Source organism: Erythrolamprus reginae, chromosome 1 (genome assembly GCF_031021105.1).
Source record: "Erythrolamprus reginae isolate rEryReg1 chromosome 1, rEryReg1.hap1, whole genome shotgun sequence".
NCBI classification, from domain to species: domain Eukaryota; kingdom Metazoa; phylum Chordata; class Lepidosauria; order Squamata; family Dipsadidae; genus Erythrolamprus; species Erythrolamprus reginae.
The window spans coordinates 5790183-5862112 of NC_091950.1; the positions used below are offsets into that span (position 1 = coordinate 5790183).

The window sequence follows — 71930 nt, forward strand, 5'->3', positions numbered from 1 at the left end:
TTCCTTTCCAGGTGAGACTTACAAGATGTTAGTAGAAAGACTGTGTGGGTTCTTTTGAAAGTTTGGAACTCTGGAAGCAATAAGAGCTGCTAGGTGAAAATTCCCACCAATCATGAGATCGCCAGGCTTGTAATGTTCCCATTCATCCTGAATCTGTAAATAGTCTGTTAACATACATATAGATGGAATTTTCTTAGCAGTAATTGGAGGCAGGAGGCTGAAGAGCAGCAGGAGGAAAGAAAGCTCAGACATTGTCACTTTCCTTTCTGGATGAGGGGTCGAGGTTTGTGCAGAAGCAAGTGGATTCCTTAGCAGAACAGAAATTGGTCACACCAAAGGGCAAATGGATCTGATTCCTTTATCTGATTCCCATTTATCTCATTCCAAAATGAGGTCAATAATCAATTGATAAACTATGATTATATCAATCAGGCTTTCTCTTACCTGTGTTTGGGTTTTGATACAAAGAGCAGCTGAGTCTTACCAAACCTCAGAGTTAGCTCTTTGGAAGACATGTGCAGGTACCCCCCCCCCCCATCCCCATCCCCACCACTGGGAGAACTTAGAACATATTTTTAAAGCAGATTTTACCTTGGGAGATTTCTGTGGCTTGCAATCCACAGGGAATACAATGAGAATTACTGCTCTTCTGATAATTGCAAAGAAAAGTAATTTTCCTATCCACTGAGCAATAGATGTTGTTAACACATCTTTGTGCCTCTTCTTGCTAATCCACAGAGCAGATGGATTTGGGAGTTGAGGCTTTGATCTACATGGAATTATACACTGGGACACAAGATGGAGTTTGGCCTGTGAGAGCATGAAAGCATAGCAGAGCGCACTGTAACAACATGTCCGACATCAACACCCTTGAAAATGTCCAAAGATATTTCACCAGAAGAGCCCTTCACTCCTCCACTCGAAACAGAATATCCTACGAAAATAGACTAACAATCCTGGGCCTAGAAAGCCTAGAACTACGGCGCTTAAAACATGATTTGAGTATTACCCACAAGATCATATGTTGCAATGTCCTACCGGTCAATGACTACTTCAGCTTCAACCGCAACAACACAAGAGCACGCAACAGATTCAAACTTAATACGAACCGCTCCAAACTTGACTGTAAAAAATATGATTTCAACAATCGAGTTATCGAAGGGTGGAACTCATTGCCAGACTCAATTGTGTCAACCACTAACCCCCAACATTTCTCCCTTAGACTCTCCACGATTGACCTCTCCAGGTTCCTAAGAGGCCAGTAAGGAGCGTACATAAGTGCACTGGTGTGCCTTTCGTCCCCTGTCCAATTGTCTTTCCTTTCTCTCACTTATCATATATATTTTCTTTCTTTCATATATCCTCTCCTCTAAGTTCCCTTTACCCTTACTACATGTCTGTTTTTCTTCCTATGTATTTGTGTATTGGACAAATGAATAAAATAAATAAATAAATAAATGTCTACGGAAAGGGGCGGCATACAAATCTAATAGTAGTAGTAGTAGTAGTAGTAGTAGTAGTAATAATAATAATAATAATAATAATAATAATAATAATAATAATAATAATTGCTAAAAAGACACTAAGAATTGTTAACCTAGCTTTTTCTCTGGTAATACTATACTGCCTACCAGAGCATACAAAACATTTGCTAGACCAGTGATTTCGAACCTGTTTTGGCTCAGGTGCCAAAAGGGTGTGTGCGCGCACAACAGTGTACACACGCATGCCCACACCCAGAATGTGATGTCCTGTGCATGCGCAGAACACCCCTGTTGCCCCTACCACCATTTATGTACACAGATCACAGTGGGCTGCATCTGAAATCAAGGATGTTTGTTTAATGATTACAGTGGCGTTCCCTGCCACAAGCCTGTGTAAACAAGGTTTTACGAACTCTGGGTGATCAGATTATGGAGGCTGAAGCCAAATACCCAGATTCACTAGCCTTTATTTTGAAAGGGTTAAACAAGGCAAACTTAAGGAAAGAGCTACTAAAATAATTTCAGCATGTCAATTGTCCCACTAGAGGCAAGAATACTGTAGACCATTGCTACACAGCACTAAAAGATGCTTATAGGACCTTACCAGGAGCAGCTGTGGGACCCTCTGATCATTGCATGATTCACCTTGTACCTGCTTAGAGGCACAAAAACAACAATTAAACCAGTGAAGACTTAGGATACATAGTTAGGGGGACCTTTGCACAGGTTTGCCTGGTGTACCAATTGTGACCCTACTTGGATCAGGAGGCTCTTCTCACAGTCCCTCATGCCGTTATCACCGCAGAGTTAGATTACTTCAATGCACTCTACATGGGGCTACCCTTGAAGAGCGTCAGAGATTACAGCTGGTCCAGAATGCCACCATGCAAACTGTTGTGGGTGCACCTAGGTACACCCATATTACACCAATCCTCCGCAAACTGCACTGGCTATGGATTGGTCTTTCATGTTTGTCACTTTCTAGGTCTTTCTGGTGAATTCCTCTGCTTCCCTGGTCACCAAATCCGGTGTTCTTTGTTCTCGTGGTGAGTTTTTTTAGCTTCTTCCCATCATGCACCAAGAATATGCAAATTACCCCATGAAGCTCAGATTCCTGCACTGGTGAATCCCTCTGCTTCCCTGGTCACCAAATCCAGTGTTTGTTTGCCTCACGATGAGGTTTTTTTAGCTTCTTCCCAGCATGCACCAGGAATATGCAAATTACCCCCTGACGCTCAGACTCCTGGCCTGGTGAATTCTGCTTCCCTGGTCACCAAATCCAGTGTTCTTTTTCCTCACACTGAGTTTTTTAACTTTATCCCATCTTCCCTGAAATCCCTAAGGCAGTGATGGCGAACCTTTTTTCCCTTGGGTGCCAAAAGAGTGTGTATGCGCACTATCACACATTCACAAGTGCCTTCAACCATAATTCAATACCTGTGGAGTGTGAAAACAGTTTCCCCCATCCCTCCGGAGGCCATCTGGAAGCTGGAAATGGCCTGTTTCCCAACTTCTGGTGGGCCCAGTAGGCTCGTGTTTCACCCTGCCCAGACTCCAAAGGCTTCCTTGGAGGATAAAAATGCCCTTCCCCATCACCCCGGAGGCTCTCTGGAAGCCAAAAATGCCTTCCCAGAGCCTCTCTGAGATCCCAAAACCAGCTGGCCAGTACAGAACTCGGGCAATGTCTCACATGCTAGCAGATATGGCTCCATGTGCCACTTGTGGCACCCTGGAGCACAACCAGAGTATAAAAAACAGCACAACGGCAAACTGGAAGCACATTTTCCTGAACTTCCGGTTCGCCCGTTTATGCTTTTTTTCCCACCTACCAGGATTCAGAAAGGACTGTACACATGTGGGGCACATCCACACTTTTGGCATGCGAACCAAACAAAGTTCACCATCACTGCCCTACACTATTTCTGACCAATGGCAGTCCAATCTGTTCTTGAAAGCCTCCAGTGATGAAACTCTCATCACTTCTGATGCAACTTATGGTCGATTTCTCTCACTGTCAGGAAATCTCTCCTTATGTCTAGGTAGAATATCTCCTTTTTCAGTTTCCATCCATTATTCCCCATCTGGCCTTCAGATGCCTTGGAAAATAGCTTGACCCACTCCTCTTTGTGGGCAGACCCTCAAATATTGGAAGACTTCTCTCATGTCTCCCCTAGCCCTTCTCTTCACTAGACTAGCCATGCCCAGTTCCTGCAACCATTCTTCATATGTTTAAATCTCCAGTCCCCTAATCATCCTAGTTGCTCTTCTCTGCATTCTTTCTAGAGCAGTGATGGTGAACTTTTTTTCCCTCAGGTGCCGAAAAAGAATGTGTACATCCTATTGTGCATGTGCGAGTGCCCACACCTATAATTCAATGCTTGGGGAGGGCGAAAACAGCTTCCCACCCCCTCTGGAGGCCAGAAATGGCCTGTTTCCCAACTTCTGGTGGACCCAGTAGGCTCATGTTTCACCCTCCCCAAGCTCCAAAGTTTTTTGTGGAGCTGGGGGAGGATAAAAACATCCTCTCCTACCCTCTGAAGGCTCTCTGGGAGCCAAAAAACGCCCTCCCAGAGCCTCTGTGCAAGCCTAAAATAAACTGGCTGGTACAAACATACTCAATCTGAGTATTGCATTGGCAGTTCTGTGTTAGCAAAAACTTCAGAAGAGAAGGATTTAGGGGTCGTGATTTCTGACAGTCTCAAAATGGGTGAGCAGTGTGGTCGGGCAGTAGGAAAAGCAAGTAGGATGCTTGGCTGCATAGCTAGAGGTATAACAAGCAGGAAGAGGGAGATTGTGATCCCCTTATATAGAGCGCTGGTGAGACCCCATTTGGAATACTGTGTTCAGCTCTGGAGACCTCACCTACAAAAAGATATTGACAAAATTGAACGGGTCCAAAGACGGGCTACAAGAATGGTGGAAGGTCTTAAGAATAAAACGTATCAGGAAAGACTTAATGAACTCAATCTGTGGAGTCTGGAGGACAGAAGGGAAAGGGGGGACGTGATCGAAACATTTAAATATGTTAAAGGGTTAAATAAGGTTCAGGAGCATAGTTCCCTCTAAGCTGAGCAGTAAGCAATCGCTCACTTAAAAATCATCATCAACTCAGAGTTTTCCAAACCTGCCCAGAAGCCGAGAGGGAAAGAGTGAGAGGGAAGGAGAGAGAGAGGAAGAGAGAGAAACAGATAGAAAAAAGAGAGGAAGGAAAAGAGAAAGAAAAAGAATGGGAGTAAGGAAGAGAGAAAGAAAATCAAAATCTAGTTTGAAACTAGCTCAACTATTTAAGTGGCATTTTGATATTGATAGAGTTGCCCTATTATGAGCTCACTGTTATAGACACACAGTACAGTATTTTATTTTGAAATTCTCTGAGGCAAAACAGGGTGGGTTTTTTATTTGTCTGTCTGTCTGTCTGTCTGTCTGTCTGTCTGTCTGTCTGTCTGTCTGTCTGTCTGTCTATCTATCTATCTATCTATCTATCTATCTATCTATTATTTCTGTGCCGCCCAGTCCCGAAGGGACTTCCGCTCAGACACTATACTTTTCCGCGCCCCCCCCCCCAAAAAAAAAATTAGAGGGAACACTGTTCAGGAGGGAAGTGTTTTTAATAGGAAAGTGAACACAAGAACAAGGGGACACAATCTGAAGTTAGTTGGGGGAAAGATCAAAGGCAGCATGAGAAAATATTATTTTACTGAAAGAGTAGTAGATCCTTGGAACAAACTTCCAGCAGACATGGTTGGTAAATCCACAGTAACTGAATTTAAACATGCCTGGGATAAACATATATCCATTGTAAGATAAAATACAGGAAATAGTATAAGGGCAGACTAGATGGACCATGAGGTCTTTTTCTGCCGTCCGTCTTCTATGTTTCTATGTTGGAGTTAAGCTAGGGCAACAGCTCAGCACAGCACAGACCAATAGAAGTTGAAGTCTTCAATGAAACACAGCAGCAGCAGGAAGTCTTGCAAAAAATATTTACTTCTTATTTACGCTACTATCTGTATTCTATCTTACTATACATACACCATACTAGCATCTCACTAGTATATCACTACAACTGTCTCAATTATAGTAACTCACAGGAACCAACAGACGAATAGAGCAATACAGCAACAGGAGCATCAGAGGGCATAAGATTATTTTTAAGATAATTTTCAAATTAACTCTTCTATTTATTGGCTTAGAAATGTTTTATATATTATTTATATCATTTTTATAGAAATGTTGTAAGCTGCCCCGAGTCCATGGAGAGGGGCGGCATATAAGTCCAATCAATCAATCAATCAATCAATCAATCAATCAATCAACAGCTCGCATGCCAGCAGATATGGCTCCACATGCCACCTGTGACACCAGTGCCATAGGTTCACCATCACTGTTCTAGAGTGTCAATATCTTTTTTACAGTGTGATGACCAAAACTGGATGCAGTACTCTAGTTGTGCCCTTACTTAGGATTCCTAGAGTGGCATTAATACCTCCCTTGATCTTGATTGCATCTCTCAGTGCAATTTAGCATTGTATTGGCTTTTTTGGCTGCCACACTGCTGTCTCATATAAACCATATAAATATTTGTATGATTGTTCACACTTCCTAACATACAGCTGACTGCCATTGTATCCCATTAGCACCCATTCTATCTGAACATGGGATGTCACAGGCAAAACTCCATCCCGTGTACAGGTGTTCACTTTCAAAGCCTCAACTCCCAAGTCCATCTGCTATGTGGATTAGCAGAAAGAGACACAAACATGAGTTAACTATCTCCTGTGCAAACAACCTCTATTACTCAGTGGTAGGACAATTGCTTTTCCTTGTAATTATCAGAAGAACAGTCATTCTCATTGTATTCCCTGTGGATTTCCACCCACAGAAATTTTCCAAGGTAAAACTTGTTTAAAAAAATATGTCCTCAGTTCTCTCAGTGGTGGTGGTTGTAGGGGGATCTGGTCTAGTCTTCCAAAGAGCTAACTCTGAGCTTTGGTGAGACTCAGCTGGCTTTTGTGTCAAAGCCCAAACACAGGTAAGAGAAAGCATGATTGATATAATGGTAGTTTATTAATTGATTGATGATCTCATTTTGGAATGAGATTGATGGGTGTGTATATAGGGATAAATTGCAAATGAATAAATACAAAAATACACTAATCAGATAAATGAACCAGATCAATTTTCTCTGAGATCTTCCATATGACATGACGAATTTCTGTTCTGCTAAGGAATCTATTTGCTACCTACAAGCTTCTGCACAAGCCTTGATTCTTCATCCAGAAGGGAAGGTGACAATGTCTGGACTTTCTTACCTGCTGCTGCTCTTCAGCCTCCTGCCTCCAATTACTGCTAAGAAAATTCCAACTATATGTACATTAACAGACTCTTTACAGATTCAGGATGAATGGGAACATTACATGCCTGGCGATCTCATGATTGGTGGGAATTTTAACTTGGTAGCTCTTATTGCTTCCAGAATTCCAAACTTTCGAATCAACCCAGACTTTCTTTCTACTCGAATTTTGTAAGTCTCACCTGGAAAAAAAAGATGTATATAATTGTTTTTATTGTTTTGGATTCAGGGCCTATTTTCAGAAATGCTTATTCTAGTTTGTTCTTTCCTCAATAAAGAGGAAAACTCTATAAATAATTTACATCAGGATGATTATCAACCATAAAAAAATGGGGAGGGAGAACACTTTACAGATTGATGGTGTTGTTCATGGTGTTTAGAAAGCCATGATGGAAATCTCAAATACAAGCTCAGCCCTTCTCCAGAGTATTGTAAAACAAAAAAAATCTCAGTTTTGGAAAGAGCATTGCTCATAAAATGGTGTTCTATCGCACCCTTAAGTGTCTTCTGCTCAGTAATGGTTACTTGTCCTAAAAAAGCTACTCCACAATGAATAGGGTGGAAGACGAGTAATATTGAAGGATAAAGATCACTAGGGCAAAATGAAAATGAGAGAGAGAGATCATACAAGAGTGTACAAGGTCAGGATATGAAGAAAAAGTTTTCTCGTTTCTCTGAACCCATAGATGTTTAATCAAGGCATGTTGATTTTAAATGAAAGTTGGGATTTGCTGTTGCAAGCAAAACTAAAAATACGGCAAGGCAAACTCTACCAGCAGACACTGGTTTTCTTTTAATGTTCATGCCCCATCACTGGAGGCTTTGAAGAAGACACTGGACATCCTCTTGTCTGCAATGTTTCAAGATCCCTTCCAGCTCTGTTATTCTATGTTCTATGTTCTCTCACTACTAGACCCATACTCCAGAATTACCAGTATTTCCTGGCTTTGATGTTTGCAGTTACAGAAGTCAAGAAGGTTCTGGCTCTCCTCCCCAACATCACATTTGGTTACAGCATCCATGAAAATAGCCAGAAACAAAAGAAGTTTTTCTTCTTCACCCTCTCTCTGCTGTCCACTCGAGGCAAAATGGTTCCAGGTTACAAATGTGACAGGAAGGATATCTTGTTCTCTGTCATGGGAGGGGACAACCCCAAAACTTCAAGACAGATGACCTCCATCTTCAGTATCTTCAAGGTCCCACAGGTAAGTGGGCTCCTTGGATGCAGTATTATTATTATTATTATTATTATTATTATTATTATTATTATTATTATTGTTATTGTTATTGTTATTATTACATTTGTATGCCATCCCTCTCCGAAGACTCGGAGCGGCTCACAACAGGAACACAAAATACAAATCCAATGATTAAAAAAGCAGAGCAGTTAAAAAGCCTGTGATTAAAAACATTCATGCAACCCAAACAAACCATACATAAAATGGAGCGGCCGAGCGGAATCAATTTCTCCATGCCTGGCGACAAAGGTGAGTTTTTAGGAGTTTGCGAAAGGCAAGGAGGGTGGGGGCAGTCCTAATCTCTGGGGGGAGTATGGATTAATCAAGCAATGGAAGCACACACAGAAACTAAAGATATTGCGGGTGGGAACAGCTTGGGAGTGTGTGACTTAGACAGCCTCTCCTGTAGTTGAATGCATTTTTATTTTTACGTGTGAGGTTATATTTTATACAGCCCCAAAGAGACAGTGAGATAATGCTGAAATGTTGTAAAGTAATCACTTCAGAATTTATTATCGATAAAACTGTAGCTAATAATAATAATAATAATAATAATAATAATAATAATAATAATGATAATAATAATGATAATAATGATAATAATGATAATAATGATAATAATAATAATAATAATAATAATAATAATAATAATTTATTGGATTTGTATGCCGCCCCTCTCCATAGACTCGGGGCGGCTAACAACAATAGCTAAGTTTTCAGTAAAGTTCATTCTTGTATGGGATTGATGGTTTCTTCCCTTCTGTCATGTAACAACCAAAAAAGGTGACTGTTGGCTCTTCCTAAGGAGGGAGGAAGAGGAAGCCTATCACTCAACATTAGTCAGCCTGACTGGTGGGGCAATTCCCACACAATGGTGGCCTCCAAAGTCACCATAAACAGTCCTTGAATGAAAATTCTCATTTTCTCCAGCTAGGTGTTGGCTTTGAGCTCCATCAGGAAGACAGAAGAGTTTATCCTTCCTTCTTCAGGATCAATCCCAAGGAATTTGCTCAGTGTGTGGGTTTAGTCCAGCTATTCCAGCATTTCCAGTGGAACTGGGTTGGACTTCTGGCCTCGGAAAGTGAGAGCGGAGAATATTTTATCTCAACTCTGATGCCGATGCTCAAGGAGAAGGAGATCTGTCTGGCCTTCAATGAAATGCTGGTTTCGGATGATCAAGATAATTTACAAAACCAATTCATTTCTTCCTTCTTAAGGTGGTTGGAAGTTGAAGTGATTATTATGTTCGGAAACTCTGCTACCACTGCACATTTGTTGTCGTTTCTTTATACCTACCAAGATGTTTATAAGACGCAACTTCAGAATGTTTGGATTCTAACTTCTCATTGGAAATTTGTGTTATATGGAAATTCTCACAAAGGGATGAAGATAGGGCATTGCAATTTAGGGACCACACTGGGGGTGTCTCAGAATTCAGACATTTCCTCCATTCTTTAGACCCTTTGAACTCACAAGGGAATGTCTTTCTCCCACTGTGGTGGAAACGAGTCTTTCACTGCAATATCCCTAAAGAAGGGAAAATCCTCCCAAAAGGAGAGAAGCCTTGTACAGGCAAGGAGAATTTCCAGAATATCCCAGCTTTCATTTTTGAAACAAGCCTGACAGGTGAAAGGTACAACATCTACAATGCCATCTATGCTGTGGCACATGCATTACGTACAATGTGTGGATCAGGATCCCAACCAGCCATGTGGAGGATGGGAAAGAAGAGATCATATAACCAGGCATGGCAGGTAATTTATGTCACTGGTCCACAGATCTTTAGAGAAGGAGCATTCCATCTCAGAACAAATTAAATTTTTGGAAACTAGTCAAAGAGAGAAGCTTTCTAACAGTTCAGATAATTCACCACTGGAACAGCATGCCTCCAGAAATCATGGGTGCTTCATCACTGGAGGCTGGGGGCTAGACTAGAAGACCCTCAAAGTCCCTTCCAGCTGTATTCATTATACTGTAAATTATTGATTATTTAAAAAACAGTAATGTGAATTAATTAATTAATTAATTAATTAATGAATGAATGAAAGAATGAATGATGTTTTGTTCAAATGGGGTAGAGAAGGGAAAAGAGAAGGAAACAAAACTCTTCTCAATGTGTTCTACAGAGGAAAGACTTACCAATAAGGTCCTAAAATGTTAGCATTGGAGGGACACGACATTTTACAAGGGTGGCATGGATTCTTTTGGAATGAAAAAAATTAAACCCCAACATATTTAAAAAAACATATAATTAGAGATTCATTACTGGAGATTTGGACAAAAATTAAGAAGGAACACCAAGGTGGTACTCCAGTATGGAGGCACTAACACACCCAAACACTCCTCAGTTAAAAAAATGGTGAATTACAGTCAGATATTAGATGAGAGACACAATATTAAAACAAGACAACAATTGGAAGAGCAAAATATTATTATTGAGTGGTGGCCATATAGTCAAATTCAGACAAAATGGCAGAAAGGTAAGAAAAATAATGGAATTCAAGAAAAAGACTCAATATTGGACAAATTAATATTAGGCCAAGAGAAAATTTTTATAACCAGAACATATAACTTTCTGATTGAATACAAAATGGAAACAGAAATAGTTAATGGAAATATGATCTGCTGGGCAAAAAAGGTGGGACATACCATCAATTTAGAACAATGGGACTCAATGTGGAAAAATTATAAAATGACAAAATCTATTTCATACAAAGAGAATATTCAAAAAATGTTTTACATATGGCATCTTGCACCAGCTAGAATAGCAAAAATTTTATAACCAGAACATATAACTTTCTGATTGAATACAAAATGGAAACAGAAATAGTTATGGAAATATGATCTGCTGGGCAAAAAAGGTGGGACATACCATCTATTTAGAACAATGGGACTCAATGTGGAAAAATTATAAAATGACAAAATCTATTTCGTACAAAGAGAATATTCAAAAAATGTTTTACATATGGCATCTTGCACCAGCTAGAATAGCAAAAATATATCCAAATTTGAAACCAAATTTTGGAGATGTAGAAATAAAAATGGAACATTCTTCCACATGTGGTGGACATGCCCCAAAATAAAGAAAATACAGTGGTACCTCAAGATACGAACCCCTCGTCTTACGAACAACTCGTGATACGAACCCGGGGTTCAGAAAAATTTTGCCTCTTCTTACGAACTTTTTTCGAGTTACGAACCGGCGTTTGGAGACAGCTGGGAAGCCGCGCGGCTGTTTTAAAAGGTGACAGCCGGGCGGCGGGGCTTCCCAGCAGCCTCCCGAACACCGGTTCGTAACTCGAAAAAAGGTCGTAAGAAGAGGCAAAAAATTTTTGAACCCCGGGTTCGGTTCGGGAGGTTGTTGGGAAGCCCCCCAGCCCGGCTGTGACCTTTTAAAACAGCCGCGCGGCTTCCCAGCTGTCTCCGAACGCCGAACGCGGAAGTTCGGCTTTGGCGTTCGGCTTCAGGAGACAGCTGGGAAGCCGCACGGCTGTTTTAAAAGGTCACAGCCGTGCTGGGGGGCTTCCCATCACCCCCCCCGAACCCTGAACTTTTGCCGAACTTCCGGGTTTGGAGTTTGGGGGGGGTGCTGGGAAGCCCCCCAGCGCGGCTGTGACCTTTTAAAACCGCTGCGCGGCTTCCCAGCTGTCTCCCGAAGCCGAACGCCAAAGCCGAACTTCTGCGTTCGGCGTTCGGAGACAGCTGGGAAGCTGCGCGGCTGTTTTAAAAGATCACAGCCGGGCTGGGGGGCTTCCCAGCACCTCCCTGAACCCCGAACTTTTGCCGAACTTCCGGGTTTGGGATTCGGGGGGGGGTGCTGGGAAGCCCCCCAGCCCGGCTGTGACCTTTTAAAACAGCCACGCGGCTTCCCAGCTGTCTCCGAACGCCGAACGCGGAAGTTCGGCTTTGGTGTTCAGCTTCGGGAGACAGCTGGGAAGCCGCACGGCTGTTTTAAAAGGTCACAGCCGTGCTGGGGGGCTTCCCAGCACCCCCCCGAACCCCGAACTTTTGCCAAACGTCCGGGTTCGGGGTTCGGGGGGTGCTGGGAAGCCCCCCAGCCCGGCTGTGACCTTTTAAAACAGCCGTGCGGCTTCCCAGCACCCCCCTGAACCCTGAACCTGGAAGTTCGGCAAAAGTTCGGGGTTGGGGGGGTGCTGGGAAGCCCCGCCGCCCAGCTGTCACCTTTGAAAACAAGGTGACAGCCGGGCGGCAGCATTTTTTTTGCGGGTTTTTTTTTTGGTTGCACGGATTAATTGACTTTACCTTGTTTCCTATGGGAAACAATGTTTCGTCTTACGAACCTTTCGTCTTACGAACCTCCCCCGGGAACCAATTAGGTTCGTAAGACGAGGTTTGACTGTATGGAAAAAAGTAAAATTATGGATTTTCGAAATGACTAAATTAAAACTTATATTAAAACGAGAAACGTTTCTTTTAGGCATAATAGATCTGAAAATCAAAAAGGACTATTACTACTTGATACAGCACACAACAGACTCAAGCTGAACCTGGATTAGACGGAGTGGCTGTGGGTTCTGCCTCCAAGGGACAATTCCATCTGTCCATCCATAACCCTGGGCGGGGGAATTATTGACCCCCTCAGAGAGGGTCCATAACTTGGGTGTCCTCCTCGATCCACAGCTCACATTAGAGAACCATCTTTCAGCTGTGGCGAGGGGGACATTTGCCCAGGTTCGCCTGGTGCACCAGTTGTGGCCATATCTGGACCGGGAGTCACTACTCACAGTCACTCATGCCCTCATCACCTCGAGGTTCAACTACTGTAATGCTCTCTACATGGGGCTACCTTTGAAAAGTGTTCGGAAACTTTAGATCATGCAGAATGCAGCTGCAAGAGCAATCATGGGCTTCCCTAAGTTTGCCCATGTCACACCAACACTCCGCAGTCTGCATTGGTTGCTGATCAGTTTCTGGTCACAATTCAAAGTGTTGGTTATGACCTATAAAGCCCTTCATGGCATCGCACCAGAATATCTACAGGACCACCTTCTGCCACATGAATCCCAGTGACCAGTTAGGTCCCACAGAGTTGGCCTTCTCCACATCCCGTCAACTAAACAATGTTGTGTGGTGGGACCCAGAGGAAGAGCCTTCTCTGTGGTGGCCCTGACCCTCTGGAACCAGCTCCCCCCAGAGATTAGAACTACCCCCACCCTCCTTGCCTTTCGTAAACTTCTTAAAACTCACCTCTGCCGTCAGGCTCGGGGGAATTGAGACATCACCCCTGGACCTATACAGCTTATACATGGTATGATTGTGTGTATGTTTGCTTTTAATAATGGGGTTTTTAATGTTTTTTTAAATTATTAGATTTGTTTTACATTGTTTTGTTATTGCTATTAGAAATCTAATAAATAAATAAATAATTACAGCAATCAGAATAACTATAGCGCAAAACTGGAAAAATGAAGAAATACCATCAGAGAGAGAAATGATTAAAAAGATTTATGATTGTACAGAAATGGATAAACTGACTCAAAAGCTCAAAAATAAAGATGAATCAAAGTATTATGAAATTTGGGAGAAATTTTATACTTGGGTGGATAGGAGAAGAGATAATAGCTGTAAATAAAAACCCGATGTTCCAAGAATTAATTTTATTCATAAGATTATGATATATAGTAACAACTTGACCTTAGTTTTACTGGAACTATAGAACAATCGTACAACAACTGCTGATGTTACAGGTCGTATAATTATATAAAGAATGAACTGTGCTGATAACAGTTCAAACGGGATGAGGAGTTATGTTATGTTATGTTTTGTTGTTTGTCTTATAAGATGTAAGTACAACATTTAAACAAACAAATAAGTACAGTGATACCTTGTCTTATGAACTTAATTGGTTCCAAGACTAGGTTCGTAAGGTGAAAAGTTTCCCATAGGAATCAATGGAAAAGCGATTAATGCATGCAAGCCCAAAATTCATCCCTTTTGCCAGTCGAAGTGCCTGTTTTTGCGCTGCTGGGATTCCCCTGTGGCTCCCCTTCATGGGACTTCCGTGTTTTTGCGATGCTGCAGGGGAATCCCAGCAGGGAATCCCAGCAGCCTAAAAATGGGTGCTTCACTGTCAATGGAAGTCCGGAGGTGGGGTTTCCCAGTGAGGGGAGCCTCAGCGAAATCGCAGCATCACAAAAACACTGAAGTCCTCGAAACTCCACCTTTTTTGCTCTTTAGCTCTGTTCCAGTCCTCTGGCAATTCCCTGGTGCTGCAGGATCGTTGAAGGATATAGTTCAGTGGTTCTGAGATCTCGTCTGCCAGTTCCTTCAGAACCTTGGGGTGTAATCCTTCTAGTCCTAGTCATTTGAATTCATCTAGGGTGGAGAGGTGTTCCATTACCATTTTCCTCCCTATTTTAACTAGTGTTTCTAATATGGATTTTTTGGTACCGTTTTTGATAGGTTGTAGTTTGAACTCAACTTCTAAAAAGATACTTTTTAACCTTGTTTATGGTTCTATGGTTCAGCATCCTGAGTGATCTTGCCTTGTTCAGTTTGCCAATTTACCTGCTTGTGTGTAACAGCACCCTATCTCAACTTCAGCACACAAAGTAAGAATCAAACTGGTCCTAATGAGTTCCTCAAAACATTTTGCCTCAAAGGTTAAACATTGGACCTGTCTGAACACAGAAGAGACAACCTTGAGAAGGCACTTCTATCTGCTTGACCAGACCTGGATTATTTTCTCTTTGACAATCAGTTAGAGACAGTTAGCAGAGTTGTTCATTATTCTGATGTCAGTTATTTAACCACTCAAAAAATTCAATTGTTGTGTACAGTTGGGCCAAAGCAAACCTTTAAAAAATTATACAGCCAAGTATCCCAGGAGCAATAAACTTTGGAATATGATTTTAAAGTATTTGTAGATAGGTAACTCTGTAATTTTCTTAAAACTGTAGTTGAAATGCCATACTCAATGATGAAGAAAATCTTTTGTAGTGTTCGGGAAGGGGACAAATATTTGGTGTTACACTGTACTTCTGATTGCTCAGGTCTCCATTGAGGGAGTGCCTTTGGTGTCCATCTCAGAAAGAGAGAAGCCCTGATGTCACATTTGTGGTTCTCAGTGAACTTCTCTCATTCCTAAAGGTCTCTTTTCTTTTAGATTCTTCCCTATTTGATGAATGTCCAGTTCAACAACAGTGCTGGAGAAGAAATCTCCTTCTCGGGAAATGGACTGGGATCTCCTCGTTATGATCTTATCAACTGGCTTCTCTTTCCTAATTGGTCTTTAGTACCCATGAAAGTTGGAAAAATAGATCCTGGAGCTCCCCCAGGCCAGGATTTCACCATTAACTCTGATGCTATTGTCTGGGCCTCAAAGGTGAGCTGGAAGGAAATGTCCTAAATGTACGGAAAGGTTTGTTCTCTCATGAGAACACCAAACTTCCTTCCTTCTAACTGGAAAATGGGTCTATTGAATCAGGCCTGGGCCAGATGTTGCCCCCACATATGTGAGAGATGCATCATAAAGTGATTGTGAAAGCCTGGCTGACAGCCAGGAAAATGTGGCAGACAGCCCAGAGAATGAGGCCGATGGTTCAGAGGAGTTGGCAGACAGCCCACAGGAACTGGCAGACAGCCCAGGGGATTTAGCAGGCAGCCTGTCGGATAGCCTCTCTTCTTTGGATTCGGATGCTGAACAGATAGTTAATATGCATAGCCATAGAGCAATGCAACGTAGGGCTCACTTAAGGGATTATCAACTATGATTATGGTGTCACCTGTGTTTGGGTGTGGTCCACAGAATGAGGGCTGGGTGTTGTTCCCATAATGAGGGCTACAGTTACAAAAGGGAACAAAGGCAGAGGCAAACTGTGGATTTCTCGCAGGCCTTTCATGACCCAACTAGGTAATATTATCAATGCTAGGAAGGAGGGAGGAGGAGAAGGAGATGGGAGAACTGGGGTCCTTGGTGCTCTCTTGAACTTGGTTAGTTTTTGTAGACATTTCATGACCCAACTAGGAAACATCATCCATGCTAGAAGGGAGAGAGTGCTTGCAGAGAGGAGGAGGAGGAGGAGGAGGAGGAGGAGGAGGAGGAGGAGGAGGAAGACTATCGGGTCCTTGGTGCTCCCTGAGCTTGTTGGTTTTTATTTCTAGGCCCAGGATTGAAAGTCTAGTCTTGTAGGATATTATGTTTCGAGTGGAGGAGTGAAGGGCTCTTCTGGTGAAGTATCTTTGGACATTTTCAAAGTTGATTGTGGTGTGAATGAGTGTGAGTGTATGATTTTTTAAAATGGTTTTTTTAAGATTACTAATTGGGTTTTTAAATTATTTAATATTGGACTTTGAATCTGAATTTGTTTATTCTGTACTTTTATTTGTTGTAATCTGCCCTGAATCCTCGGAGAGGGGTGGCATATATGTTCCAATCGTATAAATAAACAAACCAGGCCAAGGTGGGAGGCAAGCAGGCGGTGGCTCCGGAGCCTTGGGGAATGGCCCATCCCTAGACCCTAACCCCTGACCCAAGGCAAAGGGCGAATGGGCATCATGAATGGCTTACCTTTGGTGAGTTGAGCTGAGTGGGTGAGATTCCTGGTTAAGCAATTAGCTGGGCCACGTGGTGAAGGCAGCATATATAGGGTGGGATGGGTTGTGGACAGGGCGAGCGGGTGTAAGGGGCGAGTGGCATGTGGTCAGAAGGGGCAACTGGTGACTGGTTGTAAGGGATGAGTGGCAAACAGCTGGAATGGGTGACTGACAAGTGACCAGAAGGGTTGAGCGGACAATCTGGCAGGTGTGAGTGGGGCCAACCAGGGCTGGCTTTTACCAGTTTGGTGAACCAATTCAAATTGCCTCTACTACTTTGCCCAAAACTGATCTGAACCAGTTGAATACCATCCCTGATATTCTGCCATGTAAATTATTTTTCTTTTCTCTTTTAGAAGGTGCCCTTTGCCAGATGTGGCATGGAGAGGTGCCATGAGGGAAGAGAAAAAGAGTTCCAGAGGGGGAGCAGGTTTGCTGCTACCAATGTAAACCTTGTTCAGGAGGGACCATTTCTAATCAAAGAGGTAGAGCACATTGAAATGATGATAATCCAGAATTAAGGAAATTATTCATTAGATCAAAATCTTTGTTATTTTTGGTAAGATTGATATGCTACAAAGTGTTCATATTTTTCAGAAAAAAACTTTTAATTTATGGATCTAAACTTTTCTCATCCCACCTTCCCTGTCTCTTACAAATTACTGCAGTGTAATTTCAGGACTCAATTTTCAGGTTCCCTACTAACTTTTTTGCACCCATTGCCAAATCCAATTGGGAATACCAACTTCTAGTCTTACCTAAAGAACTGAGGGTTGTACTTCAAGATATTTATCTATACCTCTTCTGTCAGCTCTATTAAACTCCCAGAAAATTGATCAACCTATATAAGAACAACAAGAACAAGGACAAGGCTGTGAGTTCCGCCACCTGTTTACTGGATCCGTGTCCTTCTTGGCTGGTTTCGGGTCCAGGAGATTGTCAATGCTTCTCTGGGGGGTCCTTCCCGGCTCCCTACAGGGAGGCACTTGTTCGACCCCTCCTCAAGAAGCCATCCCTGGACCCAGCCGTGTTAATAACTATCATCCACTCTCCATCCTTCCCTTTATGGGGAAGGTCGTCAAGAAGGTGGTATCGCTCCAATTATCTAGGTCCTCAACAGTAGGGATTCAGGCCCAGCTACAGCATGGAAACCGCTTTGGTCATACTGATGGATGATCTCTGGTGGGCCTGGGACAGGGGCTTGTCCTCTGTCCTGGTGCTTCTCAACCTCTCAGAGGCTTTTGATACCATCGACCATGGTATCCTGCTATGCCAGCTGGAGGGGTTGGGAGTGGGAGGCACTGTTCTTCAGTGGTTCTCCTCCTACCTCTCCGATCGGTCACAGTCAGTGTAAGTGGGGGGTGAGAGTTCGACTTCAAGGTCTCTCCCCTGTGGGGTGCCTCAGGGGTCAGTCCTCTCCCCCCTGCTATTCAATATCTACATGAAACCACTGGGGGAGATCATTCAAGGGCATGGGGTGAGGTATCATCAGTACACTAATGATACCCAGTTGTACATCTCCAACCCATGTCCAGTCAGTGAAGCAGTAGAAGTGATGTGTCAGTACCTGGAGGCTCTTGGGGTCTGGATGGGTGTCAACAGGCTCAAACTCAACCCTGATAAGATGGAGTGGCTGTGGGTTTTGCCTCCCAAAGGCAATTCCATCTGTCCATCCATTACCCTGGGGGGGGGAGTTATTGACCCCGTCGGAGAAGGTCTGCAATTTGGACCTCCTCCTTGATCCACAGCTGACATTAGAGCACCATCTTTCGGCTGTGGCGAGGAGGGCATTTACCCAGGTTCATCTGGTGCACCAATTGTGGCCCTATTTGGACAGGGAGTCACTGCTCATAGTCACTCATGCCCTCATCACCTCAAGGTTCGACTACTGTAATGCTCTCTACATGGAGCTACCTTTGAAAATTGTTTGGAAACTTCAAATCATGGAGAATGCGGCCGCGAGAGCAATAATTGGCTTTCCCAGATATGCCCATGTCACATCAACACTCCGCAGTCTGCACTGGCTGCCAATCAGTTTCCGGTCACAATTCAAAGTGTTGGTTATGACCTATAAAGTCCTACATGGCATCGGACCAGAATCCCAGTGACTGATTATGTCCCAGAGAGTTGGCCTTCTCGGGGTCCCATCGACAAAATAATGTCATCTGGCAGGACACAGGGGGAGAGCCTTCTCTGTGGCGGCCCCCGCCCTTTGGAATCAACTCTACCCAGAGATTAGGACTGCCTCTACCCTCCTTGCCTTTTGCAAACTTCCAAAAGCCCACCTATTTCGCCAAGCTTGGGGAAACTGACATTCCCCCAGCTGTTCCATTTTATTTATGGTTTGTTTGGATTGTATGACTGTATTTTATAAGGGTTTTTAAAATTGTTTTTAATATTGGATTTGTATCTCATGTATTACCTGTTGTGAGCCGCTCTAATAAATAATAATAATAATAATAATAATAATAATAATAATAATAATAATAATAATAAACATGATGTTTCTTTAAAGGAACTCTTTCCTGCAAAGAAAGTCTAAATGAGCAGATGTGAAGTATAAAGCGAAGATGTTGATTGAGAAATATCCCATAGATAATATACATTTTTTTTAAAGGTTCATGTCTGACAGATCTATCTGCTTTCTTGGGGTTTCAGTATAAAATGTGAGGGGAAACTTGATAGATTTTTTTGTTCAAACTGCAAGTTATATTAATGGTGGAAGTTGTCATTGACTGGACAGAGAGATTTTCTTCCCTGTAAGCAAACTGAAAATGCCACCTTGATCTCTGTCTAATATCTCCCCAGGGTCATCATGAATGATTTGACCTTTTTGATGCCCCATAAAGTGCGCACCTGACCATCCCTCCCTACCTTTGTGGGTTAATCAAGGGGGAAAATGGGACAGTCAGGCTACCTCCGGGCAAAGGATAATGCTCATGGCAATCATTTGTGTATAATCATTTACACAAACATTCTTGATTTCAGATGCAGCACACTGTGATCCCTGCCCAGAAGACCAATATCCCAACAAGCACAAAGACCACTGCATTCCCAAGAAGATCCACTTCCTTTCCTACCAAGAGACTCTGGGATACACTTTAGCTTGTCTAGTACTTTTACTTTCTTTGACCACATTGGCAGTCCTGGTGATTTTCCTTATGCATCGCAACACTCCAATCGTCAAAGCCAACAACCGAGATCTCACGTACATCCTCCTGGTCTCCCTCCTGCTCTGCTTCCTTTGCTCCTTCCTCTTCATTGGTCAGCCTGGAAAGTACATATGTCTTTTCCGACAAACTGCCTTTGCCATTCTTTTTTCCCTTGCAGTTTCCTCTGTGTTGGCAAAGACTGTCATGGTGGTTCTGGCCTACATGGCTACCAAGCCAGGAAACAAAACCAGGAAACTCTTAGGAAAACCACTGACAAACTCCATTGTCATAGCATGTCCCCTGATCCAAGGAGTTCTTTGTGTCACCTGGTTGGTCACATCTCCCCCATTTCCTAACTTGGACTTCCACTCATTGTTTGGAGAAACCATCTTGGAATGTAATGAAGGCTCAGCTTCAATGTTTTACACTGTCCTGGCCTACCTGGATTTCTTGGCCTTTGTCTGTTTCACAGTGGCCTTTCTGGCTAGGAAATTGCCTGACAGCTTCAATGAAGCCAAATTCATTACTTTTAGCATGCTGGTCTTTTGCAGTGTTTGGATCACCTTCCTCCCCACCTACCTGAGCACCAAAAGGAAGTCCATGGTGGCTGTGGAGATCTTCTCCATCTTGGCCTCTGGGGCTGGTCTTTTGGTTTGCATCTTTTTCCCCAAATGCTTCATTATCTTATTTAGACCCAATCTGAATTCTAGAGAGAATATAATGAGGCACAAGAATCTTTGATTCCAATCTCTAATTGGAAACTCTTATTTTGACTTTGGGGCATTTCTTATCTAATCTGATTTCTTAGAAATGATGAATATTAAATAATTGGTAACACCAATTGGTGGTAACAACAACAACAACAACAACAACAACAACAACAACAGAATTGAAAGGGACCTTATAATCCAACTCCCTGCTTAGGCAGGAAATCCTAATTAGGCAGGAAATCCAAATCAAATATTTTGTCTGAATATAAAATATCAGTTAATCATCAAAAGCCATCTCTTCTTTTATTTTTCATTTATCCTTCTTGCAAAGATGTGTATATTAGTGATAAGACTTTCAAGATTAAAACTAAGACTTTGAATGCCTGCAGATTTTGTATTTCTAATATCAGCATATTTGAGAGTATTACTATCAGTTGTCTGTTCTGAAAATATCAGTGAAAGTTAAGAAGATAACATGATTTCATATCATCAATATTGTTGTCAAATTATTTTCTCTAAAGCCTACTGGTCCAAACTTTAGACCCCATACAATAGGAGGTCAAGGATTTCTTACTCCCAGTTCAATACTGACTGGTATCTTCCTTGTAGAAAGGAAAAAAAACCAGTTCATTACAGAGCTGTCAATGCCTGTTCCATAAAACCTATATAGAAGCATACTATGGTTGATAATGAAGGCCACTGAGAGGTCAAGCAAAACCAGGATAGTTGCAGTACCCCCATTCCACTCCTGAGATAGGCCTCTTTTCTCCCTCCTGAAAAATTTAATGTGTTGAATTTAACTCTGAATTGAAACTCATTTCTGCTTATACTGCTGCTTATGTTTTGCTTGTAACTGCTACCATGTTGGAAAATCTGCTTCTGATATTGTAAATTCATCTGTTATTATGTATATAAAGAAGTTATTGAATCCTGTTGAATCAGTTTATTTATGTGTGCTTTCTGCTACATTATCCTACTGAAGCCCAATCTAAATTGTAGAGAAAATGAATCTCTGACTAATGTAGTAATTGAGAACTTTTATTTTACATTTAGGGCCTTTTTAAATTTGATGTGATTTCTTAAAAATGATCAACATGGAGAGTAGCTTGTTCACTAAATGACTGGAAATCACAGAAAGTAGAAAGTATTTTACAATCAGCAACAATCATCTGTTTCATTAATGCCGGTGAAAGTCTAATGACCAACTTGGAAGTAACCATTGATATTAAAGGTGTAGCTATTAGGTTTTTTAAATTAAATTTTATTCATTTTTCAATCTTTTCTTTAAAAACAATGATAAAATGATACTTTGAGTAATTCTGCATTATTACCTATTTCCATTTTCTCTATATAAACCACATATTTCTTTATATAACATCACTTATTTCCATTTTCTCTATACAAGATCACATTGTGTATATATATTATTTCTATTATCACATTTGTATTCAACATTTCTATTTATATATTTACATGTTATATTCAGTTATTAACTGTCATTTTTTATTTTTTCCTATTCTCAATCCACACAGGATAAACCCCTGTCCCAGGCCCGCCAGAGATCATCCATCAATGCGACCAAAGCAGTTTCCGTGCTGTAGCCAAAATAAAAGTTACTGCTTTCTACACAAATCATAGATTCTTGTGCCCCATTATATTTTTTCTCTGGTTCAAATCTGGCCTGAATAGGATAATGTAGCATTTGGGGAAAAAGATACAAGCCAAGAGACCAGCTCCAGAGGCCAAGATGGAGAAGATCTCCACGGCCACCATGAACTTCCCTCTGGTGCTCAAGTAGGTGGGAAGGAAGCTGATCCAAACACTGGAAAAGATCAGCATGCTAAAAGTAATGAACTTGGCCTCATTAAAGCTGCCAGGTAATTTCCTAGCCAGAAAGGCCACAGTGAAACTGAGAAGGGCCAGGAAACCCAGGTAGGCCAGGACAGTGTAAAACATTGAAGCTGAACCTTCCTTACATTCCAAGATGATCTCTCCAAACAAGGAGTTAAAGTCCAAGTTGGGAAATGGGGGAGAGGTTATCAGCCAGGTGGCAGAAAGAACTGCTTGGACCAGGGGACAGCCTAAAATAATGGAGTTGGTCAATAGCTTTCCTAAGAGTTTCCTTGTTTGGTTTCCTGGTTTGGTAGCCATGAAGGCCAGAACCACCATGACAGTTTTTGCCAACACAGAGGAAACTGCAAGAGAAAATACAATGGCAAAGGTAGTTTGTTGGAAGAGACAAGTAAACCTCTTGGGCTGACCAATGAAGAGGAAGGAGCACAAGAAGCAGAGCAGGAGGGAGACCAGGAGGATGTAGGTGAGATCTCGGTTGTTGGCCTTGACAATTGGTGTTTCACGATGTTGAAGGAAAATTGCCAGGATTGCCAAAGTGGTCACACAGAGAGAAAGAGTAAGAGACGTTAAAGAGTATCCCAGGGTATCTTGATAGGCAAGGAAGTGTATCTGCTTGCCAATGCAGTGGTCCTTGTTGGGATATTGGTCTTCAGGGCAGGGGTCACAGAAAGCTGCATCTAAAATCAAGACTTTACATTTCGTGGCATATCAAAAAAGAATAATCATCTCTTAATACTGATAACCTTGAGAATACATTAGCCAGAGGTAAGGATGCTTTTTGATACATTAGCCAGAGGTAAGGAGATAGCTAGATTGATTTTCTATTTCTCCAACAGATCTATCAATTTCCGGACAGAAAAAGGATACCCAAAATAATGAAAATTAAAACTCTCCTCAATGAAAAGATGGGTATCTGGATTTCCCAGTGGGTTGTTAAGATTAGAAAGTCTGGTAGGGAACCCATGAATTGGGTTGAAACTACTCTACCCTGAACTACCCTGAATTAAATTGCTGAGGATCAAGAAAAGTGGCCAAGGAGAAAAGATACAGGGTGCATTCCAAAAGTAATGCAACTATTTTTTTAAAGAAATTTATTGAACAGATTTGCACAAACACTTAAAATTCTTCAAAGTACTGTCCTTGGGCCTCTACACATTTTTCCAGTGACTCTGCCATGACTGATACACACCCTGGAAGGCTTCTTCGGGGACCTCTTGCAAGATCTTCGTCATGGCTGATTGGATCTCTTCTATGGATGAAATGGGTTCCTTTCAGGGCTGCCTTAATCTGAAGGAACAAAAAGAAGTCTGCTGGGGCGATGTCAGGACTATAGGGGAGGGGGTGGGGCAGTTTGGCACCTGGTGTTTGGCCAGGAACTCGTGGATTTCGTAGCGTGTTGTGGCAAGGCGCGTTGTCGTGATGGAGTTGCCAGGTAGCAGAGATGTCTTTTCTCGTCCTGATGACCCTTTTTCGGAGTCTTTCCAGCACATCCACATAGTAGGCAGCCTTAACTGTCTGTCCTTGAGGAACAAACTCCTTATGGACCACCCCTTTACTGTCGAAAAAGACAATGAGCATTGTTATCCCTTTTGATTTGCTTATTCTTGCCTTTTTAGGCTTGGGGGACTGGTAGGTGTGCCACTCAGAGCTTTGGCATTTTGTTTTGGGTCGTATTCAGAAACCCAGGTTTCATCACCAGTGATGACACTGTCCAAATAATCAGGTTCAATTTCTATACTTTGCAAAAGTTCACTTGAAATTTCCGCTCGTTTGGTCTTTTGGTCTGACAACACCTTGGGCATGAGGTTGGAGCGCACTTTCCTCATTGCTAAATCTTCAGTAACAATGCGAAACACAACAGTAGATGACAAGTTCAGTTCATTGGCAACCATCTTGATACTCAATTGACGGTCAGAGTCCAACAATTGTTGAACATGAGCCACATTGTTGTCAGTTTTGCTGGTTGACAGCCGTCCAGAGTGTTGTTCATTGTTAACCTCTTCCCGCCCCTCCTTAAAGGTCTTTAGCCACCTCAAACCTTGTGAGTAGGACAGAGCAGAGTCCCTGTAAGACTCACAAATCATTTTATTAGTCTCCTCAAGAGATTTTTTCAGTTTAGCACAAAACTTAATCGCGTAACATTGCTCGATCGTTGATTCCATTTTTTGTGACACGGTTGGCGCACAGAGGTTTACAATAACTGACATCCTGTCACTTCCACAGCTTGGAGAGCACGGAGACCAGTTTCGTGGCAAAGCTTAGTGTCCCCCCCACCTACTCCAAGTGCTTCGGTCCCACTCCGACCAATAGGAGCGGCGTGGGAAATTCAATTGCATTACTTTTGGAAAGCACCCTGTAGTTTAGATCTATAAACTCAGAGGTTCTGCTGAAAAGTATAAATATGATGAAAAATGTAATCTGCCAAAAACGGCAAATAAGTTGATATTTGTTTCTACTAAACAATTCCCCTGATCCTGAAAAATCTACATTTGAAATCTGCTCTACCTGTCTGGTTAGAAATGGTCCCTTCTGGACATGGGTCACATTGGTAGCAGCAAACCTGCTCGCCTTCTGGAACTCTTCTCCTCTCTCCTGCCTGGCACCTCTTCAGGCCACACCTGGCAAAGGGCACCTTCTAAAACAGAAAAAGTAAAAATATAAGAGGGGCTAAGAAATCTAAATGCCCCTTTTATTCACTTCTACTTCACTACTTCCATCTTCAAATATCTTCAAAAGAAATGGTCAACCAAAGTCTATCAAATCCAGGAAAAGCTATGGAGGTGTTTAAGGACAGTTTTTCTCTTACCGATTGTTCTCTCGGGCTCTCTGGTAGAATCCGACCAAAAATTGACAGGTACAAAGTTCACACACACACACGTTTGAAAATTCAAAACAATGTTCTTTATAATGAAAATTCACTTAAACCAAGCCCTCTTTTGGTATAGCAAAGAGCACTCAGCTCCAAACAAACTGGTAATTTGTACAAGACCCTTCTCAGTTCTGTGATACTTAGCTTGCAGCTGTGAGGCAATTCAGAGTCCTTCTTCTTTCACAAAGTGAAACACACTTTGCTCTGGTTTAGTTTCAAAGCGGGGAAAAATCAGCACACAAAAAGTCAAAGTCAGTAAAGCAGTCACGAAACACAACGATCAGATAATCCTCCACAATGGCCAAACCCACAGGCTGCTCTTTATAGCAGCCTCACTAATGACCACAGCCCCACCCAACCACAGGTGGCCTCATTTTCTTTGATAATCATCTCTCAGTTGTTGTTGCCTACGCATCTGAAATGACCGAGAAATATGGTTTCTAACTACTATTCTTTATTCACAGCAGGAGGTTAACCAGCCGCAGTAACACTTTCACTCTGGCGCGTGCCTGACAGAAAACGCGTAAGACCGGAGGCACTTCTATTTATACTGTTCAGCCCAGCAACAAGCGGCGGCTGACAGCTAAGTAATATTGGCGCCAAACTATAGCAGCCAATAGGAAACAGGTAAACAATTCCTTTTACATTTGATGATTTCTGCTTAACAACTACTTATTTAAACTTTACCATCAGCTTCCTCTTTTCTTCAGTTGATGCAGAACAAAAGGTGACCTTGGTCCAAAGAAAGGAATTTGTTGTGTCTAGTAATTATACTCTTACTCACTGTCCCTCCCAAAAGCCCTTAAAGCTAAACTACTGTGGCAGGCCAAACTCTCTGAATCCACACGATGGCTTCGGCCTGACAGCTGATTTATTTCAACCCCTTGCTGGACAAATTGCTTTTTCTCTTCTTTACTTTTAGAAACATAGAAACATAGAACACTGACGGCAGAAAAAGACCTCATGATCCATCTAGTCTGCCCCTATACTATTTTTTGTATTTTATCTTAGGATGGATCTATGTTTATCCCAGGCATGTTTAAACTCAGTTACTGTGGATTTACCAACCACATCTGCTGGAAGTTTGTTCCAAGGATCTACTACTCTTTCAGTCAAATAATATTTTCTCATGTTGCTTTTGATCTTTCCCCCAACTAACTTCAGATTGTGTCCCCTTGTTCTTGTGTTCACTTTCCTATTAAAAACACTTTCCTCCTGGACCTTATTTAACCCTTTGACACATTTAAATGTTTCGATCATGTCCCCCCTTTTCCTTCTGACCTCCAGACTATACAGATTGAGTTCATTAAGTCTTTCCTGATACGTTTTATGCTTAAGACCTTCCACCATTCTTGTAGCCCGTCTTTGGACCCGTTCAATTTTGTCAATATCTTTTTGTAGGTGAGGTCTCCAGAACTGAACACAGTATTCCAAATGTGGTCTCACCAGTGCTGTATATAAGGGGATCACAATCTTCTTTTTAATATATGTTGTTCTGGATAACTTGAATCCCTTCCATACAGAAAACATGACAATGTTCAGGGGTGTGAACCGATATTAGACTCTTACTACTGGATTCTTTATTTTTTGAACTTGCAAGATGCCTGGAGTTCATTTCTATTGAATTTTTCCTCATAATTTTGGACTGAAATACAGAGGAAAACATACTTTTTTTTTTCTTTGCTCCCTGATTAAGTTTCACAGATTAAAATGGCTGAACATAAAATGGTTGAAACGTAAGATAGAAGGCTGGGGAAATATGAAGCTTCTAGCTGGATTTGTCTTAAAAACACGATCAAGTTTAATTTTAATTTTATTGGATTTATATGCTTCCCCTCTCTGAGGACTCATTAGATCAAACTCTAATGAATGTCCAAACCATGTTAAGATATGAAGCTTTATCTTTGTATAAAGATATATGCAAAGCAGATTTCTTCTGTTGTTGAAAACGAATGTTGTATAAAACTCATCACCTCGAGGCTCGACTACTGTAATGCTCTCTACATGGGGCTACCTTTGAAAAGTGTTCAGAAACTTCAGATCGTGCAGAATGCAGCTACGAGAGCAATCATAGGCTTTTCCAAATATGCCCATGTTACACCAACACTCCGCAGTCTGCATTGGTTGCCGATCAGTTTCCGGTCACAATTCAAAGTGCTGGTTATGACCTATAAAGCCCTTCATGGCACCGGACCAGATTACCTCCGGGACCGCCTTTTGCTGCACGAATCCCAGCGACCAATTAGGTCCCCCAGAGTGGGTCTTCTCCGGGTCCCGTCAACTAAGCATTGCCACTTGGTGGGCCCCGGCCCTCTGGAACCAACTCCCCCCAGAGATTAGAATTGCCCCCACCCTTCTTGCCTTTCGTAAGCTACTTAAAACCCACCTCTGCCACCAGGCATGGGGGAACTGAGATACTCTTTCCCCCTAGGCTGTTACAATTTTATGCCTGGTATGTCTGTATGTCTGTTTGGTTTTTATTATAATGGGTTTTTAATGGCTTTTAGTATTGGATTATTATTATATGCTGTCTTATTATTACTATTAGCTGCCCCGAGTCTTTGGAGAGGGGCGGCATACAAATCCAATAAATAAATGAATGAATGAATGAATGAATGAATAAAAACAGCCATAACTAGGAAAATGTAGAATTGGGAAGGAGAATTTCAATGACTTAAAACTGCATTAGTGGAATCATATTTTAGGTATGTGTGATTTATATGTTTGTCTTGTATGTTGTTTTGTTTTTAACTTGGAAAATTTCAATAAAAATTAAATTAAAAAAAGAATATTAATGCTGTAGTAGTATATTAATCCACATTCTGTAGAAGGGATAATATGTGTATAATGTCAGGGTAATTTGACGCACGTTTTTAAATTAATAGACTGTTTTATGTTTTGTGGTTTTTTTCCCCCTTTATGTCTTCTTGGAGGTTTTTTTTTTTTTTTTGTACAGGTGAAACTTGAAAAATTAGAATATCGTTCAAAAGTTCATTTATTACAGTAATGAAACTTAAAAGGTGAAATGTATTATATGAGAGATCCTCATTACATGCAAGACAATGTAGTTCAAACCATGATTTGTCATAATTATGATGATTATGGGGTACAGCTCATGAAAACCCCAAATCCACCATCTCAGAAAATTAGAATATTACATGCGATCAATAAAAAAAGTATTGTACATAGAACAATATCGGACCTCTGAAAAGTATAAGCATGCTTATGTACTCAGTTCTTGCTTTGGGCCGGTTGTGCAGCAATTACTGCCTCAATGCAGAGGTATTCAATGCACAATATTCTAATTTTTCAAGTTTCACCTGCATTTTGTATTTTAACTTTGTTCTGAACAAAATAAAAAAAAATACATATGTATGCAAATCAGATCTGAAGCCTGTTACACACAAACCTGATTTTTCATCCAATGGTTACCAAGGTTTCTGATTTAGTAACTTGATTTCCAGTAAGGAGGGAGTTTTCAGCCCACATAAGAGAATGAATCTTTTGTAGAATTTAATTAATCTTCCAGCTCACCTTTCTCACCCAGACAATTGCTTCAGAATTGATGGCAAAATCCTGGCCTGGGAGAGCCCAAGGATCTATCTGTCCAACTTTCACAGGGATAAAAGATAAATTGGGGAAGAGAACCCAGTTGAGAAGATCATAACTTGCAGATCCCAGTCCATTTTCTGAGAAGGAGATTTCATCTCCAGCACTGTTGTTGAACTGGACATTCTTCAAATAGGGAAGAAGCTAAAAGAAAAGAGACCTTCAGAAATTGGAGTAATAGGTTAAAGGACACAAATGAGACATCATGACTTCTACAGTAACTTTATGGACAGTGAAGGGCTACCAACTTTTTTAATGCCACACTGTGGGTGTGGCTTATGCAGGACACCCTCCATTTTCTTTCAACATCTTTCATGCAGATTGGGTGCTGTGGGGGGGGGGGAGCTCCATTTTTGCTACCCTACTGTGTTCCCCTCCATTTGGGCAGCAGCCCAACCCTGGTTATGGAATGACATCAAATTTCTAACTACTCATCCTACAAAGAAACTATTTTCTGCTATAAATGTTGCTGTCTTACAACAGTGTGTTCAATGTAACACATTGCAAAGTAAATGCATGACATGGGTCAGACAGTATGCTAAGCCATAGAAACTAAACCAATGTTAAAATAAACTGAGTTGTGCATCTTCTTAAAAAGTAACACAAGTTTGGAACATGTGGGGAGATTTGCCCCAAGAACTACCAAAAGTCGGACATGACTTTTCTTGCAGATGTTTTTATACCGAGCTAGGCAACATCATCAGTGCTAGTGAGGAGTGGGTTTTGCTCTCAATTTATATTCTGGTGGCTTGCACTGTCACTTTTGGTAGGGGCAGTCTTAGACATTCTTTGGTTGGCATGTTATTGGTGGCTCTTTGGCAGTTTCTTGATTTCTTGATTTACTTGAAGGTTGGTCTGACCTTGGAGTTCATCTATGCTGATCAGAGTGCTGATGACTAGTGGAGAGATTAAGACTAGGTGTAAAAATAGATTGATTTGGAAATGTGTATGTTATTGATACATTTTCAAGGTATATTTGTTGATGTTCATATGAAAATGTGGAGGAAAAATGTATTTTAAAAAAACTTTGAAGTACTTTAAGTAAGATCTTTCCTACAAGAATCTGATGGACAACTGGTTTGATTTATTTCTCTTTCCCACCCTATTTTCTTTCAATAAAACATTACAGTATTCCCTCACTTTTTGTGGGGGATGCGTTCTGAGACCGCCTGCAAAAGTCGAATTTCCGCGAAGTAGAGATGCAGACGTAAATACACTATTTTTGGCTATGGACAGTGTCACAAGCCTTCCCTTAACACTTTAAACCCCTCAATTGCAATTTTCCATTCCCTTAGCAACCATTCAGATTATTACTCACGATATTTATTTATTAAAGTCTATTTAAAATAATATTTATTGAAGGCAGACGAAAGTTTGGCGATGACATATGATGTGATCGGGTGGGAAAAACCGTGGCATAGGGAAAAAACCCGCAAAGTATTTTTTAATTAATATTTTTAAAAAACTGTGGTATAGACTTTTCACGAAGTTTGAACGTGCGAAAATCGAGGGAACGCTGTACAGGGGTGATAGTCACTTGCTTTCCCTATTGGTTTGCAAATGTGAGCATGCGTGCATGGTTGGTTTTCTCACATGCACTCTGTAGATGCATGCATCTGGCCTTTGTGCATCTGATTTTCTGGGGTGCATGCCTTTCATGCATGTGCCCGGCCTCAAAAATATGTGTAAATAGGATGACCGCCTTCTGCCGCATGAATACCAGCGACCGGTTACGTCCCACAGAGTTGGCCTTCTCCGGGTCCCGTCGGTTAGATAATGCCATTTGGTGGGGCCTAGAGGAAGAGCCTTCTTTGTGGGGAGCCCGGCCCTCTGGAATCAGCTCCCTCCAGAGATTCGCACTGCCCTCACCCTCCTTGCCTTTCGCAAGAGTCTCAATACTCATTTATGTTACCCGTCATGGGGCAATTAGATCAAGCCCCCTTCTTCTGGTAATCCACATTACTAGATGTAATGTGTGGTTGTGAATGAATTGGCTGATTATATTATATTATATTATATTATATTATATTATATTATATTATATTAATTATATTATATTATATTATATTATATTATATTATATTATATTATATTATATTATTATATTATATATTATTGATTTTAGTAGTAATTTTTAATTATTAGATTTGTTGTTATGTTGTTTGGTATCTTGTGAGCCACCCCGAGTCTTCGGAGTGGGGCAGCATACAAATCTAATAAGTAAAAACAAATAAATAAATAATGATAATGATGGGTGCACCTGTGATTTCCACTACCAGTTCAGGCAAACCATCTCAAACTGGCTGAATACCACCTCTGTCTTACTTACTTACTTACTTACTTACTTACTTACTTACTTACTTACTTACTTACTTACTTACTTGAGTTGAAAGGGACCTTACAGGTCATCAAGTCCAACCCCCTGCTTAAGCAGGAAACTCTACACCTCCCCAGCCAGATGGCAGTCCAGTCTCCTATTGAAAACTTCCAGAGTAGGGGCATTCACCACTTCTGCTGGCAGGCCCTTCTACTGGTTAATCGCTCTGACCATCAGGAAGTTCTTCCTTATCTCCAGGTTGAATCTCTCCTTGGTCAGCTTCCAACCGTTGTTCCTCTGGTGCCCTGGAAAATAGCAAGAACCCCTCCTCTCTGTGGCAACCCCATAAGTACCTGTATACCACTGTCATGTCCCCCCTGGCCCTTCTTTTCTCTAGGCTATCCGTACCCAATTCCAGCAACCTGTCTTCATATGGCTTGGTCTCTAGTCCCCTTATCAGTTTAGTTGCTCTTTTTTGCACCCTTTCCAGAGTCTCTATGTCTCTTTTGAAGTTTGGTGACTTAATTCATGTCAGTCCTTGAGCCATTTCCCCCAGGCATCTCCAGGGCTGCCGTAGAAAGGGGAATTCAAGTTGTGGGACTGGGAGAGGGAAAGTAGAACTAGCTGGGGGATTGTAGTCATAATAAAATTCTTCTGAGAACCAAGGACATTCTCTCCAGGTGTGAGGTGGTGGGACCTGAGATCAAGTGACCCCTTGGACTGTAACCTCATTGGACCATGTGATGATAACATGGGCAGGGGAAAAGAAAATTTGACTTTTGAATAGGGGAAAAACTGAGGGGGAGTTTAGAGCCAGGTTTTCCCAGATGTGCCAATATGACGTGCCTAATAAACCTATATTATTATTATTATTATTATTATTATTATTATTATTATTATTATTATTAATTTATTATTTGGATTTGTATGCCGCCCCTCTCCGAAGATATTATTATTATTATTATATTATTATATTATTATTATTATTATTATTATTATTATTATTATTATTATTATGTCAATACAACACAGCAAACAAGATCACTATGCTGGATTTCATATTTCATCACCAGTTGGGCGCTTCCCAAGCACCTAGGACTGTGTGTTGTAGTGGCAAATTATGTTTGTCGATCCCAGTAAAGCGGCCTTTGGCAATTGACAGATGGAGATTCTTTGGCCCTGCGCCCAGCGTGCCAAGTACCACTGGGACCACTTTCACTGGCTTATGCCATAGTCGTTGCAGCTCGATTTTTAGATCTTCGTATTTCATTAATTTCTCTAGCTGCTTCTCCTCAATTCTGCTCTCTCCTGGGATTGCGATGTCGATGATTCATACTTTCTTTTTCTCCACAATCAGGATGTCTGGTGTGTTATGCTTCAGAATTTGGTTAGTCGGAAGTCAGAAGTCCCACAGAAGTTTTGCTTGCTCATTTTCAACCACTTTTTCGGGCTTATGATTCCACCAGTACTTTGCCACTGGTAAATGGTAGTTCCGGCACAAGTTCCAGTGGATCATCTGGAACTTGTGCCGGAACTACCATTAATTATTATTGTTATTGTTATTATTATTATTGTTGTTGTTATTTAGATTTGTATGCCGCCCCTCTCCGAAGACTCGGAGCAGCTCACAATACGGATAAAAATTTTGACAAATCCAATACTAAACATCTAAAAACCCATATCATCAAAAGCCATACAAGTCAATCATACGATACATAAATAAATCACATTAGCCTGGGGATACCTCAAATACCCCATGCCTGGCGGCATAGGTAGGTCTTCAGTAACTTATGAAAAGCAAGGAGGGTGGGGGCAGTTCAAATCTCTGGGGAAGAGTTGATTCCAGAGGGCCAGGGCCACCACAGAGAAGGCTGTTCCCCTGGGGCTCTCCACATGACATTATTTAGTCGATGGGACCTGGAGAAGGCCAACTCTGTGGGACCTTATCGGCCACTGGGAATCATGCAGCAGAAGATGGTCCCAAAGGTATACTGGTCCGATGCCATGTAGGGCTTTATAGGTCATTGCCAAATAAATATAGATATTTATTTCAAGAAATACACCTGGGGAGCTTCCTACCTAGAGATCCGTAGAATGGATTTAAAAAACCCTTACATAAATTACCTGCCATGACTGGACATTTGAGATCATCTTTCCACGTCTTAACATGGCTGCTTGCCCTATGGATCCATGCATTGCATGTAGTGCATGTGCCACAGCATAAATGGCATTGTAGATTTTGTAACTTTCACCTGTCATGCATGCTTCAAACACATAAGATGGCAGATTCTGTACATTCTCCTTTCCTGTACATTGTGTTTCCCCCTTTGAAGGGATCTTGCCAGGCTTGTGGATGTTGCAGTTGAAGACCTTTTCCCACCAAAGTGGGAGAAAGAAATCCCCTTGAAGGTTCAAAGGGTCTAAGGATGTGAGAAAATGGTTGAATTCTGAGACATCCTTGGTGTGGTCCCTGAAATGCAAAGCCCCATGGAAGGGCTTTATACCTTGCAATAAATATCGAGATCTCATCACATTAAGTTTCCAATTGGATGTCAAGATCCAAACTTTCAGAAATGATGCATTTCTCCGTGATTCATAAACAAACGCAACCGCTTGTACATTTGCAATAGCACTGGAGTCTCCAAACAGAACAATCACTTCACTTTTAGACCAAGTGTTGAAAACATGAACTAATTTCGACCCTGAAGTAGCATAAAAATCAGATTTCATCACTTCAGTGAAAGCCAAGCAGATTTCTTTCTCCTTGAGCATTGGCACCAGAGATGAGATGAAACGTTCTCCATTGTCATTCTCCGGGGCCACCAGCCCAACCCAGTTCCACTGGAAATACACGAGCAGCTGGACTAAACCCACATACTGAGGAGATTCCTTGGGATTGATCTGGAAGAAGGAAGGATAAACTCTTCTGCCTCCCTGAGTGAACTCAGAGCCAACACCGAGCTAGAGAAAGTGAAAATCCTCTGTAAGGGACAAAATACAGTTTAATGGTGATTTCAAGGGTTCCCATTGTGTGTTTTATAGAAACATAGAAGACTGACGGCAGAAAAAGACCCCATGGTCCATCTAGTCTGCCCTTTTACTATTTCCTGTATTTTATCTTACAATGGATATATGTTTATCCCAGGCATGTTTAAATTCGGTTACTGTGGATTTACCAACCACGTCTGCTGGAAGTTTGTTCCAAGGATCTACTACTCTTTCAGTAAAATAATACTTTCTCATGTTGCCTTTGATCTTTCCCCCAACTAACTTCAGATTGTGTCCCCTTGTTCTTGTGTTCACTTTCCTGTTAAAAACACTTCCCTCCTGAACCCTATTTAACCCTTTAACATATTTAAATGTTTCGATCATGTCCCCCCTTTTCCTTCTGTCTTCCAGACTATACAGATTGAGTTCATTAAGTCTTTCCTGATACGTTTTATACTTCAGACCTTCCACCATTCTTGTAGCCCGTCTTTGGACCCGTTCAATTTTGTCAATATCTTTTTGTAGGTGAGGTCTCCAGAACTGAACACAGTACTCCAAATGTGGTCTCACCAGCGCTCTATATAAGGGGATCACAATCTCCCTCTTCCTGCTTGTTATACCTCTAGCTATGCAGCCAAGCATCCTACTTGCCTTTCCTACTGCCCGACCACACTGCTCACCCATTTTGAGACTGTCAGAAATCACTACCCCTAAATCCTTCTCTTCTGAAGTTTTTGCTAACACAGAACTGCCAATGCAATACTCAGATTTAGGATTCCTTTTCCCCAAGTGCATTATTTTACATTTGGAAACATTAAACTGCAGTTTCCATTGCTTTGACCATTTATCTAGTAACGCTAAATCATTTACCATATTACAGACCCCTCCAGGAATATCAACCCTATTGCACACTTTAGAGTCATCGGCAAATAGGCAAACCTTCCCTACCAAACCTTCCCCTATGTCACTCACAAACATATTAAAAAGAATAGGACCCCAGCAATCAGTTTTATCCACTTTGAGTGGGAAGATTACTTCTCCCTTTCTTTCTCTCTTGCTTAGAAGAGCCACCAGTTACCTATTTTACCTGGTAGCTATAGAGCAGAAGTCAAAGGAACAAACTGCCAATTTATTTTTTATTTTTTAAATAATTTTTATTATATTACAAGGATTAAAAAAGAAGGGCAAGTATATATTGTTTTACATCGTTATTTCGGAACATAGTCATAATTATATAATTCTTGTGTTTGATTTCTAGGTATTTTGTACAAGTATTTCATATCGTTTCAAAGCATAATCATCATTATATCATCGTAAAAATTAAATTCTAAACTTTCTATACAAATACTTTGTACACTACTGTCTTTCATTGCCCTCCTCCCCCTCTTTGAACTGTTTTGTAACAGTTCCAAATTTCTTTGAGTATTGGCGTGCGGCATATGGCGGCTGCGGTTCTTAAAATTTTGTTTTGTCATACACTCTATCTAAAATCAGTTTGGATTGATCTTAATATCAAATTATTGGATAGTTCAATGGATTTGCAGCTGGCTGAAGCATAGACATCAGAGAGTTATTGTTAATGGCGAGTATTCTGAGCAGAGTCAGGTTACAAGCGGTGTGCCACAAGGGTCTGTTCTGGGTCCTATTCTTTTTAATATGTTTGTGAGTGACATAGGGGAAGGTTTGGTAGGGAAGGTTTGCCTATTTGCCGATGACTCTAAAGTGTGCAATAGGGTTGATATTCCTGGAGGGGTCTGTAATATGGTAAATGGTTTAGCTTTACTAGATAAATGGTCAAAGCAATGGAAACTGCAGTTTAATGTTTCCAAATGTAAAATAATGCACTTGGGGAAAAGGAATCCTCAATCTGAGTATTGTATTGGCAGTTCTGTGTTAGCAAATACTTCAAAAGAAAAGGATTTAGGGGTAGTGATTTCTGACAGTCTCAAAATGGGTGAACAGTGCAGGCGGTAGGGAAAGCAAGTAGGATGCTAGGCTGCATAGCTAGAGGTATAACAAGCAGGAAAAGGGAGATTATGATCCCGCTATATAGAATGCTGGTGAGACCACATTTGGAATACTGTGTTCAGTTCTGGAGACCTCACCTACAAAAAGATATTGACAAAATTGAACGGGTCCAAAGACGGGCTACAAGAATGGTGGAAGGTCTTAAGCATAAAACGTATCAGGAAAGACTTAATGAACTCAATCTGTATAGTCTGGAGGACAGAAGGAAAAGGGGGACATGATCGAAACATTTAAATATATTAAAGGGTTAAATAAGGTCCAGGAGGGAAGTGTTTTTAATAGGAAAGTGAACACAAGAACAAGGGGACACAATCTGAAGTTAGTTGGGGGTAAGATCAAAAGCAACATGAGAAAATATTATTTTATTGAAAGAGTAGTAGATCCTTGGAACAAACTTCCAGCAGACGTGGTAGATAAATCCACAGTAACTGAATTTAAACATGCCTGGGATAAACATAGATCCATCCTAAGATAAAATACAGAAAATAGTATAAGGGCAGACTAGATGGACCAGGAGGTCTTTTTCTGCCGTCAGACTTCTATGTTTCTATGTTTTTAATAATTTTCAGAACTGCCAATTTAATATAGAGAACAAACCACAAGGAAATGTGCAAAGAAATGATAAACTTACATTAAACTTACATTTTACTGATAAAGAAATAAAGGGAGACTAGTATAGAACTATTTCAAGCTACGTATTTTGTTCTCATCAGCTGGACATACCCTTCTTGGATTCGAACTTGGGCTATTTGCATGCTAGGCAGTTGTTTTAACCTCCAACTGATGCGATCTAAATAACTTGAAAATAGTTTGTTGGGAAAGTGACTGCCAGCCTGGCCCTGGATTGGGGATGAAAGGTGCAAGGGAAGCAGTATCCCCCCCTCTCATATTTTGAATAAGATAAATTAAACACTACAAAACACATAGAAGAAAAAGGAAGGGAAAAGGGAAATTCCCCCTTTATACTAACAGCAATCAACCATAATGTATATCACCTCATGAATGAATCAGCACTCTTTGATTCATATATCAATTATAATTGGGTGTTCTGGTTTATTGTACACTGTTCCAGCTATTAAGTTCAATATTCCAACAATTTATTTTTCAGATTTATATCAATATCTATTTCTGGCTATATAAAAATGTACCGGCATATAAAATATAAAAATAAATTCAACTATAGGAAGCATTATCTAAGTCACATTGTCAGACGTGTTAGAACTGAGGTGACAGTTTTGAAACATGTAACCATAGAAACATAGAAGATTGACGACAGAAAAAGACCTCATGGTCCATCTAGTCTGCCCATATACTATTTCCTGTATTTGTATCTGAGTTTCAAGCATCTACTACTCTTTCAGTCAAATAATATTTTCTCATGTTGCTTCTGATCTTTCCCCCAATTAACCTCAGATTGTGTCCCCTTGTTCTTGTGTTCACTTTCCTATTAAAAACACTTTCCTCCTTAACCTTATTTAACCTTTTAACATAGTTAAATGTTTCGATCATGTCCCCGATTTCCTTTCTGTCCTCCAGACGATACAGATTGAGTTCATGAAGTCTTTCCTGATAGGTTTTATGTTTAAAACCTTCCACTATTTTTGTAGCCTGTCTTTGGACCTCTTCAATTTAATTAATATCTTTTTGTAGGGGAGGTCTCCAGAACTGAACACAGTATTCAAATGTGGTCTCACCAGCGCTGTATACAGCGAGATCACAATCTCCCTCTTTCTGCTTGTTATACCTCTAGCTATGCAGCCAAGCATTCTACTCACTTTCCCTACCACCTGACCACACTGTTCTCCCATTTTCAGACAGAAATAACTACCCCTAAATCCTTCTCTTCTGTGAATGATGAAGCCCTCACCCCCATCCCTTCACTTTCATCCTTGGCTTCTGTGTATCTTTCTGTTGTTTCTCCCTTCGTTGTTGTATCCCCCTTACCTGTGGTACCTTGAAGATGCTGAAGATGGAGGCTATCAGCATTGAGGATTTGGAGTTGTCCCCCCCCAATGACAGAGAGCAGACGGTCCTGCCGGTCACATTTATAACCTGGAATCATTTGGCCTCGTGTGGAGAGCAGGGAGAGGCTGAATAAAGAAATATTCCTCTCAGTCTGGTGATTTTCATAGATTTGAAAGCCAATAGTGATGTTGGGGAAGAGAACTAAATCCTTGTTGACTTCTGTAACTGCAAACATTAAGGCCAGGACCTGCTGGAAGTTCTTGGGTATGACTCTATAGTTAGGGGGGGAAAACATTAGGGAACATTACAAGGAAGCTAATGTCTGTGTTGACATATTTATTGTTTGCAACAGGAAGTTCCAAGTTTCATTGAGTTTTTTAAAATAAATATTCTTTTTATTAAACCTCTATGGTTTAGAGCAGTGGTTCTCAGCCTTTCTAATGCCACGACCCCTTAATACAGTTCCTCATGTTGTGGTGACCCCCAGCCATAAGTCTAGCCCCAATTCTCCCAACAGAGCTTTAAGCTGATTGACAGTAAGGTCAGAGGGACACCCCCACTGTAAACACCTGATTGGTTGGATTGCAAAAATATAATAATAATAACAGAGTTGGAAGGGACCTTGGATGTCTTCTAGTCCATCCTCCTGCTTAGGCAGGAAACCCTACATTATTTCAGACAGTTGGTTATCCAACATCTGCTTAAAAACTTCCAGTGTTGGGGCATTCACAACTTCTGGAGGCAAGCTGTTCAACTGATCAACCATTCTGATATGTTCAAAGGCACATAGCATTAGTTCCTAACACCATGGGAAATTTGTCTTTCCCCATGGTCTTAGGCAACCCCAGTGAAACTGTTGTTTGATGCCCAGGTTGAGAACCACTGGTTTAGAGAGAAAGGAGAAAATTCTATCTTCATATCATGGACCATTTTTATGCAATTTCCATCACCCTCCCTTCTCCACTTTGCTTAAGTGATTGTAATTGTGTCATTCTTAGAGCAGCTTCTTTAGGTCTGATAATCACAAGGCTCCAGCGGGAGGGTCACAAGACATATTTAAGTATAAGTCCAAAAATAAATCAATAAATTTATGAGAAACACTGATTGCAAAACTGAGTGATTTTGGCAGTACCTTACTTTGGAAAAGGACTGAGCTTTCAGGGTTTTTTCACCGTGGTTTTACATCCAAATTAATTAATATTATAGGTCAACTTTGTCACTAAGTCAGCCAAGTCTATAAAGTGCTGTGCCTCCCCATTTTTTAAGGTTTATAATGATCATGATGAAGACTTCTGGAAAAAGATGAATTCTAGCCTCTTTCTTAGAAACATAGAAGACTGACGGCAGACAAAGACCTCATGGTCCATCTAGTCTGCCCTTATACTATTTCCTGTATTTTATCTTACAATGGATATATGTTTATCCCAGACATGTTTAAATTCAGTTACTGTGGATTTACCAACCATGTCTGCTGGAAGTTTGTTCCAAGGATCTACTACACTTTCAGTAAAATAATATTTTCTCATGTTGCTTTTGATCTTTCCCCGAACTAGCTTCAGATTGCGTCCCCTTGTTCTTGTGTTCACTTTCCTATTAAAAACACTTCCCTCCTGAACCTTATTTAACCCTTTAACATATTTAAATGTTTTGATCATGTCCCCCCTTTTCCTTCTGTCCTCCAGACTATACAGATTGAGTTCATGAAGTCTTTCCTGATACGTTTTATGCTTAAGACCTTCCACCATTCTTGTAGCCCGTCTTTGGACCCATTCAATTTTGTCAATATCTTTTTGTAGGTGAGGTCTCCAGAACTGAACACAGTATTCCAAATGGAGTCTCACCAGCACTCTATAGAAAGGAATCACAATCTCCCTCTTCCTGCTTGTTATACCTCTAGCTATGCAGCCAAGCATCCTACTTGCTTTTCCTAACACCAGACTGCACTGTTCACCCATTTTGAGACTGTCAGAAATCACTACCCCTAAATCCTTCTCTTCTGAAGTTTTTGCTAACACAGAACTGTCAATGCAATACTCAGATTGAGGATTCCTTTTCCCCAAGTGTATTATTCTTGAGTTTGACAAATATTTGAATAATAATAATATTTATGGTCACTGCACAATATATGTACAATGAGATTGGTGGAGCTCTCTCAGTGCACAATACAACAATGCAACAATACAATGCAACCACCCCAACACAATACAACACAATAAACGTTCCCTCGGAGAATCATTTCTGAAAGGAAGCCCTGAATTCTAAACAAAGAAAATGATCATCTGAAACTTTCCCCTCCAGGTGAAACTTACAAGAATTTATCAATAAGGAGGAATGGGTTGTTTTGAAAATCTGGGCGTTTGGGGAACATAGAAGCTGCCAGGGGTAAATTTCCCCCAATAATCAGATCACCAGGTCTGTAATAATTCCAGCCATCCTGCTTCTGGAAAGGGTTTTTCCACACACATAAAGTTTGCATCCTCTTAGCAAAAGTTGGGAGGCAGAAGAGCAGCAGCAGAAGAGGAGGGCCAGCCATTCTTCTCACCCTCCCTCCTAGATGAGAAATCAAGATTTATGCAGTAACTGAATTGCTGGTGGCACTTCAAATCTCATCAGCACTGTAGCACAATTGGGACTGCTTTGTCAACTGGATGGCCTCAGGGCAATTTTATCTGATGTCTCTTTGCATTAACACATTTGTATTACATTACTTTATTTGTTTCTATTTATCACATTCGGAAATTTTACTCTGTGCTGTATTTTATTGTAATGATAAGTTCACAAGTATAATCCATCAATAAACTACTATGATTACAATCATGTTTTCTGTTACTGTGTTTTGGCTTTCACATGAAGGTCAGTTGAGTCTCTCCAAACCCCGAAGCTAGCTTTTTGGAAGACAAGTCAAAGTCTCCCACCATTGGGAAAACCTAGAGCATCTTTTTAAAGCAGGTTTTACCTTAGATGATTCTTGTGGGTTGAAATCCACAGGGAATACATGAAGAATTATTGGGTTTTTTCCCCTGATAATTATAAGGAAAATCAATTGTCCTACCCATTTAGCAATGGGTGTTGTTTGCAACTCAAATAGGGAAAAATATGTTTCTATCTCTTCTTGGTAATCCACAGAGAAGATGGACTTGAGAGTTGAGGCTTTGATCTATATGAAAGTGAACACTTGCACACAAGAGGGAGTTTGACCTGTGACATAGCAAGTTCATATACAATGGGTCCTACTGGAGCATAGCCAGTGGTGGAATTCAACTGGTATAACAATCAGTTTGCTGAGCACTGGTGATGGGCGAACCCAACGGTGTTGGGGTTCGGAAAGTTCGGATGAACTTTAGGCAAAATTCGGCCAAACCCGAACCGACCCCGAACTCGAAACTGAATGGTGAATCCCACCAAGAGATTACAGGGGCGGAGCTTTGACATCACGTATACTGGCAGGTTGCTAAGGACGCTGAGGTGATCACTTCCTGGATTCCATGGAATCCAGGAAGTGATCACCTTGGCATCCTTAGCAATCTGCCGGTGATGTCAAGGCTCCGACCCCGGAATCTCTTTGTGGGAGGGATTCCGCAGCCCCTTCAAAGGGAAGTCTTCATGTAAAAATAAACATTGTTATTTTTACGAAAAAGGACACTGCAGCAGCGCTGCAAGCAAAGAGTGGTCCTTTCACATAAAAATAACAATGTTTATTTTTACGTGAAGACCTCCCTTTGAAGGAGCTGGGGAATCCCTCCCACGAAGAGATTCTGGGGACGGAGCTTTGATGTCACCGGCAGGTTGCTAAGGACACCAAGGTGATCACTTCCTGGATTCCATGGAATCCAAGAAGTGATCACCTTGGCATCCTTAGCAACCTGCCAGTGACATCAAAGCTCCGAACACCGAATGGACCCTGACTTTGCCTGAAGTTTCAAAAAATTTCAGGTTCGTGTTCGGCATACCGAACACCGCAAAATTTGGTACGGACCTGAATTGTGCGAGTTTGGTTCGCCCATCACTACTGAGCACATGTGGATTGATTGACTAAGCAAATTTATATAGCCATTTTTCTGATGCAAAAATGACTAGGAGCAGCATACAATAGTCCATAAAAAGTGTAAATAAAGAAGACAATCTTTGCTTAAAAACTTATACAACATTTATTAAAAAGAACTGGAATTATCGGGGTCCTTAAGTCTGCTAGCATGGCCAGATTTGAAGGAACTTTAGAAGCTCAGGAGTGATGAGGCCAACCAAAGCAGCTCAGCAAGCAAAGGTATAATGAGATCTACCAGAAACATAACTGCTCTTGCTAATGCATTTTGCACCAGCTGAAGCTTCTGCATACTCTTCAAGTGAAGGCCCATTTGGAATGCATTGCAGTAGTCCAACCCTGAGGTGACCAGGGCATCTTTTGTTATGGAATGGGTGCAAGTGCAACTGTCACATAAACAAAATGTGAAAATGCCCTCCTAGCTGCATGATCTTCGAACAGGATTTGTGAGTCCAGGAGGTCCACAAATTTCTCGCAGGGTCTGTTTGGGGAAATGCAACCCCACCCAGCACCATAGATGGTGTAGTCCTAGAACTAGAAACCCTGAAACCCAAAGTTGCTCAGTCTTGCGGGGGTTCTGTAGAAGCCTGTTTTCCCCCATGCAGACACTCATAGTCTCCAGACAGCAGGAAAGGATATGCACAGCACTGCTTAATTTTACCAGAAGCACTGATGTTCAATTGGGTGTCATCAGAATATTGAGGATAGCTCAACACATGGCGATGGTTGAGCTTACCCTGAGGTCTCCTGTAGATGTGAAACAGGAGAGGGGACAACACTAACCCCTGTGGCACCTCACATAAAGAAGATCCAGGGCGGGGTCTCTACTCCACAATCAACACTGAGTCAAGTAAGACAAGGATGGACACAGTAAATTAGCAGTTCCTAGCCCTTCACTCTTCTAGGCCCAGAGCTTTGCCATTGTTCCTGGGATCTTCTGGAGGCCCTCTATCAATGAAAGTGTCACAGCCAGGGGTGGGCAGCAGGCAGGATGGGGTAGAACACAGCTCCACCGGCGGAAATGAAGATACGTGCGGAGCTCCAACTGATTGGCGGCTGTCACTTTCTGGATTACTGGTCTCAGCTTGGGTCTCCTTTTTTTCCCTGCTGCTACATCTGCGCTCCTCACTTTTCCCCTCTCCTGCCCAGCTCCCCTCCTGCCTGAGCTGCAAGCAGAAGGCATGAGTGGAAGTGGTGCTGGCAGCATTTATGCTTAACAGTTCATCTAGTTACCCAACCTGAGGCGGGGGGGGGGGGGGCAATCCAGGAAGGAGAACGTGGGAAACCCAAAGCAAATTGTCACCCCAGCGAGTGACACTGGTAAGGTTGTAAGTTGAGGACTTAGAAACATAGAAGACTGACGGCAGAAAAAGACCTCATGATCCATCTAGTCTGCCCTTATACTACTTTCTGTATTTTATCTTAGGATGGATATATGTTTATCCCAGGCATGTTTAAATTCAGTTACTATGGATTTACCAACCACGTCTGCTGGAAGTTTGTTCCAAGGATCTACTACTCTTTCAGTCAAATAATATTTTCTCACGTTGCTTTTGACCTTTCCCCCAACTAACTTCAGATTGTGTCCCCTTGTTCTTGTGTTCACTTTCCTATTAAAAACACTTCCCTCCTGGACCTTATTTAACCCTTTAACATATTTAAATGTTTCGATCATTTCTCCCCTTTTCCTTCTGTCCTCCAGACTATACAGATTGAGTTCATTAAGTCTTTCCTGATACGTTTTATGCTTAAGTTAACAGTTCACTTGAACGATGATGATCATTCAAGCCACTCCCACCTGATCACATGGTCAGCAAGCTACTCCTCCCCATCACATTAAGCCACACCCACAAAATAAGCCACACCCATAGTGTGGCAGTAAAAGTTTTGGCTGCCCATTACTGGTCACAACCCCAAATACCCCTATCATGAGGACCACTTTGATCTTGACCTTCCACATCCTCTCCAGTTGATCCTTTAGACCCTGGACCAGTGTCCCGTCCTCCTTCTCCCTGATCTTGTTGTCATTTACAGTTACAGATTAACAGAAGGGGCCTTGTAGGTCATCTAATCCAACACCCACCCAAACAGACACTACACCATTGTTCACATATGGCAGTTCAGTGTCTTCTTGAAAGCTTTCAGTGATGAAGCTGACACAACTTCTGAAGGCAAGCTGTTCTATTTGACACTGCTTCGTCTATCTCCACCTTTGGCTTCTTCTCTATGACCTCTTTGTCTGATTCATTGGCCAGGACCTGCCTGACTGCTTTCATCTGGAAGTCCCAGAAGATCTTAACCCTGTTATTTTCCACAACTTTGTGTGGAATATCACATTTGGCCTTGGGAAGGTTTAACTCCTACACTATGTATATGTTCCTGTTGCAACTAGGTGGTGTCATTCAGTGTATGCTGTCCCTGCCTGCATCTTATACCTTGTCACTATATACCGTATATACTCGAGTATAAGTCGAGATTTTCTGCACAAAAAATGTGCTGAAAAATCCAACCTTAACTTATAGCAAAGGAGTGGCGATACTAATACACAAAAGAGTTCCCCTTGAATTGACTCAGACTAAAAGGGACAGGGAGGGAAGGATGTTATTTATTAAAGAAAAAATGAATAATAAGGTAATAACATTAGCAGTAATTTATGCCCCAAATGCAAATACAAAGCAATTCATATTAAATACAAAGCGTAAATTGAATAACTTTGCAGAAGGTACAGTGATTTTGGCAGGTGATTTCAATATTGAATTGATAGCAAGGAAACAGGAAAAAAATAATCTGCCTTTAAATAAATTAGGTATGATGGATCTTCATGCCGAAGCGACAAATAGAACTACGTTTTATTCAGCTAGGCACAATAAGTTTAGCTGCATTGACTATATATTAATGAATAAAACTGGGAATACACATCTTAAAAGAGCTGAAACTGAAAGCACTTGGTTATCAGACCACGCCCCATTATTAGCAGTGATTGTATTTGATTCAAACAAGAAACAAAAAATATGGAGATATAATCCTCTTGTGTCAGGAAGAGAAGAAGATAAATTGAAACTCCAAAAAGAATTGACTGAATATTTTAAAATAAATGATACGGGAAATATGAAGCAATCAATAATTTGGGATGCACATAAGGCCTTTATGAGAGGGAATTGTATTAGTACTGAAATCTATATTTAAAAAAATGTGAGGTAGAAAGGAAAAAGTTAACCTTAACTTATACTAGAGTCACTGACTTTCACTGACCTGAAAACTGCTGTGCAGCATTTTCCAAAGCTCCACAGTTCCGATGTGAAAGGCAGGGAGGAAAGAAACCTCATGGCTGGAAACACTAGGGTTTTTTTTCTTTCTGCTCTTGCTACAGTCCAGCCGACAATACCCCTCAGCTGCCTAATTAGCAGCAGGCTGAACCAATCACAGCTCCTACTCTATACAGAAAGGAGGCACTGAGAGAGCTATCTGATTGGCAGCAGGCTGTACCAATCACAGCTCCTCCTCTACAGGAAGCACTGGGGGAAGGGGCAGGAGGGTTGAAGAGACTTTCAGAAGGAAGAAACCATGACTTTCTCTTCTGATCAAGCCAGCAACAATATTTTACAAGTAAATAAAATGTACAGGTAAAATGTAAGTTACCCAGTTAAATTTGATTAACAGGATAGGTTATTTTGTAAGAAATTGTTGCTTCAAGTAGGGATAACTCTGTGTAATTAAACTTTTTCTTCCAACTATACTTATCCTACCCAAGAGGATTGCTAATGCTGACTTGTTTAAAGCAATACAAAGGTTAGGATAATATTATTAATAGTATGGATTTTGTCATTAATCATTTGTTCTACAAAATTAATATGAATAGATTTACCTTTTTTTAAGAGTATGGTTTCTCCTTATGCAAGATAAATATTATGTAGAAGAAAGATTTTACAATTAATGATTGAGTAACCCACAATTGTTATTTACTGATCTATTGAGATAGTAATGATTTTAACTTATGAAAGATGTTTTAAATGGAAAATCTGAATATTTATTATATGGAAGTTTGATTAAAGCAATTGTTTTGAAAGAATATATGAAATGCCAATTATTAAGAAAATTATAATGATATTGTAATGAAGATTAAGATAACAGGTTTTAAGATTAAGATAACATTCCTAAAGATATTTTAAGAAGTTTTTGGAATTTAGAAAAAGAAAGAATTTGGAAGGGGAGGAAGAAAGATGCAAGAAATAAAAAACATTTTGGAAGGAAAAAGTTACATAATAATAAAAACAACAGGGTTGGAAGGGACCTTGGAGGTCTTCTAGTCCAAGCTCATGCCTAGGCAGGAAACCCTACACTACTTCAGACAGATGGGTATCCAACATCTTCTTAGAAACTTCCAGTGTTGGAGCATTCACAACTTCTGGTGGCAGGCTGTTCCACAGATTCATTGTTCCAACTGTCAGGAATTTTCTCCTTAGTTCTAAGTTGCTTCTCTCCTTGTTTAGTTTCCATCCATTGCTTCTTGCTCTGCCCTCAGGTGCTTTGGAGAATAGGTTGACTCTCTTTGTGGCAAACCCTGAGATATTGGAAGAATGCTATCATGTCTTCCCTGGTCCTTTTTTTCATTAAACTAGATATACCCAGTTCTTGCAACCATTCTTCATATGTTTTTTTTTATTCTCTTACAAAAACAATTTTAAGAAGCTACAATAGAAGAATATTCCATTTTTATAAGTTACCAGTAGCCACTGTATTTTCCGCCCTGGGCTTATATTCGAGTCAATAAGTTTTCCCAATTTTTGTGCCAAAAGTAGGTGCCTCGGCTTATACTTGGGCCGACTTATACTCAAGTATATACAGTATATTAGATTCTCTTTAAGGCTGGATGCAATATTAATGTGTGAGCTACCTATTATACCCATTGAGTCCAATATGACTCTTAGTGATTCTATGGGCCAGGTATCTCCACATCTCCCGATCCTGCACTATGTTTTGAGTTGTTTCATGCACCAATAGGTATCTATTTTGATAGTGTCCAGCCATTGTATGCTTTGGTGGCCTGATTCAAGGGTGTGTTTCAGCAGTTCTGACCAGTTCTGGAGAAACAATAATGGACATTTTCAGTAATTCAGAGAACCAGTAGTGGAGGCTTTAGATACTTTTGGGAATACGGAGGACTGGAAATGCTAACTGGAGAACTGTGGTCAATGGAGGGTGACCAAGGTAGCCAGCAAGAGCATGGAAAGAAAAGGGGAATCCTGGCTGACGGCAGCAGCTAATTTTAAAGTGCTGGACCGGACTTTTAGACATTCCCATTGGACAATTTTAGAACTTAGCCAATTTAGAACTTGGCATTCTTTTGTTGCTTATTTAATGAATTGTCAACTGTTTTCTGTATTTATTCATAATAATTAATATTTATAATTGTATAGCACTAGTTTTATACCTTATATATACCTTATATACCTTTTTCTATATTTTTTATATTTTTAGTATATTTTTATACTTAGCTATTCTCGTATTTTATCTGTTTTAGCTGTTTTAATATTTAATTAATTAATTAATTGGTAATTGTATTTTATATATTTATTAGTGTTCTAAATTGTTATTAATTGAATTTATTTTTAGTATTGGGGGGTTTCTAAATTAATGGATGAGTGGGGTAGATATACCTGTGTGCATGAGTTGAATGGCTGGTATGATTGGGATGGCTGGGGTGGGTGGAGTCACGGTATGGATGAGATGAATGGTAACAGTATGAATGACAGATTTGGCCCACCTGACGCTCGAGAGGCGGGAGGGGAAGGGGCACCGATCTCTGGGGTGGCAGAGGGCCGGAATATTCCAGTGTTGCTGGGGAGAGGCAGATATGGCGGGGGCCACAGAGTTAGCTGTTCCAGGGGAACGAGGGATCTTTGCTTAATAACGATCCCTTGTTCTGGCTCCGTGAGCCCAATCTTGGGTACTGGTGATGAGAGTAACTCTGGCCCTGGGCTCAGGTTGCTGCTGCTTAATGCCAGGTCGGTGGTAAATAAAGCTCTCCTCATCCGGGATCTGATCCTGGATGAGGAGGCCGACCTGGCATGTATTACTGAAACCTGGCTGGGCCCAGAGGGAGGTGTTCCTCTCTCTGAAATTTGCCCAGCCGGGTTTCAGATATGGCATCAACCTCGACCCCAGGGAAGGGGGGGAGGAGTGGCTATTATAGCCAGGGAGAGCTTTTGCCTACGTAGACTCATTGCTCCGGAAATTGCGGGTTGCGAGTCTCTCTTGATGAAGTTGGACTTAGGGGTTCAGGTGGGCTTATTTCTCATGTACCTGCCTCCCAGCTGCGTGTCAAAAGCCCTGCCTGTGCTACTCAAGGAGGTAGCTCGGTTGGCGGTGGAGTTCCCCGGACTTATTGTCCTGGGGGACTTCAACCTGCCGTCACTCGGCAAAACCTCTGGGTTGGCACAGGAGTTCATGACCACCATGACAGCCATGGACCTGACTCAAGTAGTTCAGGGTCCGACTCACGAGGGAGGGCATGCACCTGACATGGTATTCCTTTCCGAGCAATTGAGTAATGGTCTGAGACTAAGGGGCTTAGAAGCATTGCCTTTGTCATGGTCAGACCATTTTCTACTACGGCTTGACTTCCTAGTGCCAATCCTTCCGCCCCAGATGCCTGATGGACCCAGAGGGCTTTCAGACGGCGCTTGGGGTTATTCCAGAGGCAATCGTCCACAGTTCGGCGGAGTCTCTTGCGGAAGCCTGGAACAAGGCTGCAGCAGAGGCTCTTGACCGGATTGTGCCTTTGCGACCTCTCCATGGCGCTAGACCCTGTAGAGCTCCATGGTTCAACGAGGAGCTCCGGAGTTGAAACGCCAGAAGAGACGTCTAGAGAAGCGATGGAGGAAGAGTAGGTCTGAATCTGATCGAACACTTGTAAGAGCTTTTATGAAGACTTACAAAGTGGCGCTCAAGGCGGCAAGATGCGCGTACCATGCCGCCTTGACTGCATCAGCGGAATCCCGCCCGGTCACTCTGTTTAGGGTGACCTGCTCCCTTCTTAATCAGGGGGGAGTTGGGGAGCCCTTGCAGAGCAGTGCCGAGGATTTTAATACATTTTTCGCTGATAAAATCACTCAGATCCGGGCCGACCTTGACTCCAATTGGAAAACAGAGTCGACTGACAACAAGTCAGTCGAGGTGACTGGGGCACGTACTTGTCCACCTGTCTGGGAAGAGTTTGATCTGGTGACACCTGATGAAGTGGACAAGGCCATTGGATCTGTGAGTTCTGCCACCTGTTTACTGGATCCGTGTCCCCCCTGGTTGGTCTCGGCCAGCAGGGAGGTGACACGGAGCTGGGTCCAGGAGATTACCAACGCTTCCTTGGGGAGGGGAGTTTTTCCAAGACTCTATAAAGAGGTGCTTGTGCGCCCCCTCCTCAAGAAGCCTTCCCTGGACCCAGCCGTACTTAATAACTATCGCCCAGTCTCCAACCTTCCCTTTATGGGGAAGGTTGTTGAGAAGGTGGTGGCGCTCCAGCTCCAATGGTCCTTGGAAGAAGCCAATTATCTAGGTCCCCAGCAGTCGGGTTTCAGGCCCGGTTACAGCACGGAAACTGCTTTGGTCACGTTGATGGATGATCTCTGGCAGGCCCGGGACAGGGGTTTATCCTCTGTCCTGGTGCTCCTTGACCTCTCAGCGGCTTTCGATACCATCGACCATGGTATCCTTCTGCACCGGCTGGAGGGGTTGGGAGTGGGAGGCACTGTTCTTCAGTGGTTCTCCTCCTACCTCTCCGGTTGGTCGCAGTCAGTGTTAGTGGGGGGTCAGAGGTCGACTCCGAGGTCTCTCTCTTGTGGGGTGCCTCAGGGGTCAGTCCTCTCCCCCCTGCTATTTAATATCTACATGAAACCGGTGGTTGAGATCATCCAAGGGCATGGGGTGAGGTATCATCAGTACGCTGATGATACCCAGCTTTACATCTCCACCCCATGTCCAGTCAACGAAGCAGCGGAAGTGATGTGCCGGTGTCTGGAGGCTGTTAGGGCCTGGATGGGTGTCAACAGACTCAAACTCAACCCGGATAAGACGGAGTGGCTGTGGGTTTTGCCTCCCAAGGAAATTCCATCTGTCCGTCCATTACCCTGGGGGGTAATTATTGACCCCCTTGGAGAGGGTCCGCAACTTGGGCGTCCTCCTCAATCCACAGCTCACTTTAGAGAACCACCTTTCAACTGTGGTGAGGGGGGCTCTCTACATGGGGCTACCTTTGACAAGTGTTCGGAAACTTCAGATCGTGCAGAATGCAGCTGCGAGAGCAGTCATGGGCTTACCTAGGTATGCCCATGTTTCGCCATCACTCCGCAGTCTGCATTGGCTGCCGATCAATTTCCGGTCACAATTCAAAGTGTTGGTTATGACCTTTAAAGCCCTTTCATGGCACTGGACCAGAATATCTCCGAGACCGCCTCTTGCCGCATGAATCCCAGCGACCGATTTGGTCCCACAGAGTGGGCCTTCCCTGGGTCCCGTCAACTAAACAATGTCAGTTGGCGGGCCCCAGGGGAAGAGCCTTCTCTGTGGCGGCCCCGACTCTCTGGAACCAACTCCCCCCAGAGATTAGAACTGCCCCTACTCTCCCTGCCTTCCGTAAACTCCTCAAGACCCACCTTTGCCGTCAGGCATGGGGAAACTAAAACACCTCCCCCGGGCATGTACAATTCATGCATGGTATGTTTGTGTGTTTGTGTTAGTATATTGGGATTCTTTTTAAATATTTAAATTTATTTGGATTTGTTACGATTTGTTGTGTCTTGTTGTGAGCCGCCCCAAGTCTGCGGAGAGGGGCGGCATACAAATCTAAATAATAAATAAATAAATAAATAAATAAATAAATGTTGAGCAGTTTGGAGAACCAGTAAATACAACTTTCACCCCTATCTATTCTCTACTGCCCAAATCACTGTTGATCTGGAGGAAATGGGAATTTTGCAGTAACCATCCTCTGAAGTGGGGAGGGAATGGAAATTTTACAATATCTTTCCCTTGTCATGCCCATCAAGCCATGCCATGCCCACCATGTCACACCTGTCAAGCCGTGCCCCCAGAATTGGTAGTAAAAAAAATTGAACTCCATCACTGGCCTGGTTTCTTTTTACTGCTAACTCTTTGGTCATGATATGACCAAAGTAAGTGAAACTCACTTTTCCTTCCAGCAGCATGCCTCATGTTATGTGGCCCTGTATTTGCTTGTTAGTCTCATTTACTATCTAAAATGTTGTTTAATGTATTATTCTAATTAGTTAAGCATATCACATCAAAATACTGAGGCATAAGGAGAAACGTTTTAATACTCTAAATTGCATTGTACCAAATCTGAAATGCAAAGGAGGAATTTCAAACAGGAAATAAACATGATGAGTCTTTGGACAGAGATGATTATAAAATAGTAATAGTAATAGTATAGTATTAGTATAGTAATAGTATGTTGTGGTTAGCTCTGGCCCAGCTCCTGCCCCAAGGACTGTGGATGTGGGGGAGACATCCACATGCTGCAGGCCTGTTTTGCCCCTGGTGGAATCTGCTGATGAAGGCTCCTCTGTCCAAGAAGACATGAGTGACAGGGAGGAGGAGAGTGTGGCAGACAGCTCAGAAGGAGATCAATTATCTAGCTCCTCCTTGGATTCAGAACAAGAGTTAATGATACAGCCACGCATGCGGAGAGCGATGCATAGGCAACAACAACTGAGAGAGTATTATCAAAGAAAATGAGGCCACCTGTGGTTGGGTGGGGCTGTGGTCATTAGTGAGGCTGCTATAAATAGCAGCCTGTGGGTTTGGCCATTGTGGAGGATTATCTGATCATTGTGTTTCGTGACTGCTTTACTGACTTTGACTTTTTGTGTGCTGATTTTTCCCTGTTTTGAAACTAAACCAGAGTAAAGTGTGTTTCACTTTGTGAAAGAAGAAGGACTGTGAATTGCCTCACAGCTGCAAGCTAAGTATCACAGGACTGATAAGGGACTTGTACAAATTACCAGTTTGGTTGGAGACGAGTGCTCTTTGCTATCCCAAAAGGGCGCTTGTTTTAATTGAATTTTCATTATAAATAACATTGTTTTGAATTTTCAAACGTGTGTGTGTCTGAAATTTGTACCTGTGAATCTACCAGAGAGCCTGACAGAACAGACCTATATACTGTTTCACAGTGTTTTGCTGCTCTCTTTAAATGTCAGAATCAGCTAATTGGCCCCAACAATCTGGTTCCTCATTTTATTAACCTTGGAAGGAGGGAACAATGAATCAACCTTGAGCCAGTGAGGATTGAATACTTGGCAATCAGCAAAATTAGCCTGCCGTCCTGCATTTTAACCTTTGTGTCATCAAATATTTCCATGATTTCCAATCATTTGAAGGACAAGCCACTCACTTATTTCACAATTTTTAAGAAGCCACATCAAATTTAAAAAAGCAAACTAAAAGTTACTACTTTACATATAAATTAGAAATTTTTGTGCCCCATTATATTTGCTCTCTGATTTAGATCTGACCTAAATAGGATAATGTAGCATTTTGGAAAAAAGATGCAAGCCAAGAGACCAGCCCCAGAGGCTAAGATGGAGAAGATCTCCACGGCCACCATGGACTTCCCTTTGGTGCTCAGATAGGTAGGGAGGAAGGTGATCCACACACTGCAAAAGATCAGCATGCTGAAAGTAATGAACTTGGCTTCATTAAAGCTGTCAGGCAATTTCCTGGCCAAAAAGGCCACTGTGAAACTAACGAGGGCCAAAAACCCCAAGTAGGTGAGGACTGCATTAAACATTAAAGCAGAGCCTTTGTTACATTCCAAGATAGTCTCTCCTGCTAAGGAGTGGAAATCAAAGATGGGAAATGGGGGAGAGGTTATCAACCAGATGGCACAAAGAAGGACTTGGACCAGAGGACAGGCTAAGACAATGGAGATGGTCAATGGTTTTCCTAAGAATTTCTTTGCCCTGTTCCCTGGCTTGGTGGCCATGAAGGCCAGAACCACCGTGACAGTTTTTGCCAAGATGGAAGAAATTGCAAGGGAAAAGAGAATGGCAAAGGTTATTTGTCGGAAGAGACAGGTGAGCATGTGGGGTCGACCAATGAAGAGGAAAGAGCAGAGGAAGCAGAACAGGAGGGAGACTAGTAGGGTGTAACTGAGATCTCGGTTGTTGGCTTTGACGATTGGTGTATCACAATGTTTAAGGAAAATTGCCAGGACTATTGATGTGACCATGGAGAGAGAAAGTGGGAGAGACGTTAAAGCATATCCAAGAGGCTCTTGATAGGCAAGGAAATGGATCTTCTTAGCAATGCATTTGACTTTGTCTTTGTTGGGATATGTGTCTTCTGAACAAGGATCACAGGAAGCTGCATCTGAAATCAAGAGTCACTTTGCATTACAGTACATGAAGTATCATAAAATCACTATTCAATGTTTTTAAAATGAAGTTTATTTTTATTTTTGTAGACAAACAAATATACAATATATAAATAATCCATCAGTGTATCATCTATGTACTTCTTCTGTGCCTTCTCCCTATTTCCCTGTTATTTCTCATATCCTAATATTTATCATTTCATTTGTTATAACAATTCACACCTTTTTTTTACAATACCATTCTATACATGTATTTCAGTGATGGTGAACCTATGGCATGGGTGCCACAAGTGGATTCGGAGAGGGGCGGCATACAAATCTAAGTAATAAATAAATAAATAAATAAATTGTGGAGCCATATCTGCTGGCACGTGGGCAGTTGCCCCAGCTCAGTTTCAACATGCATGTGTGTGCCAGCCAGCTGATTTTTGGCTCACACAGAGGCTCTGGGAGGGCATTTTTGGCTTCCAGAGAGCCTCAGGTGGGGTGGGGGAGGACACTCCGCAGTCTGCATTGGTTGCCGATCAATTTCCTGGCACAATTCAAAGTGTTGGTTATGACCTTTAAAGCCCTTCATGGCATTGGACCAGAATATCTCCGAGACCGCCTTCTGCTGCACGAATCCCAGCGACCGATTAGGTCCCACAGAGTCGGCCTTCTCCGGGTCCCGTCAACTAAACAATGTTGGTTGGCGGGCCCCAGGGGAAGAGCCTTCTCTGTGGCGGCCCCAACTCTCTGGAACCAGCTCCCCCCAGAGATTAGAACTGCCCCTACCCTCCTGGCCTTTTGTAAACTCCTCACGACCCACCTTTGTCGTCAGGCATGGGGGAATTGAGATGTCTCCCCCGGGCCTGTATAATTTATGTATGGTATGTTTGTAGGTATGTTTGCTTAAAAATTGGTTTTTTAAACTATTTTAAATTTTAAATTGTATATTATTGGATTTGTTATGAATTGCTTTATTGTGTTGTGAGCCGCCCCGAGTCCACGGAAAGGGGCGGCATACAAATCTAATAAATAAATAAATTTTTTTTAAAAAATTTACTCTCCCCTGGCTCCAGTAAAGCCTCTGGAGCCTGGAGATTATGAAATACGAGCCTACTGGGCCAACCAGAAGTTGGGAAACAGGCCATTTCCGGCCCCCAGAGGGCCTCCAGGCATCGGGGGAAGCTGTTTTCACTGTTCCCAGGCATGGAATTATAGGTGTGGGCACTTGCACATGCACAATAGCATGTGCCCATGCTCTTTCGGCACCCGAGGAAAAAAAGATTTGCCATCACTGATATATTTTCTCCAACCAACCATAAAATTGACCCCATATCTGAACATATTGTGATTATTATTTTATTATTATTATTATTATTATTATTATTATTATTATTATTATTATTATTATTATTATTTATTAGATTTGTATGCCACCCTTCTCCAAAAACTCGGGGCAATTCCTTTCTTTAATTATCCAGTTCAATCTATTCATTTCTGCACAATCCAATATTTTCTTAATTATTTCTTCCTCCATAGGAATTTTCTCTTCTTCCCATCTTTGCACAAACATTATCCCTGTGCCCTTATCACAGGTACAATCAAGTATACATGTTCCTTATTGAATTTCTCTGGTAAGATACCCAATAGAAACAGTTCCAATTTTAAATCTTTATGCTGCTGTATCATTTATTCTAAACATGTTTTAATTTTAATCCAATAATTTCTTGTTTCTAGACATATCAATAGGGAACCTTCAGTCCTTCGGGATTGGGCAGCATAGAAGTCGAATAAATAAATAAAATAAATAAATAAGCTCATGAATTGTGCTTTATCCTGGAACAGAGCCGGGGTGGCGCAGCAGGTAGAGTGCTGTACTGCAGGCCATTGAAGCTGACTGTAGATCTGAAGGTTAGCGGTTCAAATCTCATCACCGACTCAAGGTTGATTCAACCTTCCGTCCTTCCAAGGTGGGTAAAATGAGGACCCAGATTGTGGGGGCAATAGCCTGGCTCTATTAAGAAGTGCTATTGCTAATATGTTGTAAGCCGCCCTGAGTCTAAGGAGAAGGGCAGCATAAAAATTAAATAGATAGATAGATAGATAGATAGATAGATAGATAGATAGATAGATAGATAGATAGATAGATAGATAGATAGATAGATCAATGAATAAATCAATAAATCAATAAATAATTACCCTGCATTAAATTGCTGAGGAGCAGAAAAGCTGGCTGGGGCGACATTGGAGGAAATTTAGATCCATAAATTTGGAAGTTCTGCTAAAAAACATGAATTTTTTGAAGCATGTCAATCAACCAAAAATGACAACACAATTGATATATATTTAAAGTGTGCCCTACCTGTCTGGTTTGAAATGGTTGCTTCTGGACAAGGCATACATTGGTAGCAACAGACCTGCTCTCCCTCTGGAACTCTTCTCCTCTCTCCTGCATGGCACCTCTTCATGCCACACCTGGCAAAGGGCACCTTCTGAAAGAGGAAAGAGAAATATTGTAGGTGGCTCAAGCATTGAATATGTCTCCTTTATTGATTTGTTCATTTCTGTTTCCATGGTCATAATGTTTTCAAAAGAAATGGTTATCTAAGATCCATCACAAATCAGGAAACCTGTGGAGGGATTAAGGCCAGTGACACTCTAAACCACCAATGAATACTGGAGATTGGAATTGGGACTCGGCAAACAAAACAAGACTTATGAATTGAGATATAGCTTTTCTAAAATAAACAGTCTAAAACAAGTTTTGATCTGTCACAAATCAGACTTCAAACATGATACAGTAGTACCACTAGATACGAGCATAATTCGTTCCATTAGGGAGCTTGTATCTCGAGGCAACTCGTATCTGGAACAAGTTGTTTTTCCCCTCCAATATAACCAAAAGCAAGGATTCTTGTGCCACCTAGTGGACGCTCGGCTTGTATCCCGAATTTGAGTTCAGGAATAGAACAGAAATGTCTCTCCCCTCGTGGCTCATATCTTGAAGTACTCACATGTAGAGCAGTTTGTATCTAGAGGTACTACTGTATATGCAAAGCAGGTTTTTCATCAAATGGTTACCAACATTTCAATTCAGTAACCCATTTTCCAGTAAGGAGGATTTTTCTTTTGCTAAAATTATTTGACCGCCCAGCTGTTCTGACCAGGCTCAGCAAACCCCAGAAGATAATGTTCACAGAACCAGGGAAATCAGACCAGGTTCATATAAAATAGATGTATTAAAAATAGCATTTCAAATTTACAAACTAAAGAAGCATTATTCAAAATCTGGGCAATGGTCCATGTCTCAATTAGTTGTCTGGGCTGAATTCCAGAAGATCATTAAAGTCTCTGATCAGAAGTTATTAATATTCCAGACTTACATCATTCTGGCAAAAGTCCTGAAAAGACAGGATGGATATTTGATATAGCATCCAAGAAACAAACTGGATTTTTCTACAGCATGAATGGACTCCTAGGCATGGTGGAAAAGTTGTTTGTCACAAACAGTTCTTGTGAGACTGTTCCTATATATAGTGACAAGGCATGGCCAAGTGTTCCCTAGAGCTACCATCTTCTGATCCTCGAAATTCAAGACCAGCTGAACTGGACTTGGACCAGTGACAATATCAGCTCACCTTTCTTGCCCAGACAATTGCATCAGAGTTGATGGTGAAATGCTGGTTTTGGGGAGCCCCAGGATCTATATGTCCAACTTTCATGGAGACAAATGATAAATTGGGGAAGAGAACCCAATTGAGAAGATCATAGTGAGCTGACCCCAGTCCATTTTTCGAGAAGTAGATTTCATCTCCAGCACTGTTGTTGAACTGGACAGTTCTCAAATAGTGAAGAAGCTGAAAGAAAAGAGTCCTTCATATATTGGAATAATTGGCTGAAAGACACAAATGAGACATCATGGCTTCTATCATTCTGGGGTGGCCATCATCTGAGGAGATGCATGTATATCTAAGGATTTAGAAGAGGGTTTTTTGGTGGAGAGCAGTGTTCCCTCTAAGCTGAGTTGTGCGCTGGAGCACGGGAGATTTAAAAGCTCAGCCCTGAAGATTGCAATTCTAGCGCAAAGGACTGAGATTGCTGAGATTTTAAATTCCCGCGCTACAGTAAAGGGGGAAAGGCGGGAAAGAAAGGGGCCAATTGGTGGCCCGCTTTCCTTCCAGCCCCATTAACCCTTTCTCCTTCTGGCTAGAATGGGTAAGCCCCTTACCATGGGTGTTGTTGTTGGTTGCGGATCCGCCGGACCGCCACCAGCCCAATGTCCATCTACGGGGGTGGGGTGGGCAGATGCACTGGCCCGACGATGTCCGTCTGTGGAGGGGAGGGTGGATCCGCCAGCCCCACCAGGCCGATGTCCATCCACGGGGGGATCCGCTGGAATGACAGTGTCTGTCCGTGGGGGGGCACTGACCAAAGGCTGCCAAAAGGCAAGCGGCCTAGCGGCGTGCCCCACCACTGAGCTTCTTGCTGTCTGGGGGGGGGGGGGGCGCTGACCAGGGGCTGCCAAAAGGCAAGCGGCCTAGCGGTGTGCCCCACCACCGAGCTTCTTGCTGTTTGTGGGGGGGGTGCCGACCAGGGGCTGCCAAAAGGCAAGTGGCCTAGCAGCGCACCCCGCCACCAAGCTTCTTGCCGTCTGTGTGGGAGGCCGCTGATGCCGAACGTGGTCCGTCCATGATGAGGGGTGCAGGGCAGGCACAGGCAGCCCTAGGAGAGAAAGAGGGAGGGAGAGAAAAGAAAGAGAGAGAAAAGGAGGGAGAGAAAGGGATGGAGCGAAAGAGAAAGAGGGAATGAAGGAGGGAGAGAAAGAAAGAGGATGAGATATAAAGGATAGAGAGAAAGAGGGAGGGAGAGGAAGGAAAGAGAGAGAAAAGGAGGAAGAGAAAGAGGGAATGACGGAGGGAGAAAGAGTGAGAGATAGAAAGGATAGAGAGAAAGAGGGAGGGAGAGAAAGGAAAGAGAAAGGGAGGGGAGAAAGGAAAGAGATGAGAGAGGAAGGAGGAGAGAGAAAGGAGGGGAGCAAATTCTGGATGTCAGAACTCGCGTACGCATGATAGCGTGCGCCCACACTTTATTTATTTATTTATCTATTTATCTATTTTTCTGTTTGTTTGTTTGTTTATACATACATACATACATACATACATACATACATACATACATACATACATACATACTTCTATGCGACCCAGTCCCAAAGGGACTGCCGCTCTGACACTATACTTTTCCGCCCATACCGGGAAAAAATAGTGGAGAGCTGAGTAATCAGCAGTAATGTTTAATAATATTTAAAAACACAATTTAAAAAACCCTTATAATAAAACAATCACACAACCCAATCAGACCATACATAAACCAAAATAGTTAGGGGAGATATCAATTTTCCTCATTTCCTCCTCCTCCCACCCAAATTCCGAGCTTTTATTTCTTTCCTAATGGGTTTGGACACATTATTTGCTTTTACATTGATTCCTATGGGAAAAATTGCTTCTACTTAAGAACGTTTCTACTTAAGAACTTGGTCACGGAACAAATTAAGTTCTTAAGTAGAGATACCACTGTACTTAATTCACTTAATAATTCTTTAAAAAAAAATAAATACTGTTTCTATTTGGTTTGATGCCCATTTGATGCAGTGATATGATGCCATGCAGATACTTATTTCCAGAAATGCACATGGGGGGCTTCATCTCCAGAGATTTGTGGAGTAAAGAAAAGTCACAGAAATTACCTGCCATGGCTGGATATTTGAGATCCGCTTTCCAAATTTTAACATGCCTGGTCCCCCTCTGGGTCCATGCATTACATGTAAAGCATTTGCCACAGCATAAATGGCATTGTAGATTTTGTAACTTTCCCCTGTCATGCTTGTTTCAAAGAGGTAAGATGGCAGATTCTGTAAATTCTGTTTTCCTGTACATGGTTTTTTCCCCTTTGGAAGCATCACTCCTGGCTTCTGAATTTCACAGTAAAAGACCCACATCCACCACTTTGGGAGAAAGTGATCCCCTTGTGGGTTCAAAGGGTCTAAAGACATGAGAGCATGGCTGAACTCTGAGATATCCCTGGTGTAGTCTCTAAAATGCAAAGCCCCATGAAAGGGCTTTATAGCTTGTAATAGATATTCAGATTTCAACACATTAAATTTCCAATTGGATGTAAAAATCCAGACTTTTAGAAATGATAGTTTTGTCTGCGTTTCATAAGCTAACACAAATAGTTGTACATTTCTAATAGTACTGGAGTCTCCAAACAGAACAATCACTTCGACTTTAGACCAAGTGTTTAAAATATGGATTATTTTCCAACCTGCACAATGAACAAAATCAGAATCCAGCAACTGAGTGAAAGCCAGGCAGATCTCCTTCTCCCTGAGCATTGGCATCACAGATGAAATGAAATGTCCCCCATTGTCATCATCAGGGACCACCAACCCAACCCAGTTCCACTGGAAGTACAAGAGCAGCTGGACTAACTTCACATACAGAGGAAATTCACTGGGATTAATCCGGAAGAAGGAAGGATGAATTCTTCTGTCTCCTTCAGTGAACTCAGAGCCAACGCCAAGCTGGAGAAAATGAGAATCCTCTTTAAAAGACAAAGTACATTTTAATGATGACTTCAAGGCTCCTCATTGTATGCTTTATTGCCCCATCAGTCAGTTTTATCCACTTTAAGTGGAGGGCTTCATCTTCTTCTCTGTTTTGCCTGGTTGTCATAGATCAGAAGTCTAGGGGACAAACCAACCACTTGATGCAGAGAATAAACTGTACTGAAAGGCGCAGAAAGATAATGAACTTCGTGAAAGTCAGGAAATGATTCCTCTTCCAGAATTATATCAATATCACTTAGTGGTTATATACAGGAGTGGGCAGCAGGCAGGATGGGGTGGAACACAGTTCTACTGGAGGAAATGAAGATGCGTGCGCAGCTCCAGATGATTGGCGCCTGTCACTTCCTGGATTACTGGTCTTGGTTCGGATCTCCTTTTTTCCCCTGCTGCTGCGTCTGCGCTCCTTGCTTTTTTCCTCTTTCCTGGCCTCGGGGGAGCTTCCCTCTCTCCTGCCCAGCTCCCCTCCAGCTTCATGCGGCCACCTCATGCCTGAGGTGCAAGCAGAAGGCATGGATGGAAGTGGCACTGGAGAATTTATGTTTCTGGCAGCACCAGTTCACCTAGCTACCCAGCCTGAGGTGAGGGGACGACCCAGGAAGGAGAGCGCAGGAAACGAGAAGCAAATTGTCACCCCAGTGAACGACACTGGTAAGGTTGTAAGTCAAGGACTTAACAGTTCACTTGAATGGTGATCATTCAAGCCACTCCCACCTGATCACATGGCCAGCAAGCCACTCCTACCTTGTCACATGACCATTAAGCCACACCCACAAAATAAGCCACAACCACAGAGTGGCAGTAAAAATTTTGGCTGCCCATTACTGTTAATATACAAATGTATCTTGACATATAAAATGTGTCCCTCCAACACCTCCTTGGCTTCTGTTGCTTCTATTACATATTATACCCCCCCTTACCTGTGGGACCTTGTAGATGCTGAAGATGGAGGCCATCAGCCCTGAGGATTTGGCATTGTCCCCTCCAATGATGGAGAGCAGAAGGTCCTGCCTGTCACATTTATAACCTGGAACCATCCTGCCTCGTGTAGACAGAAGAGAGAGGCTGTGTGAGAAAATCTCCCTCTGAATCTGGCCATTCTCATAGACGTGGAAGCCAAGTGTGATATTAGGGAGGAGATCCAGATCCTTGTTCACCTCCATGACAGCAAACCTCAAGGCCAGGAAATGTTGGTAGTATATGGATGTGAGTCTATAGAGAGAAAAATATTGGAGAGCATTATATTTTGTTTGATTTTGTGTGCTGGGAAAGTTGACCTCCCTTCCCTTCCCTTTCTTTCTTTCTTTCTTTCTTTCTTTCTTTCTTTCTTTCTTTCTATGCTGTCCACTCCAAGGACTCGGAGAGGCTTTTTGGTGTAGGATAGCGATGGCAATTTTATTTTGGTGCCGAAAGAGCATAGGCATGCACTATCATGCATGCATGAGTGCCTACACCCATAATTCAATGCTTGGGGAGGGTGAAAACAGTTTCCCCTGCCCCCCAGAGTCCCTCTGATGTTCAGAAATGCCATCCCCCCACTTCTGGTGGGCCCAGTAGGCTTGAGTCTTGCCCTCCACAGGCTCCAAAGGCTTCCCTGAAGCCAAGGGAGGGTAAAAATGCTCTCCCCCACCCCCTTGGAGGCTCTCTGGAAGCCAAAAACACTCTGCTACAGAGCCTCTGTGCAAGCCAAAAGTCAGCTGGCCAGCATACACATGCACATTGGAGCTGATTTGGGCATTAGCTCACATGCCAGCAAATATGGCTCCACGTGCTACCTGGGGCACCTGTGCCATAGGTTCGTCATCCCTGGTGTAGGGGGTAATCATTGGTGTAGGGAATGTTGCTCTAGATGGTCTACATGTTTCCTTCCAAATCTGTTAATCTGTAATCTGTTTCATTGGTGGGATTTTGGGGTGTGTGTTCTAAGGATTTTCCTAGATTCCGCTTGGATGGTATTCTGAGAAATGAGAAAAGAATGTCTGTCCATATCTCAGATCATTTTATTGTCCTCTGTGCTCCCTCTCTTCTTCACTTGGATGGAATCCTCTGCAATGGGTGGATGGGGGCACAGCTGACATTTATAATCATAATTATAGTACCCCACATTGGCAAAAGATTGAACTTTTCCCTGTGACTATGTTCAAAGTCATTGTGCCACTACTACTACTACTACTACTACTACTACTACTACTACTACTACTACAACTACTATTTCTGACCTTAGATGCAAGCTACCGAATGCAAGAAGTCTTATGAATATAATGCCTCCTCCTATTAAATATGATCATTTTTCACATTATATTTGTCTGCTTTCTCTCTAATAAGTTGTAGATAAGAACTCCCAGGCTATGAGTCAGAGGGCTATAAATCTTAGTCCTGGAAAGTGTTTCTGGCAGCTTGAACAGACTCACAGTTCAGTGAAATTGTGAAAAGCACATCACTGGCATGAAGGAAAAGGATTTGAACTTAGAAGGTCCTCTCAGCTTTGATTCTCTGGCATGTTTTCTGCTATACCCACCTTCCCTTAGAAAGTTCCTTGTATGGGGAGACCCCAGCCTAGTTGAAAATTACATACCAATCACTTTATGTTGCATCACATGCAAAGTCGTGGAATCAATCTGTAACCAATCCATTACCCTCCACTTAGAGGCAAATAACCTATTCCCTCACAAACAATTTGGTTTCAGAAAAAAGTTATCTTGTAATCTACAACTTCTACACTGGATTACACCACTCTTTCAGCTGTGGCAAGGGGGGCGATTGCCCAGGTTCACCTGGTGCACCAGTTGCGGCCCTATTTGGACCGGGAGTCACTGCTCACAGTCACTCATGCCCTCATCACCTCGAGGTTCGACTACTGTAATGCTCTCTACATAGGGCTACCTTTGAACAGTGTTCGGAAACTTCAGATCGTACAAAATGCAGCTGCAAGAGCAATCATGGGCTTCCCTAGGTATGCCCATGTCACACCAACACTCCGCAGTCTGCATTGGTTGCCGATCAGTTTCCGGTCACAATTAAAAGTATTGGTCATGACCTATAAACCCCTTCATGGCACCGGACCAGAATATCTCCAAGACCGCCTTCTGCCGCACAAATCCCAGTGACCAGTTAGGTCCCACAGAGTTGGCCTTCTCTGGGTACTATGGTCAATGGTATCGAAAGCCGCTGAAATGTTGAGAAGCACCAGGACAGAGGATAAACCCCTGTCCCAGGCCCGCCAGAGATCATCCATCAACGCAACCAAAGCGGTTTCCGTGCTGTAGCCGGGCCTGAATCCTGACTGCTGAGGGTATAGATAATCAGCTTCTTCCAAGGACCACTGAAGCTGGAGTGCCACCACCTTCTCAACAACCTTCCCCATAAAAGGAAGATTGGAGACTGGCCGATAGTTGTTAAGAATGGCTGGGTCCAGGGAAGGCTTCTTGAGGAGGGGGCACACAAGTGCCTTCTTGTAGGTATCCGGAAAGGACCCCCTCCCCAAAGAAGCATTGACAATCTACTGGACCCAGCTCCGTGTCACCTCCCTGCTGGCCGAGACCAGCCAGGAGGGACACGGATCCAGTAAGCAGGTTGCAGAACTCACAGATCCAATGGCCTTGTCCACTTCATCAGTTCCAGCTGAGAAACATTATAGAATGTTTAATGTAAAGGCTGTGTTTTAAAAGTCCAAATACTCGTTAAATTCATTAAAAAATATCTTTCCTCTACTTCATGGAAATTCGTTTTTCATGGGTGGTCTTGGAACACATCCCCAGCGAGAAACGAGGGATCACTGTACACGTTTGACAAAATAAAATAAAATAACATAAAATAGAATAGAATAAAATATAATATAAAATAATAAACTAAACTAAACTAAAGTTACACATCAGCTTCTTCACCAGCGCAGCTAAAGTCTCATAGGTGTTGTCCTTCCTCACCTTTATCTTATAGCTCATCTTCCTCGTGAAGAGTTCTGGCAAGGATGTGGTTAAGGTGCTGAGGTGTCTCCCAGGGGCCACTGCCAGCAGGGACAGGAGGCGGATTACAAACATTGTTAAGACTGTGAGTAAAGGTAATAACGTTGATGTGGTGGTGCATCTTGGCACAAATGATTTGTCCCAGAGAAATGTTAATGTAGTAAAAAGAGATTTTCAATGTCTAAGTGTGGAGCTGGGTAAAATAACTGATTCAGTGACTTTCTCAGAGGTGTTACCGGTTTGTGGCCAAGAGGATAAAACAACGTGTATCAGAGAGTTTAATGTGTGGTTAAGGCAGTGGTGTAAAGCTGAAGGTTTTGGCTATGTAAGTCATGATGTCAGTAGGTGGTCTAATAGGGAGTTGTTTAAGAGGGATGGTTTGCATCCATCATACAGAGGTACCCAGGTGCTCGGTGAGGAATTCAGAACTTTTTTGGACAGGCATTTAAACTAGGTAAAGGGGACAGAGATGTAACTGATGTGGGTGATTTCTGTCCCCGACCAATGAGGATAAAGCAGTTTTTGGAAGCTTATGAAAAGGGAGTTGCAAATAATATAGATGTAGTTGTTGATGATAAGGGGCAAACTAATAACGAAAATAATGTTCTTCGGGTAATGTGCACAAATGCTCGAAGCTTGAGCAACAAGCTCTGTGAATTAATGGCCATAATATCTAGAGATAATTTGGACCTGGTTGCCATAACTGAGACATGGTTTAAGGATTCTAATGAATGGGAAATATCCATACCAGGATATACACTGTATAGGAAGGATAGAATAGAGAGAAGGGGAGGTGGAGTAGCCATTTATATTAAAGAAAGTCTAAAAACAACACTAATTCAAAATACGTGTCAAGATCTAGAGACTCTCTGGATTTGCATGCAAAATAAAGAAGGTTCTGTCATTAGAATTGGGGTGATCTATAGGCCTCCAGGGCAATCCGAGGAATATGACAACAAGATGGTGGATGAAATTACCCAAATGGCAGTAAAGGGAGATATTGTGGTTATGGGTGATTTCAACATGCCTGATGTTGACTGGAATATCCCCAGTGCCCTTACATGCAAAAGTAAGAATATAGTAGAGGCCTTTACAGGAGCAGCTCTGGCACAGCTGGTTAAGACACCAACTAGAGGGGAGAATATTCTAGATTTAGTTTTTACGAATGGGAATTGGGTTTCAGATGTCAAGGTGGGAGAAAATTTAGGTTGCAGTGACCATCTATGTTTGTGGTTTGATGTAAAAACTCATTGTGAGCAATCCTATAATGCAACCAAAGTATTGGATTTCAGAAAAACAAATTTTAATGCAATGGGAGAATATTTAGATAATGAATTAAAGGGGAGGGATAAAATGGCAGGAGCGAGCATCCAGTGGACTGTATTAAAAAAGGCCATCTTAAAAGCCACTGGACTGTATGTAAGACAAATAACTAAAGGTAAAAGGAAGAAGAAACCGCTATGGTTTAGCAATGATGTAAGGGCTATAGTCAATGAAAAAAAGGCTGCCTATAGGAGGTATAAAGAGTCTGGAAGTATAGCTGATAGGGAGGTATATAAAATGAGACAGAAGGAGGCGAAACAGATAATATATGCTGCTAAAGCCTCAAAAGAGGAAGAAATTGCCAAATCTGTAAAGAAGGGGGATAAAACCTTCTTCAGATATATTAATGATAAGAAGAAGAAAAACTGCGGCATCACGAAGCTTAGTACCGGGAATAATACATGCATTAATGGGAATAAGGAGATCGCTGACCATTTCAATAGCTACTTCTGTTCAGTTTTCTCAAAAGACACCTTACAAAATAATACTATAGAGGGATATAGCATTGCTTCCAGCTGTACGGATTCAGATCCAGTGATCTTAGAAGCCGATGTCTTAGAAGAACTTGAACGATTAAAGATAAATAAGGCAATGGGTCCAGATGGCATCCACCCCAGAGTTCTTAAAGAACTCAGATCTGTCATTGCTACCCCCCTGACTGATTTGTTTAACCAATCCTTGTTAACAGGAGAAGTTCCTGAGGATTGGAGAATGGCCAGTGTTGTGCCTATTCACAAGAAGGGCAGTAGAGAAGAAGCTGGTAACTACAGGCCAGTTAGCTTGACATCAGTTGTAGTTAAAATGATGGAGACTCTACTCAAAAAGAGGATAAATCAGCACCTAAAAAACAATAACTTATTAGACCCAAATCAGCATGGCTTTACTGAAGGCAAATCATGTCAGACTAATCTCATTGATTTCTTTGACTATGTCACAAAGGTGTTGGATGAAGGTGGTGCCGTGGATATTGCCTACATGGACTTCAGCAAAGCCTTTGATACGGTTCCACATAAAGAGCTGATAGATAAATTAGTGAAGATTGGACTTAATCCCTGGATAGTTCAATGGATTTGCAGCTGGCTGAAGCGTAGACATCAGAGAGTTATTGTTAATGGCGAGTATTCTGAGCAGAGTCAGGTTACAAGCGGTGTGTCACAAGGATCTGTTCTGGGTCCTATTCTTTTTAATATATTTGTGAGTGACATAGGGGAAGGTTTGGTAGGGAAGGTTTGCCTATTTGCCGATGACTCTAAAGTGTGCAATAGGGTTGATATTCCTGGAGGCGTCTGTAATATGGTAAATGATTTAGCTTTACTAGATAAATGGTCTAAGCAATGGAAACTGCAGTTTAATGTTTCCAAATGTAAAATAATGCACTTGGGGAAAAGGAATCCTCAATCTGAGTATTGTATTGGCAGTTCAGTGTTGGCAAATACTTCAAAAGAAAAGGATTTAGGGGTAGTGATTTCTGACAGTCTCAAAATGGGTGAACAGTGCAGTCAGGCGGTAGGGAAAGCAAGTAGGATGCTTGGTTGCATAGCTAGAGGTATAACAAGCAGGAAGAGGGAGATTATGATCCCACTATATAGAATGCTGGTGAGACCACATTTGGAATACTGTGTTCAGTTCTGGAGACCTCACCTACAAAAAGATATTGACAAAATTGAACGGGTCCAAAGACGGGCTACAAGAATGGTGGAAGGTCTTAAGCATAAAACGTATCAGGAAAGACTTAATGAACTCAATCTGTATAGTCTGGAGGACAGAAGGAAAAGGGGGCACATGATCGAAACATTTAAATATATTAAAGGGTTAAATAAGGTCCAGGAGGGAAGTGTTTTTAATAGGAAAGTGAACACAAGAACAAGGGGACACAATCTGAAGTTAGTTGGGGGAAAGATCAAAAGCAACATGAGAAAATATTATTTTACTGAAAGAGTAGTAGATCCTTGGAACAAACTTCCAGCAGATGTGGTAGATAAATCCACAGTAACTGAATTTAAACATGCCTGGGATAAACATATATCCATCCTAAGATAAAATACAGAAAATAGTATAAGGGCAGACTAGATGGACCATGAGGTCTTTTTCTGCCGTCAGACTTCTATGTTTCTATGTTTCTAAGTTGGGAAATTCTAGCCTATTTCTTGAATTTTCCTCTTTAGTAAGATAAAGACAAAGATCTGAAGATTCCTAGAAGAAGCATTTCTGAAAGGAAGCCCTGAGTCGAAAGGAAAGAAAACAGTCACCTACATTTTTCCCACACCAGGTAAAACTTACACAATACCAATGTTAAGCTGCAATGGGAACCCTTGAAAATCTGGTATTTTGGATTTCACGAAAGTAACCCGGGGCAAATTCCCTCCAATAATCAGATCACCAGGCCTGTAAAACTCCCATTGATCTCGGACCTTTACATGTTTTGCCAAGGCACATATGGTTTGAACCTTCTTAGCAACAATTGGGGGCAGGAGCCAGAAGAGCAGCAGCAGGAGGAGGAGAGGCAACCTAGCCATCTTTTCACCTTTCCTCCTAGATCAGAAATCGAAGATTTTGTAGAAGTTGAATTGCAGGCAGCCTTTGAAATCTCACCAGATTTACATAGTTGAGCCTTCACTGTAAGCAGAATGGCCCCAGGGCAAATCCATTGGATGTCTCTTTGCATTTAACACATTTGTATTGTATTGCTTTATTTGCTTCTATCTGTCATATTCTGAAATGAGACTTTGTGCTATATTCTATTGTAAAGATAAGGTCACAAGAATAATCAATCAATAAACTACTATTGTATCAGTCATGGTTTCTGGGCTCTAGCATGAAGATCATTTTAGTCTCATCAAACCCCAGAGCTAGCTTTTTGGAAGACAAGCTAAGGTCTCCCACCACTGGGGAAACCCAGAGCATATTTGTTTTAAAGCAAGTTTTACCTTAGAAGATTCTTGTGGGTTGAAATCCAGAGAGAATACATTAAGAATTGGTGTTCTTCTGATAATTACAAGGAAAAGCAATTGTCCTACCCACTCAACAATGGGTGTTGTTTGCACCTCAGGTAGGGAAAAACATGTTTTTGTCTCTTGTTAATCCACAAAGCAGATACCTTGAGAGTCAAGGTAAAGTTGAGGTTTTGACTGACATGAAATTGAGCACTTGCACATGAGATGGAGTTTGGCCTATGTCATAATATGCTCAGATAGAATGGGTTCTAATGGGGCATGCTGACAGTTAGCTGTACCCTAGTAAGAGATTGCAATTATGCCAACATTTAGATGGAATAACTGGTTTACATATACCCATAAGACAAGGGATGAAACTGATTAATGAAATTTATATAGCCACCCATTTCATACAAGATGATTCTGAGCAGCATACAACAGTCCAGTAAAAATTGTAAATAAAGAAGGGTCACATTTCTTAAATGTCAGAGTTATTTTGAATTTGTGTAGGAAACGTGGTGGATTCCAGACAGTTTCCTCAATAAAGACAAGACTTCCGATCTTCTAGACTTGCAAATAAACTATCTACTATACAATACAGTTCATTCATTCATGCACATGCCTGCCAGATGCGTGAATGCCCTTCACTGGTTTAGCTCATACACTGTGCATATGTTCCTGTTCTAACCACTTGGTGGTGCAATTCAGTGTATGCTGTCTCTGTTTGCATCTTATACCTTGTCACTTCATGTATTAGAGTCTCTCTAACCAACATATAATATGGATCCATATCCATGTTCAGTTGGATATAACTCTTGGTGATTCTATGGGGAAGGTATCTCCATATCTTGTGATCAATAATGGGCAGCCAAAATTTTTACTGCCACACTGTAGGTGTGGCTTATTTTGTGGTTGTGGCTTGATAATCATGTGACTGGGTAGGAGTGGCTTGCCAGCCTTGTGACCAGGTGGGAGTGGCTTGAACAATCATCATTGTTCAAGTGAATTGTTAAGTCCTCGACTTACAACCTTACCAGTGTCGCTCGCTGGGGTGACAATTTGCTTTGTGTTTCCCATGCTCTCCTTCCTGGGTTGCCCTCTGCCTCAGGATGGGTATCTAGGCGAATGGGTGCCAATCAGCTGTTGAGAAAAGAGGGGGGAGGAAATGGGCCCTTTGCAACTCCTGCCGGTGCTGGTCTCCCTGCTGCTTTCCGAGGAGGAGGAGAAGGAGGATGGGAGGGGGGGATAGTGCTGGGCACACAGCTTCATTTCCGCTGGTGGAACTATATCCCACCCCGTTCTTCCTGCTACCAACCACTGCTGGTGATCTTGCACTACTTTTTTGAGTTGTTTTTATGAGCCAGCTGGTGTCACCTTTGATGGTGTCCAGCTAACCTTTTGGTGGTCTGGTTTCCTATTTCCGCTAACTCTTCCAAACATAATTGCTTTCTCCAGTGAACATCCCTACTCCATATGACCAAAGTAAGTGAGACTCAGTTTCATAATTTCCTTCAAACAGCACATCTGGTGTTATGTGTTCAAGTATTTCCTTCTTGGTCACCTTTACTGTCCAAAAGATTATTTAATGTGTTATTCTAATTAGTTAAGCATATCACTTCACAATACTGAGACCTAAGGAGAAATGTTTCAATATTCTTAATTGTATTGTACCAAATCTGAAATGCAAATAGAAGGAATTTCGAACAGGAACTAAAAATGATGTATATTTGGACAGAGATTATTATAAAATAGCAATAGCACTTTGACTTATATACTGCTTTACAGTGCTTTGCAGCCCTCTCAAAGCAGTTTACAGAGTCAGATAATTGTCTCTAACAACCTGGGCCCTCAGTTTACTGACCTCGGAAAGAGGGAAGTCTGAATCAACCTTGAGGCGGTAAGGATTGAATCCCAAAATTAGTCTGCAATCCTGCATTTTTACACTGTGCCACCAAATATTTCCACGATTTCCAATCATTTGAAGAACAAGCCACTCTCTTATTTCATCATTGTTAAGAAGCCATATCCAATTAAACAAAGATCCCAAAGGCAAAATAAAAGTTACTACTTGTGTGAGATTAATTAAAGGAGGTCCAAAGAATAATAAAAGGAAAACATTATTTACTACACCCCCCCCCCCCCGAATATGTGCAATATCAGACAAAAGAGACAGGACATAAAGCAATTTCCATGCCATCGGGGTAACTTCCAGATACAAAATGCCATATATTTATAATAGCTTTTTCTGTCCATTTTTTGGACTTACCTCTTCAACACCCTTACATAACATCATTGGCAAACTTTTACATTCCTTGGCTCTTTCTCTTCAGATATTCAGCATTTTCTGATAACCATTTTTAATTAATCACTTATTGTTCTGCTTATGCTGCAAACTTATATCTCATCAGGTCAACTTGTCCTTTTATTCTCCCTTTGACTTCCCCTCACTTTCCATCTAACATACTCCCTTATATTTTGTTTATTAAGGTTTTTAAAGGTTAATTTCAAATGGCTATGCCAAAACTACATTTATTAGTGTGTAATCATGTTTAGATTTTAACATAGTATTTCAACATACCTTATCCTTTACCCTTTTACCAGGACATGGTACTTTTATTTTTTTCTTACACTTTTTAACATATAAATCAGAGATTCTTGCACCCCATTATATTTTTTCTCTGATTCAGATCTGGCCTGAATAAGATAATGTAGCATTTGGGGAAAAAAATGCAAGCCAACAGACCAGCCCCAGAGGACAAAATGGAGAAGATCTCCACGGCCACCATGGATTTTCCTTTGGTGCTCAGGTAGGTGGGGAGGAAAGTGATCCAAACACTGCAAAAGACCAGCATGCTAAAAGTAATGAACTTGGCTTCATTAAAGCTGTCAGGCAATTTCCTGGCAGGAAAAGCCACTGTGAAACTGATGAGGGCCAGGAAACCCAAGTAGGCAAGGACAGCATAAAACATGGAAGCTGAGCCTTCATTACATTTCAAGATTGTCTCTCCTAGTAGTGAGTGGAAGTCAAAGTTGGGAAATGGGGGAGAGGTTATTAGCCAGATTGTACAAAGAATTGCTTGGACCAGTGGACAGAGCAAGACAATGGAGTTGGTCAGTGGTTTTCCTAAGAGATTCCTTGTCCTGTTTCCTGGCTTGGTGGCTATGAAGGCCATAACCACCATGACAGTTTTTGCCAACACAGAAGAAACTGCAAGAGAAAAAAGAATGGCAAAGGCAGACTGTTGGAAGAGACAGGTGAATTTCCCAGGTCGACCGATAAAGAGGAAGGAGCAGAGGAAGCAGAGCAGGAGGGAGACCAGGAGGATGTAGCTGAGATCTTGGTTGTTGGCCTTGACGATTGGTGTGTCATGATTTTTAAGGAAAATTGCCAGAACTGCTATTGTGATAAAAGTGAGAGAAAGACTGAGAGAAACTAAAGTGTATCCCAGGGTATCTTGATAGGCAAGGAAGTGGATCGTCTTGGCAATGCAGTGGTCCTTGTCCTTGTTTGGATATTGGTCTTCTGGGCAGGGTTCACAGTGAGCTGC

At 41.8% G+C, this 71930-nt stretch overlaps 4 protein-coding genes across 4 annotated transcripts in view; 1 reads left to right on the plus strand and 3 right to left on the minus strand.

Annotated features, from left to right (window-relative positions):
• Positions 1-6778: 6778 nt before the first annotated feature.
• On the plus strand, positions 6779-20524 carry LOC139158184 (vomeronasal type-2 receptor 26-like). The gene is made up of 5 exons (XM_070735603.1): positions 6779-6923; positions 7798-8042; positions 15202-15420; positions 15599-15776; positions 19620-20524. Exons 1-5 carry the CDS (start codon positions 6779-6781, stop codon positions 20522-20524), a joined length of 1692 nt encoding a protein of 563 aa, XP_070591704.1.
• A 1601-nt stretch (positions 20525-22125) lies between these two features.
• Positions 22126-38144, minus strand: LOC139158185 (vomeronasal type-2 receptor 26-like). Its single transcript, XM_070735604.1, has 5 exons — positions 38103-38144; positions 33267-34043; positions 28751-28969; positions 24853-24982; positions 22126-23024 (listed from the first exon to the last, which is right to left on the minus strand). Exons 1-5 carry the CDS (start codon positions 38142-38144, stop codon positions 22126-22128), a joined length of 2067 nt encoding a protein of 688 aa, XP_070591705.1.
• A 14501-nt stretch (positions 38145-52645) lies between these two features.
• LOC139158186 (vomeronasal type-2 receptor 26-like) lies at positions 52646-59939 on the minus strand. The gene is made up of 4 exons (XM_070735605.1): positions 59286-59939; positions 57178-57396; positions 55902-56031; positions 52646-53550 (listed from the first exon to the last, which is right to left on the minus strand). Exons 1-4 carry the CDS (start codon positions 59937-59939, stop codon positions 52646-52648), a joined length of 1908 nt encoding a protein of 635 aa, XP_070591706.1.
• Positions 59940-71027: 11088 nt separating this feature from the next.
• LOC139158187 (vomeronasal type-2 receptor 26-like) overlaps positions 71028-71930 on the minus strand; it is an 8313-nt gene continuing 7410 nt past the window's right edge. The window contains exon 4 of the mRNA XM_070735606.1: positions 71028-71930. This exon is cut by the window's right edge and continues 2 nt beyond it. Coding sequence (XP_070591707.1) covers positions 71028-71930 — 903 coding nt within the window.

Excerpts from the sequence above, each read along its gene's own strand:
- LOC139158184 (XM_070735603.1), top strand. The coding sequence starts at position 6,779 with ATGTCTGGACTTTCTTACCTGCTGCTGCTCTTCAGCCTCCTGCCTCCA. Across the intron at positions 6,924-7,797 it reads GCCTGGCGATCTCATGATTG|TTACAGAAGTCAAGAAGGTT; the intron begins GTGGGAATTTTA and ends TGATGTTTGCAG. Across the intron at positions 15,777-19,619 it reads TAGCCATAGAGCAATGCAAC|ATGCAGCACACTGTGATCCC; the intron begins GTAGGGCTCACT and ends TCTTGATTTCAG.
- LOC139158185 (XM_070735604.1), bottom strand. The coding sequence starts at position 38,144 with ATGCTGATAGCCTCCATCTTCAGCATCTTCAAGGTACCACAG. Across the intron at positions 24,983-28,750 it reads CAATTGTCTGGGTGAGAAAG|AAGGTGCCCTTTGCCAGGTG; the intron begins GTGAGCTGGAAG and ends TTTCTGTTTTAG. Across the intron at positions 23,025-24,852 it reads GACCATTTCTAACCAGACAG|ATGCAGCTTTCTGTGACCCC; the intron begins GTAGAGCAGATT and ends TCTTGATTTTAG.
- LOC139158186 (XM_070735605.1), bottom strand. The coding sequence starts at position 59,939 with ATGCCAATGCTCAGGGAGAAGGAGATCTGCCTGGCTTTCACTCAGTTG. Across the intron at positions 57,397-59,285 it reads CAAATATCCAGCCATGGCAG|CTTCTTCACTATTTGAGAAC; the intron begins GTAATTTCTGTG and ends CTTTTCTTTCAG. Across the intron at positions 56,032-57,177 it reads CAATTGTCTGGGCAAGAAAG|AAGGTGCCCTTTGCCAGGTG; the intron begins GTGAGCTGATAT and ends TTCCTCTTTCAG.